Here is a 72,089-nt window from a genome sequence, read left to right as displayed (position 1 = left end):
GTAAAAGGTAAAGATAATTGATTAAAAAAAAAGAAAATCATAATGGTCTGATAAAGGAACTCACATTTCAGTAGAGCTTGTTTTAGAATGTGGATAACATAGGTGCAGATGCTGTAAAACATAGTTAGTTATTAATTGGCGGAAAAAAAACTGACCAGGGATCAAAACTTTTTGCAGAAGATAAACTTATATAACATTATCTACTTAATGTAGCAGAAATCATGTCCTAAACAGAAGCAAGCATTTACGGATATAAACCTCTCTAGAAGTGCTGCTTATCAGTATGTTGTAGTATATATAGGAGTATTTTCAGAGTTTTAAAATTGTGGATGCAGGGAACACAGATATTTGTCTTGGAATTAAGGGAAATTCAGATGTGACTGAAGAACTTTTAGATATGGTACCTATGACAACTATAACATCAGGATTTGTGATAATATGTTGAGAATGATATAGGATGGTCAAAATTAATGGTTGGGACTCTTCAAATGGTCAGCATTAATTTGTATTTATTATGATTTTATAACATTTATGTTTGAGGTGGCAGCATTTTACAAGGATATGAGGCTTAGTTAGGTCCATTCATTACAACATCATCAAGATTCATTTGTAGTAAAAAGTGCAGGCCCTTGACTGAAGGTACTCGTGGTATGAACTGTGGACAGCTCAATCACAGTGACTGGAGTCCCTGGTCAATGGTCTGTTGTGCTTAAAAGATCTGTTTCTGTTTCTGAAGGAAATTAACTGCTGAAGAAAAATCCCTACCTTGACTCATCAAGTAGGAGTGGAATATAGACTTAGCATTTTTGGTTGTTTCTTTGAATATTTTCTGTAAACATTTACATGTAATTGCAATAGTAGGATTTGATCTGCTCATTCTTAGTAAAATTCTGTTTTTGACAACTGAATAACATCCTTTTACTATTCCCCCACATAGAGGGCTTTCCATGGGTTGTGTTGGAAAGCAAGGCCTAGGCCTGAGGCTGAACTAAGTCTTTTTATTAATACTTTCTGCCCCCAAATGTAGCCCTTGGGGCTGCTTGTTTGATGGTCACAGTTGACTCTTGTTCATTCAGCAGCATAGGAGACATAGAGCGTGTTTTACATCTCAGTGGCCAGAGAAGCAGAGAAACCATTGAGAGACAAGAGCCAAACCTGCATTGCCCTTTATAATTGTTGGTTTTATCATATATTTAATATATATGATATATACCAAGAATAAAGGTAAAGCAAGCACCTATGTACTTCCCATCCAGCTTAATAAAGAGAAATTCTGTAGGCTCAGCTCATTCTACCCTTCTCTCTTAGCATCCAGACTCTTGATTTGATCAGGAGATCATCACTCTCTTGATTTTATATTTTCTCAGTCTCTCACTCTTGTCTATAGTTTTAGGAGATAGTTGTGTATCTCTAAACAATATGTTGTTCACATTTCACATTTTTGAACTTTACGTAAAGGGGGTCATACTAAACATATTCTTTAGTGACTTGCTTTTTGCTTAACAATCTGTTGTTAGAACATATTGATGCATAGGTTCCAAATAGGAAAAGGAGTATGTCAAGGCTATATATTGTCACCCTGCTTATTTAACTTCTATGCAGAGTACATCATGAGAAACGCTGGGCTGGAAGAAGCACAAGCTGGAATCAAGATTGCTGGGAGAAATATCAATAACCTCAGATATGCAGATGACACCACCCTTATGGCAGAAAGTGAAGAGGAACTCAAAAGCCTCTTGATGAAAGTGGAAGAGGAGAGTGAAAAAGTTGGCTTAAAGCTCAACATTCAGAAAACAAAGATCATGGCATCTGGTCCCATCATTTCATGGGAAATAGATGGGGAAAGAGTGGAAACAGTGTCAGACTTTATTTTTCTGGGCTCCAAAATCACTGCAGATGGTGACTGCAGCCATGAAATTAAAAGACGCTTACTCCTTGGAAGGAAAGTTATGACCAACCTAGATAGCATATTCAAAAGCAGAGACATCATTACTTTGCCAACAAAGGTCCGTCTAGTCAAAGCTATGGTTTTTCCAGTGGTCATGTATGGATGTGAGAGTTGGACTGTGAAGTAAGCTGAGCACCGAAGAATTGATGCTTTTGAACTGTGGTGTTGGAGAAGACTCTTGAGAGTCCCTTGGACTGCAAGGAGTTCCAACCAGTCCATCCTAAAGGAGATCAGCCCTGGGATTTCTTTGGAAGGAATGATGCTAAAGCTGAAACTCCAGTACTTTGGTCACCTCATGTGAAGAGCTGACTCATTGGAAAAGACTCTGATGCTGGGAGGGATTGGGGGCAAGCTGAGAAGGAGACGACAGAGGATGAGATAGCTGGATGGCATCATTGACTCGATGTATCTGAGTGAACTCCGGGAGTTGGTGATGGACAGGGAGGCCTGGCGTGCTGTGATTCATGGGGTCGCAGAGTCGGATACGACTGAGCGACTGAACTGAACTGAACTGATAGTTCACTTTTTTCACCATTGCAAGATATACATTTGTATGAATATGCCACAGTTTATCCATTTTAATGTGGATTTTTTTTTTGGATGGACATTAGGGCTATTTATTTTTTCCTGCTAAGACAAGCAAGACTCTATATTATTTCAGTGGGATGTCTACTATATACCAGGCATTGTTCTAGATTCTAGGGATATGTCAGTGAACAAAGACACCAAAATCTTCACTCTTACTGAATTTGTATTCTAGTTGGAGGCAGCAGACAAAATAATAAGTGAATTTTATGTTTTGTCATAATGTGATTAAGTGTTATAGACACAATGGCAGAGAAAATGATAAGGAGTACTTAAATTGGGGATGGAATTGGGATTTTAAATAGGATGATCAGAGGGGATCTCACTAAGCATATGAACAGCTGAAAACAGACTTGAAAATGAAAGAATGGTGCAGTGGTCTAGGGAGAGTGTTCTAGGAAGAGGAAACAGTACAGAGGCCTCAAGGGGGCTGCTTTTCTTATATTTTATAAGTATGTCCTGGTGTACATGTGTAAGAAGTTTCTGAGATATATTACTAGGCATGGAACTTCTGGATCATGAGCTGTACTGTTATGTACATCTTTAATTTACTTGTGTATTAACTTGTGTGGACTAATGATTGAGACATACAACCTTCTCTTTAGTTTCCTTTTCCTCTCGTTTCATCTCCTCCTTCTCACATTAGTTTGGAAGTTAAACACTCAGTGCTTCCCTGCAAATTTTGACATACACGCTTAACAAGTTTAAAGTTGATCAACAAAATTACTTCATGAATAATGTAACCTTAAATGAAATGATTCAGTAATACCCATCCCATTTTATATACATTTCTGTGATATATTTTAGTTCTTTTAAAGAAAATCGCTAGCTAGACACTACTGCTATTGTTTTGGACATGTTTATTGTTATTTTCTGCAACAATGCTTATTCACATAAGCATTCTAATCTCTTTTTCTAATCTCTTTTTTCATCATTTCTTTTCACATCACATACATCAACCTAGGATCATTTTATTTTTCCTTATAATTATGTAGAATTTCCAGAATTCTGGCAAATTTTTCCTGTTTATTGGATGAATATACCTCCTTTCTCAATTTCCAAATAAGCCATTTTTCAATTCTAGCAGTTTTATGATTTCTTTTCAGTGATCATTCAAGTTCAGAATCTTTTTTTTTTTTTTTTGCAATGAAGGCTTGGTGAGGCTGGCAGTTATTCAGAACTGTAGTCAGACATCTGGAGAGCAGGAGGTACTAATAATTTTCTTGTTATATTTCTTTGTGCTTCTATGTATAAATATTATGTAGATGTGGTCATTAGATAGTGCTTCAAAAATAATAAAATGTTAATTCATAGAGTAAGATTAGATATCACTGCTTTTGAAAAAGTGGAAGTTAGGGCAACGTATTTTAGGACTGTTTCATGAATCCGGGTTTATAGGACATTTGTTTTCTTTTTCAGCACATTAGCTAGATTCTTTTAACTATCTTGGGACCAACTTTGCTCGACAGTCATAAATTTTCTGATAATAACTGTGTCAGCACCGGAAAATTCTAGTAAAAGGACTGTGTTTTCTAACAGATTAAAATAGATTGACTGTATTTTATACTTTTTTATGATTCACTTCATTTTTTAACATAACTTGTCCACTTGCTTTTGACAAAGCAGATTCCATATTATTGGTGCATTAATTCTTGACTTTTTTTTAAGTGCCAAAGGGAGGAGAGGAGTAATCAAAATTTATATACTTCAGCATTTTCAAGTATCCTTTTTCACTTCCTTCCTGAATCTTGGCTCTTTTAATTGTAAACAGCGTGACCAACTTTGCACAAATTACCTGAAGTCTCGGTTTTCGCATTTCAGAAAGAAATGTAATTAATAATAGTACCTAATTGAGAGTAATAGTGTCAGGGTTAAATAAGACAGTCACATAAAAATACTAAGGCTATTTCTAGCAAATAGTAAGGGATTACTAAATGAACATGATTTTCATTACTATTAATTCTGGAATTGTAGCTGAAGTGATATGAAATTGAATGCATTGGAATTAAGGAAATGAAGGCATTAAAAGGAGAGTGTAATGAGTGGGTTGTCCACATGAATGTCAGAGTCACCCATCAGTCTCCTGATGGCAGGAGAAGGCTAGAAGGTCTAAGTTGTCTGCCAATGTCTTTGGTTAATCAGGGAGATGTGGATGCAGGCAGGTAACAACTGTGATGAGGAATAAGAAAGGAATGGTCCTAAAGAAACAGAGATTTTTACCTGAAGGCAGGGGAGAAGGTCTTCAGACAGCAGACTGGGGAAGGAGGAAAAGGCTGATCCAGATACCTAAATCTGGTATATATAGGAGTATGGACGTTGGACCCTGAGTGCCTGTGGGAGGGCTGTGTACTTGAGGTGTATCCAAGATTCAGGTTAGCAAGGAATTGGAAGAAGCTGAGGATTTGTAAAGATATTTTTATTCTGAGGAGAGTTTCTCTGAGATACAATAAATAAGTTTTAGAGGGAGAGAAGCATTATGATTGGTTTAGAGGAAAGAAGTGCAAAGAAAAATGGGACTGAGGCAGTGGAAGAGAACTGACTAGTGGGAATTTTGATGACGATCAAGAGTAACGTGAGTGTAAGGTCCAAGGTTTTCATGAAGAATTAAAATGGTTTCCTGGTTCCTGTCAAGATGGAGAAATCAATCCTGAAGAAACTATACACTGAGGGCGTGGGGCGAAGGCCATCTTGCTCTGGTGAGTGTGGTGGCTGCAGTTTAAGGCGGCTGCAGAGGCGTGAGGATGGAGGGAAGCTTTAAGTTATGCTCTTGCCTCTCTTCCACTTCCTTGGGACAATTGGTGCCCACCCTTTCTCCACAGAAATTGGCAGCAAATGCCCAGGGGCAATAATGAAGCGGCACACAAGTTCCACTGAGGTGAGATGCGGCCAAAAGCAGCCATGTAGAGACCAACTGCCCTTGGACCTTAATTCCTCAGTCCCTTTCCTCTCCAGAGCTCAGGGATGATGGGAGACTTCCTTCTTTCACTGGTACTTCTTTCCAAGTATTTACGAGAAACCCAAATCAGAGGATCTGCCTGTGGAGTGACAGTAAAGGGGAGTATCAACAGTAGTTTGTTATGTCTACAACTCTCTACCCTCTCTTCTCTCAAATAGAGCCTGGCTTTCAAGTGATTCTCATTACACAGTTCCAGACAGAATAGCTAATGCTGTTCACAAGCCACAAAACAAACAGATACTAGGTCCCTGAAGAGTTGACTATGACAAATGAAAGACAATAAACTGAACAACATATACCATCTGGAGTAGCATTCTCAGAAGAGAATGTACCAATAATTTTAAAAATGCATGGAAAATATGCTTTTTAGTAATATGAAGCAAGAAGAAAAAGTTATAAATAAGAATTAAAGGGAAATATCCAGAGTAAAGAATGTGATATTGAAATAAGGTATATAAGCACTAGTATCAGAAAGGATGTAGCCAAGGAATGAATTAGTGAAGAAGAAAAGATTGAGGAACTTATGCAGAGGAAGTAAGATAAAATACAGAGAAAAAAATTTAAATAAATGCTGAAAGATAGATAAGGAGGAGAAGTGCAAATATCCAGTTGATAGAATTCATAGAGGGAGAAAAGAAAGAGAGGGGATAAATACTTGAATACATAATAAGGCTTAATTTCCCATTATTGATGATGGAAAATCCCAGCTTGAGAAAGAAAAGAGAACAGCCATACACAGAAATTTAATAGTGGAATATAGGAACATGAAAGACAAAGAGAAAGTTCTAAAAGCTTCCACACACAGATTCCTCACCAAGGAAAATGAACCAGATTGAGACCACATTTCTCAACTGCAATGTTACATGTAAGAGAATAATAATGTTTTTAAGGTATTGAAGAAAAATAATTTTGAACTAGAATTTGTTTATTCAGCTAAATTTTCATTCAAATGTGAGAATATAATAAAAAATACTACTCGTTTGTAAGGCCTTATTGTACAACTCCCCACCAAATACTCTTGGAGAAAAATCTCTAATCAGAGATTAGAGGGGGGGTGGTTTAAGAGTAATAAAATATCATGTAAGTTTGTTGTAAAACATAAAATCCAGTATCAAAGGAATGAAGATAAGAAAGTACAATAGAATGAACCAGGAAAAAATACTTAAATAATTTTACTAATGGACTGTGTGTGGAGGAATTAAAAAGACATAAGTGCATGCCAAAGGACCTTTGTTGAAGGGAAAGATGTCAATCTTGATAACTGAGAAATCAATGGGGACTTCCTTGGTGGTCCAGTGGTTAAGACTCCATGCTCCCCAATGGTTGGGGAACTCACATGCCACATGGCACAGTAAAAGAAAAAAAGAAGAAATCATCAAGGATAAATAAATGTCTTCTATCAAAAATAACCACTGTAAGAACGAAAATAGTATGTTTACTTTTCAAACCTATGGAAAGAAACAGTTATATCCAAATAAAAATCATGAAAGGAGGAAAAAAAGGAAAATACAATAAGTAGAAAATATGAAATAAGATGGTTGAAATATATATGAATATAAAATAAATACAAATAGTTTAAGATCATCAATTAAGAATCTACAGTCTCAGATTGGATTAACAAGATCCAATACAAGACTAACATACTGTTACAAAAATGTACCTTGTGTTGGCCAATAAAATTTCAACACATCTTAAATGAATAATAGGAGCTATGTTCTTTGGTCTCAGTGCAATAAAATTAGAAATTATTAACAGAAAGATAGCTTTAAAAAATCCCAATTTGTGTTTGAAAACTACATAATTACTGTTATTTATTATAGTATAAAATAATTCTTGAATTAAAAAGGAAACTATATATTGAATTAAGAAACATTTAGACCTGAATGATAATGAAAAAATTTGACATTTAGATTTTTGGGACACAGCTGGAGAAGTGCTAACTTAGAAATATATAGCCTTAATGGAACTGGTAGGAAATTATTTTGAAAACAGATAAGATGAGCATTCAATTCAAGGAAGTGGATAAAGAGCAAACCCAAAGAAACCAGAAAGAAATAATGAAGACAGAAACAGAGAAAGATGGACTGTGTATGAAATGTAATAAAAAAGTTTTCTAAAATAAAAAATTGGCTTTTTGAAAAGGTTAATATGACAACTATATTTTAGACAAGACTAATCAAGAAAGCATCAAAATTCATATAAATATGAAACAAAAAGGCCCATTGAAAACCTTCTTCCCGTTTTATTCATGTGCCTGGTGGAGGGAAGGATTGCCTGAGATCCACAGAATGGGCCATTTTGCTCATCTAATTATTCAGATTCTCCTCTGCTAAGAGGACACATATTTACACATCGTGTCCCCATTTGGAGAGACTTGTCAAGATGCTTCCCCCTTCCAAACACTCAAACCCTCCTAAACAAGTGCACAGTGAATGAAATGTACACTAAAATCCCAAGCTGGAAATGTTTTTGAGCTGATACAGGCATGTGTAGTTTGTATATAGAAAAGCCTTTGAGAGTTGAAAATGAGTACAGTCAAGAATGATGACAACAGGCTTGAAGAATTCCTTCCACCCCAGCCTAGTCCAGTATGGCTTCCTTAAACGCCCATGCTTGCCTCTTTCTTCCCTACTCTTCAGATGTAATATATAAAGGGCAAATCCTGTTCAAAGGCAGAAATATCAAATCTCTTTACTCTCTCATACTTTCCATATTTTCTTTTTGATTATTTAGGACAACTATCTCTTCTCTTGCCTCTCTTTTGAGTTGGCCTATAATGCCACTTTCCCAAATGGGACCCTGGTTGCCCTTGACTCTGAATTCCTCTTGCATCCTGGAAATAGATCCTCAGGTCATCTCAAATGATACCCCACAGGTCTTAGATGCTTCTTCATGACCCAAGTCTATGCATTTTCATCTGACTTTGTCCACTCTTTTAGGGGAGTTTGACAGCTTTATCCAAGTCACCCCAAGGTAGTACATGGGTCTGCTTTCAACAGAAAGATATCATTTATTTAGTCTATCAACTGTCACTGAGCACATGGCACCCTTCTATCTAGTCACACCTTTTAAGTGGATTTCTTCTCAATTTCTTGATTGCCAGAAGAATAGAAACCAACCCTATTTGTTTTTTCTCTTTTTTCCTTAGTGTCACAGGGCTTCTAGAAATCTCAAGAATAGAAAAGAACTTTTAGCATATTGACTTCTGGGGACATGAAGACTTCTGTTACTCATGTCAGAGCTGTTTGTTTTGAAGATAAATTTTGTGTCAGAGTTATCAACTATTAATATTTATGGTTTCAAGTTCATGACATTATTTTTAAATAAATTAGACAAAACCAAAGAAGCACTCTATCAGCTAATTAGAATTTATTCCAAGTTGTAAAAACTGTTATCAAGCTGATGCAAGTTAATTTAGAGACCTTCAGAAATGAGTTTGAATTAAGATGTAATAAATCTATTATCATTATCTCATTCTTCAGGTGATCGTGGCTTTAGTAGTTAAAATATGGCTCATAAAATACATATTTGTAGTAAGGTTAATTGGCTTTGAAAACTTTTTAGAGGGACACCTTCAGAAAAGCATCAAGTTGGAGTTGACGAATGTAGAAAATATAAACCAAGTGAATCAACATAAGCCTCAGAAGAGAATCTTAATGATAGGTCAATCAAATGGTACATCCAAACTTATTTCATATGATGTTCTAGATATGAATCATACATTGGCATAAGATTCTGGGAAAAATTACATTTTATCCCAAAAGGTGATTGTAGAGTTGTAGGGGCCCCTTCTTATGGGAGTGGAGGTGAATGTAATTACTTATAAATATGCGTCTTAAAATATTTTCCAATATGCCAATGGAGCACAAAGCTGGAATAGCTAGGTTACAGCTATCCAAAGACAGATTCCTGCCCCACCCAATATAATTCCTGGAATTACTTATAAGCATTTAGGCCCTTGTGGCTAGAAACAGGATCAGTTAGGTTTCAGTTAGGGTTCCTCTGAGAAGCCAAACCACCATGAATATTATGGAAATAAAGGATTTATTTTAGGATTAGACTTTACACAAATATGGGGAAAAAGCAGAGAATGTGAAGGGGAGTTGGAGGATCACTGAGAATCCTTCTGAAGTACTGGAGTGGGTGCAGGAGGCATAGTGTGCAGACAGTTCTGAAAGGCCAAGCATATCCAGCTGTTGAAGCGGGACTTCAAAGCAGGAGAGGTGGGGAGGTCTGTTGCAAATGGTTGCCTCTGTGAGTCCACAGCCAAGATCCTGGTGTTAGTCCTGGGGCTGCTGGGTCAGCAGGGCCAGTAGTTTGGAAGACAAGCTGAATGAGGAGCAGATGAGAGTGATTTACATGCTGGCCACCTCTGCCTCTGTCCCTCGCTGTGTTTGTGATGAACTTCTCAGAGTAATAACTGCTGCTTCACTTCTGCCTTCCAATTCTTGCACAAAAGGTACTAGGAAGAGGATTCTGAGAGTTATAAATTGCGTTTTAAATAAATGCACCTCTTATTTATTGGCATTTATACATACTTTTGACCATGTTTAACATCCAAAAAATTTCAGTACAAAATCATCCTTCAAGCTAATGTGATGCAGTCAATCATTCCTTATACAAGCCACAGCATGCTAACCTTCTTTATTCATTGGTAACTGCTTTATCTATTTTTAACTTTATCCATTTCAAACTCCTATCTGAGTCACACTTCTCTTTTGATAGTCTATATCTTAAATATTGAAACATAAAAGGACCCACTGTTAACATATATTATGTTCAGTAGGAGGAAAATAGGAAAGGAAAAAATAGAAACAAAAATAGTTTATAACACTCTAGTTGGTCATACTTATTTATTCTGTTGGGATGACTCAAATCTTCCTAATTGAAAGATCTGAGCCATTAACAGTCCTGTCTGTACTGAATAGAGATTCCCTGGTGGCTAAGACAGTAAAGAATCTGCCTGCAATTCAGGGGACTTGGGTTTTATACCTGGATATAAAGATTCCCTGGAGAAGGGAATGACAACCCAGTATTTTTGCCTGGAGAATTCCAGGAGAGAGGTGACTGGTGGGTTCCATGGGGTCACAAAGAGTTGGACACAACTGAGTGACTAAGACTTTCACTGTACTGAATTGTTATTTTCTATTGACTGAAATCACAGATCTTGGAACTCCTAATATGTACTTCAAGGGAATTCTTGCATTTTATTTTTTAATTTTTATTTATTTTTTAAAGATATTTTTGATACAGACCATTTTTAAAGTCTTTATTGAACTTGTTACAATGTTGCTTCTGTTTTGTATGTTTTGGTTTTTTGACCTCTAGGCAGTGGGATCTTAGCTTCCTGACCAGTGATCAAACCATCACTCTCTGCATTGGAAGGCAGAGTCTTAGCCACTGGCCAGCCAGAGAAAAATTCTTGCATTTTAGACATACTCCTCCCCATTCCCATTTTTGAGTAGCAAGCCAATTTTGATAAGCCTGGATCAATCACTCCAATTATCTCATTTCTTATTAGTTTACTGGTGTGAGAAACACAATGTGATCATTTGGCAGTCTCAGCTCCCACTTTAAAGGAATCATGAATGGCATTGAAACATGTAAAATATGTATGAAACGAGTTGCCAGTCCAGGTTCTATGCACGATACTGGATGCTTGGGGCTGGTGCACTGGGACGACCCAGAGGGATGGTATGGGGAGGGAGGAGGGAGGAGGGTTCAGGATGGGGAACACATGTATACCTGTGGCAGATTCATTTTGATATTTGGCAAAACTAATACAATTATGTAAAGTTTAAAAATAAAATAAAAATTAAAAAAAAAATAAAGGAATCATGAATGTGTCACTTGGTAGAAACACTCTCCTTTGGGGAACTCAGCTCTCTAACCCAGCAAAGCTGCAGGAATGGGAAGCAAACTTTTGCTAGTGGATTACTAGAGGTAATAGGGAGAGGAGTGACTCTATTTTCAGAGCTTGATATTTTGACTCATGCATCCTGCCTATGGGAAAAACAGAACTATATAGTGATGACTGATTCAGAGAAAATACTGCATTCTGAAATGTATCACTGGAGAGTCACTAAGGGCTGCCACATAACTTGCACTGGAACCTGAGTCTTGCTATCTCTGTCTAGCCAGCAACACCAGGGTGATGGGGAAAAGGACAAGAACACTGAGCTTCATGAGCATGAGTCACGCTTCACTTACTGTGAAATGAGTTCTCTGGTCAGAAGCAATGCAATATGGAATCTGATGATGATGAATAAGGCATCTGTAAATCCATGGATCAGCAAAATTGTTGAGGGCTAGAAGGACAGATTCATATTCACAGTGTCTATTCCAGCGAGAACAAAGTTCTACGTCTTCTTTGATGGAATTAGTCCAAACTAATCAACCTGCTACCAGGTGACTGACTAGTTCGCCTGAGGAATGGTGTCATATTGTGCATTAGTGGTGGTCTCTGTTCTGGATAGGTTTGGCATTTCTTCAGCTGTTATAGCTGAATAGGCCTTGGTGAGGGAAAGTCCAAATTGTTGAGCTCATGTAGAACTTCCATCCTTTTGTTCTTATACTCACCATGGGAAAGATTGCCTGAGATCCACAGAATAGCCATTTTACTAATTACGATTTTCCTCTGCTGACGTCACTGAAAGAAACTGCTTCTGATGGTCTTCACTAACAGGTATGGAGGAGTAAAATCAGCAGATCAATAACTGCTTATCAGAGAGAATGTTGATTTACTTCAAGTAAAGAAACAGCATTTGGAACAGTAGCTGGATTTGGAGTTGCCACCTGATTAAGTTTATGAAAACATGCTATCATTTTCCAAGCTACATCTGAAGAGGTCAAACAGGTGAGTTGAATGGGGATGTGGAGAGAATCTCTGCATCCTTCAAATTCTTTATGATGTAATTAATTTGCAATTCCTCCAGAAATGCCGTATTATTTTTTAGAGTACTGCTTAGCTTTTCCATAGAGGACCAAATGTGGGATTTTGCTGGTTGCTGATGATGTCTATTCAAACTATGCATTCCAGAGACTGGGGAAATAACCACAGTGTGGGTTGGGAAACACTGAGCTCACTGTATAAAGATGTACATTTAATAGAATGACCTACCCCAAGCCAAAACTCTGTTGATCACCTACTCTACATAAGCTCCTCCTCTGACAGGTAGACTCCACTGGCATTTGAGATAGAAGGAATTGGTGCCAATACAGAGCCAATGTCCAGTAATATCTCGTAAGTCTAATTATTTTTTTTCTCCAATTGTGCAGTCACCTCTAAGTCCCTTTGGAGAAGTATAAAATTGGAAGTGTAACAGAGTGTAAAGTGTTCTGACTCACCTTTTTTATATGTAGAGATGGTATACATTAGTTTTTTTTTTAAAACAGCATTATTCAGATATAATTTACATACCATAAATTTCATCTGTTTAGAGAGTAGAGTTCAGTGGTTTTTAGTATTAATACATTTATAGAGTTTTGAAACCATCACTATGATATAATTTTAGAACATTTCAGCATTGCCCAAGGAAACCATGTATTCACTGATAAACACTCCACATTCCCTCCTCTCATTTCCCACTTTCACTTCCCAGCCCTAGGCAACCACTAATCTATATTTTATCTCTATAAATTTGACTATTCTGAATATTTTAAGTATGATGATGCAATATGTGGTCTTTTGTGACTGGTTTCTTTCACTAAGCATAATGTTTTTGAGGTTCAGCCTTGTTGCAGCTATTAGTATTTCATATATTTTTTTTTGATTCTGAATAATATTCTGTTGTCAGGATGTACTATATCTTGTTTGTTCAATGGATTAAGGATATTTGGGATATTTCCATTTTGGCTATTTTGAATAATATTTCTTTGAAGCTTCATGTACATATATATATATATATATATATATATACATTTTTTTTTTTGGTGTGTGTATGGGAATATGCTTTGTTGTGCTTCAAAGGATACCATAAAGAAAGTGAAACTATAACCCACAGACTGGGAAAAAAGTTTTCAAAATCATATATCTGATAAGTACTCATACACAGGACATAAAAACAACTATTACAATTCAGTAATAAAAAGATTATCCTACTTAGAATCAGGCAAATGATTTGAATAGACATTTCTCCAAGAAGTGATGCTTATATGGCTAATAAGCACATGAAAAGATGTTCAACCTCACTAGTCATTAGAGAGATGCAAATTAAAACCACAATAAGATCCTGCTTCACACCTATTATAATGTTTGTAGTTAAAAAGACAGACAATAACAAGTGTTGGTGTGGAGGGTGTGAAGTAATTGCAGCTGTGCTATGTTGCTGGTGGAAACACAAAATGGCTCAGCCACTTTAGAAAACAGACTGGCATTTCCTGAGAATGGAATAGAGTTACCATATGATCTAGAAATTTCATTCTTAAGTATTTAATCATGATGACTATAACTCTTTGAGAAATTTATTGAAAGTCTTCATTTAAAGCATCTTTGGAATTAATTGAGCTGGTTCTGGGTCTGGAGTCTCATTTTAAGTTTCAAAATTAAGAAGACTGAAAATGTGAAAAATTTTAAAATTATGGCAAAATATTAATCAAAAAGATGAAGACATCTTTGGAAAAATAGTTGTTTACAATTTTCACTCCAAAAAATAAAGGGATAATGTAATCTGAGTATTCTCTGGCCCCAAAATCTAATCTAGAAGTCAAAACTACCACAATAGCAGGTTGGCTAAGGGATGTCAAAGTGAGTAATCATGGAAACCAGTCAGTGAAAAACCTCTGAAAAGAGAAGTAACTTCAAGATTTTCTTGTGGGCTTTGCCAGTGTTTTCTTTCATGTTGTTGCTGTTTGTTTCTCTGGTTGTCATAATTCACCATTGTTGGAGGTAGGATTTCATAACATCACTAAATATTTTTCATGTTAAAGCAAAATAGTTAGATTTACAGTGTCATATTTTAAAAATCTGGGTTTCTATTTCAGGCTCCAAGATTTTTTTGAAATACAGTAGAACAGTAAATTGTTTCTGAATTTATAAAAAATCATCTCATTCAACTAAATGTTTTATGTTACAGTATTTGTTTTTATGGATGATGATGATTTGGTAGTAATCTGAATGTTTAAGTTGAAACAGACTGAGTTACTGCAAATTTAAAGTATTTAAAAACATACTGTTTATAAGTTCTCTAGTTTTAGTTCTTAGATGCTTATAAGTGAAGATCAATTTTACCTTGAGGGTAGATTTTAAGTGAAATGTAGCAGAATGTCTTTAATTTTACATTAATTATCTTTGAAGAATGTTTCTTTTTACTGATTTGATAAAGTAATATATTTTGCAATGAAATGTTAACTTCCTGTTATAGCCTTCATTGCTTACTGATAGAATTAGTTAGCAATGAATAATCACATATACCTAAATGATAAGCCATGTCAGCACATAGACTGTCTGGATAGAGCTCTCCAAAAACAGTTAAAAGTTCTATAAGTTCCCATATACAGTCTGAGAAATTGTTGAAATGATGCAAGAAGAACAAACCTATTCTGAAGTTGATCTATGACAATTTTTTCCTGCAAAATTCTTTGGGATAGAGATATGGAAATACTTCTCTTAAAGAAGGGCACACATAGAAAATGCAGGCCAATGAAAAGGAGAATATAGGTTAGGGCGGGCTTTTCGCGTGGTAGATATCCCACAGTCTGGTTTGCTAGCCCAAATTATTTCGCTCAGATAGCGCTCAGGACATTCAGGCCGATTCTTACTCTAAGGGACACAGCCCGCGCCCCGCTTCCCTGCCCAGCCCCCGCTTGCTAATGCCCTGTGCAGGCGTCTGCGCTGCTTCTCCACTGGGGGAGTTACCATAGGGCTCACAATCTGCTATTTTTAATTGTTTATTTATTTATTTATTTATTTATTTTTCTCCCTTTTATGTTGCCCTCTGTGCTTCCAAAGCTGGGCACAGATTCGGCAGTGAGAAGGTTTCCTGGTGTTTGGAAACTTCTCTCTTTTTAAGACTCCCTTCCCGGGACGGAACTCCGTCCCTCCCTCTTTTGTCTCTTTTTTTGTCTTTTATATTTTTTCCTACCTCCTTTCGAAGAGTTGGGTTGCTTTTCTGGGTGCCTGATGTCCTCTGCCGGCATTCAGAAGTTGTTTTGTGGAATTTACTTGACGTTTAAATGCTTTTTTGATGAATTTGTGGGGGAGAAAGTGTTCTCCCCGTCCTACTCCTCGAAAAGATGCTCAACATCACTCATTATCAGAGAAATGCAAATCAAAACCACTATGAGGTACCATTTCACACCAGTCAGAATGGCTGCGATCCAAAAGTCTACAAGTAATAAATGCTGGAGAGGGTGTGGAGAAAAGGGAACCCTCTTCCACTGTTGGTGGGAATGCAAACTAGTACAGCCACTATGGAGAACAGTGTGGAGATTCCTTAAAAAACTGGAAATAGAACTGCCTTATGATCCAGCAATCGCACTGCTGGGCATACACACTGAGGAAACCAGAAGGGAAAGAGACACGTGTACCCCAATGTTCATCGCAGCACTGTTTATAATAGCCAGGACATGGAAGCAACCTATGTCCATCAGCAGATGAATGGATAAGAAAGCAGTGGTACATATACACAATGGAGTATTACTCAGCCATTAAAAAGAATACATTTGAATCAGTTCTAATGAGGTGGATGAAACTGGAGCCTATTATACAGAGTGAAGTAAGCCAGAAAGAAAAACACCAATACAGTATACTAACGCATATATATGGAATTTAGAAAGATGGTAACAATAACCCTGTGTACGAGACAGCAAAAGAGACACTGATGTATAGAACAGTCTTATGGACTCTGTGAGAGAGGGAGAGGGTGGGAAGATTTGGGAGAATGGCATTGAAACATGTAAAATATCATGTATGAAACGAGTTGCCAGTCCAGGTTCGATGCACGATACTGGATGCTTGGGGCTGGTGCACTGGGACAACCCAGAGGGATGGAATGGGGAGGGAGGAGGGAGGAGGGTTCAGGATGGGGAACACAGGTATACCTGTGGCGGATTCATTTTGTTATTTTGCAAAACTAATACAGTTATGTAAAGTTTAAAAATAAAATAAAGTTAAAAAAAAAAAGGAGAATATATACTACCAAAGAATCAAATATGTTAGCATTAAGATTGCATTTTGAAATTCAAAGTTTACTGAAGAGCAATGTCCAAAAGCAAGTGTGTAAAACTAGACAACCATTTAATTTTTTTAGCAAATAAATCTCAAACTCATTCTAGATTCTATTAAACTAAAATTATTTCATAACTCTTATATGTGGACACATGCATTTATCCTGAAGGTGGATCCACTAGTCCTCATAAAGTCAATTCTTTTTTTATTTTTAAAATTATTTATTTATTTATGATTTATTTTGGCTGCACTAGGTCTTAGTTGAGGCATGTGGGATCCAGTCCCCCTGCGATGAGAACTCGGAGTCTTACCCACTGGACCACCAGGGAAGTCCACATCAGATCAGCTCTTTACTCTCTTCTTTTCTAATTTTCTCTCTGCTCTCTCTTTCTGTCTTCTTTTTTTTCCTTTCTCTTTCTCTCTTTCTCCTATACTCTCATCTCGTTCTTATTTCCTCCTTTTCTCAGTGTCTCTTTTACTTTCCATTCTCTTTCTTTCATTTCACTTGTTCTCTCTTCTCTCTCTCCTTCTCTTCTGTCTTACTCTCCCCGTATCTTTCAGCCTTTATCTCTTTCTCCTCTTACCTCTCTTTCTATCTCCCTTTCTCTCTTCTTCCTCCTCTCCTTCCCTCCATCTTTCTCTCCCCACTCTCCTCTTCTTCCCAGTCTATCTTTTCTTTTTCCTTCAATTCTCTTCCATGTTTGAGTTTGGTGTACTGATAAGATAACATTGCTAGGACTCTATTGCATGAGGAAACAGGTGGCCCTGATGTACCTGTTTGTACAGGTGTAACTGGAGAAATTGTGATCCACACAGTTAAAGGCTTTGGCATAGTCAATAAAGCAGAAATAGATGTTTTTCTGGAACTCTCTTGCTTTTTCGATGATCCAGCAGATGTTGGCAATTTGATCTCTGGTTCCTCTGCCTTTTCTAAAACAGCTTGAACATTTGGAAGTTCACGGTTCACATATTGCTGGAATAAAAGAAAGCTGGGCACTGAAGAACTGATGCTTTTGAACTGTGGTGTTGGAGAAGATTCTTGAGAGTCCCTTGGACTGCAAGGAGATCCAACCAGTCTGTCCTAAAGGAGATCCGTCCTGAGTGTTCATTGGAAGGACTGATGCTTAAGCTGAAACTCCAATTCTTTGGCCACCTCATGCAAAGAGCTGACTCATTGGAAAAGACCCTGAGGCTGGGAGGGATTGGGGCCAGGATGGCATTGCCGACTTGATGGACATGAGTTTGGGTAAACTCCAGGAGTTGGTGATGGATAGTGAGGCCTGGAGTGCTGCGATTCATGGAGTTGCAAAGAGTTGGACACAATGAGCAACTGAACTGAACTGAACTGAACTGGAGAAATTTCAGGTTGAGCCCTGTAGGGATTCACTTTCCCAAGGGATGAAAGTGCCTCCTTGGAAAAAATCTTTTTGTAAGGAAAATATACATGAACTCAGTTCAATGTATATAATTAATATTTATGGAAGGCTGTATGGTTCTTAGTAAACTTTAGAAAATAGAAATTCAGAATCTTTACATGATCAGTAATGGAATGACATGAAATGTATCAGGACAGTGAGGGGAAAAATAAGGAAGTGAATTATCATTACCAGTATTTTTTCTATTCTCTTTCACCAACAAAGAAGGTCATCCTAATCCTTTGAATTCATTAGTAAGCTATTATTGCTCCTAATTCATCAAACTTTTCAGGTCTCTTGTTTGTGTTCTTTCCTTGCCTGGCTACCTTCTCTGCCCTTCTGAACTTTACCCTTTATCCTTAATTCGTCTCTTGAAGCCCACTCTAGCTCTTCAGTTCAGTTCAGTCGCTCAGTCGTGTCCGACTCTTTGTGACCCCATGAATCGCAGCATGCCAGGCCTCCCTGTCCATCACCAACTCCCAGAGTCTACTCAAACTCACGTCCATTGAGTCGGTGATGCCATCCAGCCATCTCATCCTCTGTCGTCCCCTTTTCCTCCTGCCCCCAATCCCTCCCAGCATCAGAGTCTTTTCCAATGAGTCAACTCTTCACATGAGGTGGCCAAAGTACTGGAGTTTCAGCTTTAGCGTCAGTCCTTAAATGAACACCCAGGACTGATCTCCTTTAGGATGGACTGGTTGGATCTCCTTACAATCCAAGGGACTCTCAAGAGTCTTCTACAACACCACAGTTCAAAAGCATCCATTCTTTGGTGCTTAGCTTTCTTCATAGTCCAACTCTCACATCCATACATGACCACAGGAAAAACCATAGCCTTGACTAGATGGACCTTTGTTGGCAAAGTAATGTCTCTGCTTTTCAATATGCTATCTAGGTTGGTCATAACTTTCCTTCCAAGGAGCAAGCGTCTTTTAATTTCACGGCTGCAATCACCATCTGCAGTGATTTTGGTTGGAGCCCACCAGATACAGGAGTTTCTCCTGCCTTTGTGATTCTGTAACTATTTGCATATACATTTTTTCTACAGTGATAATTACAATTAGTCTTTCAAAGGTCGAGGTCTGTCTTACTCATATTTTCCAGAGTTGACAAAACATAAAATAAAAACTTGATATTCATCCATTTACATGTGTTTATGGAATACATGCTATTCAGTGGAAACTGGGTTAAAAATGTGTATATTTGTGCAGGAATATCAAAAGGCTATTTTTTTTCCTCAAAATTGACTCAGTGTCACTTTTCTCTCAAAATATCCCAATTAAAATTCAGTGAAATAGCTTTTTTACATATTAGTTGCTCTTTTCTCACAGCCTCCCTTCCCCTCCCCAGAAACTCAGGTTTTAATATGTATGGTCTGAGCCTGATGATAAGCTCAGTTATAAATTCAAAGTCATACTTCTCCATCCCTAAATTAGTATCCCTGGACTATAGAGTTTGAGAGCAGTATTATAGGTAAGAGAAGTCAGATAGAGAAAGATAAATACCATACGATTTTACTTTCATGTGGAATCTAAACAAGCAAAAAACAAAAACAAATAGCAACCCCCCCCCCTCCAAACTAGACTGATAGGAAAAGAGATTTAATTTGTGGTTATGAGGTAGGGGGGTGGGAGTGTGAGAATTGGGGGAAGATGGCCAAAAATCACAAGCTTTTAGTTACAAGATATACAAGTACTCGGAATATGAACATAATGACTGTAGTTAACATGGTAGTATGACAACATGAAAATTGTTAAGACTCCTCATCACAAGGAAAATATTTTTTCCTTTTCTTTCCATTGCATCTGCATGAGATGAAGGGTGTTAACAAAACTTACCATGGTAACCAATTCATGATATATGTAAGTCACACCATTATGGTGTACATTTTAAACTTGTCCACTGATGTGTGTCAATTATTTCTCAATAAAACTTGGAAAAAAAAATCCCTGGACCAGTTTTGATGGTAACTTGGGATGAAGATGAGTTTTTCTCTAGAAGGCTTCTGCACCTCCAGTGTAAATAGAATTCTGCTGGGTCTACCTAATTTCTTATACACAGTTGAATCCTAAAGTCAACATAACTTGAGTTCCCAAGTTGGGACTCCTGAAACAGCAATCAGAAACATGCTTAGGTCCATGAGAATGCTACAATGATTTTCTTGAGATCTTTTTTGAGAGCAGAGCTATGACTTACATCCTCAATGCTAAACACAGTCTCTTACATAGAGAAGAAACCTACATAACACTTGTTGATTAAATGCATGAATTTATAAACATTTCCTCACAGAGTTGCTTTTTTCCTAATTGTAGAATCTATTTTGCTTCCCAACATGTTAATCCAGTTTGTAATTAGAAAGTACTTCCCTTGACCGTCCACTAGAGGCAGCACTGCCTATTGGAAGCTTTGTTGGGTCATGTTCCTAGCATATCCTTGATGACCCAGAGGGATGGAATGGGGAGGGAAGAGGGAGGAGGGTTCAGGATGGGGAACACATGTATACTTGTGGCGGATTCATTTTGATATTTGGCAAAACTAATACAATTATGTAAAGTTTAAAAATAAAATAAAAAACAAACAAACAAACAAACAAACAAAAAGAGATAAATGTGTCTCGTGTGTAAATCTCCACACTTACAGAGACAGCATTCTATTATACCCTGCATGAAGGACTGGAGAAAGAACTAATGTTTATTTTATGGTAGTTTGTGCTGAAGGGCCCTTAAATGTATTCCCAGGAATGTATTTCTCCCTCTCTGTATCCAGCACAGACCAGGAAGCTCTAGACTTAGTGAGCACTCATTTTAAGAAATCAGTTGACTCCAAGCTTAAAATGATTCTGAATTTAAAAATATCTGTACATTTTGTAATGTATAGAAATACAGAATCACTATGTTGTACACTGGTAGTTAAAATAGTGGTGTAAGACAGTTATACTTCAAAAACAAACAAACTCATAGAAAAAGAGATCAGACTTGTGGTTACCAGAGATGGAAGAAGCAGGGGGTGGCGGCGGGGGGAGGAATTGGATGAAGGCAATTAAAAATTACAAACTTCCAGTTGTAAGATAAAAAATTTCTAAGGATATAATGTACAACATGATTATTGTACTTAATACTGACGTATCTTATATGAGAGATTTTAAGAGAGCAAGTCCTAAGAGTTCTAATCACAAGGAAATATATATTTTTCTTTTTTTCTTTTGTATTTATGTGAGATGATGGATGTTCACTAACCTTATTGTGGTAATCATTTCATGATGTATATGAGTTTATGTACACCTTAAACTTATACAGTGCTGTATATTAAGTCTCAATAAAACTAGAAGAAAAAATAAAAACATTTAGTAAATGCCTATAGCTCTGGATAAGAACTATAAGATGTAAAGGAAATATGGAAAGAGGAAGAGGAAACTGAAAGAAAGCAAAAATAAATAATTGGAAAGTAATAATTGCAGACTGATTGAAACCTAGTTTAATTGGCTTTAAAACTAGGAATTTCTTCCTAGCCTTCCTAGGAAATTCTTCCTAGAATGTCTTTCTATGTTGCTGTATTGATTTATCATTTTAAGACTTTTGAGACCCGGCAGATGGAGGTGTTGAAAAGTTAATGGTTGCTATTGCATTTTGTTATCATTTCACTGTGTGGTTGTTGAAACTATGCAGTTGGTGTTGAAAGGTGTGCAAACCTTTGGTTTAAAAATGTTTTATCTTAACATGTATTTGGGAAAGTCAATTTCTAATTATGGTAAAGTTAGAGAACTAACATGGAAATTTCTGAAATTTATTTTCATCACGAAATGAAAAGAGGAAATGAAACAGGATATTAGATTATTAAATCTAATTTTCTTTCTTTTTCAGTTAAAACTGAGACACAAGGTGATTGACTTAATTGATTATGTAGTTAATGTAGTTCATTAGTACAGAATTTGGAGAAGGAAATAGCAACCCACTCCAGTATTCTTGCTTGGAAAATCCCATGGACGGAGGAGCCTGGTAGGCTGCAGTCCATGGGGTGGCGAAGAGTCGGACACAACTGAGCGACTTCCCTTTCACTTTTCACTTTCATGCATTGGAGAAGGAAATGGCAACCCACTCCAGTGTTCTTGCCTGGAGAATCCTAGGGACAGGGGGAGCCTGGTGGGCTGCTGTCTATGGGGTCGCACAGAGTCAGGACACGACTGAAGCGACTTAGCAGCAGCAGCAGCAGCAGCAGCAGCAGTATAGAATTGGTCTGGTTTCATGTCTCTTGATTCTTGATCTAATGTACTTAGTAATTAAAGAATATTTCAACTAAATAATTAAATGTAAGGAAACTTTCAACTAGGATACAGTTTCTTTATATAATTTCAGATTTAAAATAAAATGTTTAAGGTAAATGTAAAAGTTCCTTATATACTGAAAAGAAAGTGACTCTCATTCTCACTGTTTGACTCAAGGATATTCATTAGATTTGCTTCCCTTCCAATCTGGCCTGGACCCATTAATGAATTAGTCCAACTATTCTCACAGTCAGCCTTAATTCCCTTAAGACCTTTACTGCCCCTCTCAACCCTTTGTCAGGCCCTCTGCTATGGATCATTGATCTGCCTTCTTGGTTCTGCCTCTGAGTTTCTGAGAAATGCTGAAGAAAGTTGCATAACCACATTGATGGTGCTATTACCACTGCAAGTGTTCCAAACTCAGTGGGGCGTCTGATGATGCTTAGAAATTCTTTCATTAACCTGTAGCAGGGTTCCTCTTCTAGTCTTATATGAATTTGTAAGTGTCTGCCTTTTTTTTTTTCCAGTCCACAGCCTCATCCTTGTTCCTCTGTGAGCAGATGTTTCTTCTACCTTTATTCAGAACATCAGGGCCATCACGTAAGCATTTTCTCAGTATTCTTATATTCATGGCTGAAATCGAATCCATTTTTATCATCTTTCTTTCCTTAGGGAAAGCACGGAAGTGGGCAAAAGCAAGGGATCTGGAGTCAGATTGAACATCTTAGTTCTTCAGTCTGTTAGGTGTGTCACTTTAGGGAGACTGCTTACTCTGTGCTTAGGTGTCCTGCTTTGTATATTGGGAGTAATATAACAGTATCTACCACATAGGCTCGATGTAAGCAGTGATGAGGTAACGTACATGTAGTGCATGGTATGTGGCACAAAGTAGGTGCACAAGTTAGAACACCTAGTTTTTTGTTGTTGTTGTTATTGCCTAGGAAAGAAACTGTTCCATTTTTTCATCTTTCTTCAGCCAATTTCTCCCCAATACTATACTTTTTCCAGTGTAAAATTATGCTCAAATATTCCATTGCCTGAAAATATCAGTACTGAGATCCTGATTATCTTGTTAGTTAATACCTAAATCTAACCCTATCCTGACCACAACTCTGCCTTGTTTTTGTCCTTCACATAATGCTGGTAATTCTCAGTAGCTTCTCAGCTGCCACTGGAACTCAAGTGCAGAATGCATAGTTGAGTGGGATAGTATTTAAAATCTACTAATCTGAGATACTATGACCAAGACTAGAGACTCTATGACTAATAGATGTAGAATCGTCTCCTCCTTATCATTAAAAATAAATTCAGGGACATTAGCAAGATGGTGGAACAGGAAGCCATGGACTTTCCTTTCTCCTATGGAAAGGAAACAATTTATGGACAAATTCAGCAATAATTCTGCAGTCTGTGGGGTCACAGAGTCGGACATGACTGAGCGACTGAACTGAACTGAACTGAGGTAGAGGTTTGGAAGTAATCATAGTCCCTCCCCTGGCTCAGTACAGAACTAGTGGATGAAAAGCCTCAGACCCAACTTCTCTTTGAGGTGGGAAAAAGTTGGATGTGGTGTTCAATGACCCAAGTTTTCTGAGAGCTGTCTGAGGGACCAGCTTCCATCTGACTTGTTCTGGTGTATTGGATGCTTGGGGCTGCAAAAAAACAAAGAAAGTGGATTGGACAAGCAAGGAGATTTGAGAGGCCCCTAAAATCTCTGGACAGGCTGATTGGCAGTGGTCTTTCCCTGAATGAAGTCAATCTGTGGAAACGAGGGTAGATGGCTCATTTGTCTTGCACTGACACCAATACAGAGAATCCAGCAAGATGAAGAAGCAGGGAAATATATTTCCCTGCTTCTTCATCTTATTTGAAATACATTTCAAATAAAGAACAAGATAAATCTCCAGAAGGTGATCCTAATGAAATGGAGATGTATTATTTATCTGACAGAGAATTCAAAATAACCATCATAAAGATGCTCACCAAGGTCAGGAGAACAATGCATAGAGAAAGAATTTTAACAAAAAGATAACAAAGAAGATATAAAAGAGTACCAAATAGAAATCATGAACCTAAAGAATACAATAACTTAGCTGAAAAATTCACTAGAGAGCTTCAGTGGCAGACTTGACAAAGCAGAAAAAAGAATCAGTAAACTTGAAGATTGTTATTGGAAATTATCCAGTCAGAGGAGCCAAAAAAAGAAAAAAGTGGGAAAGTTTAGGGGTCTTATGGAACAACAGCAATAGGATTAATAGATGCATTGTGGGAGTCCCAGAAGGAGAAGGAAGAGAGAGAGAAAGAAAGAGAATCAGAAAGCTTATTTAAAAAAAAAAAAAAATTAAATCTTGACTGGAAACGTTACAAATCTGGGGAAGGAAATGGGCATCTAGATCTAGAAAGTATAAAGGATTACAATAAGATGAATTAAAAAAACAAAAAACAAGCAAAGAAACAAAAAACAAAACACTGAGACAATCAAATTCTCAAATGTCAAAGACAAAGAGAAAATTTGAAAGCAGCAAAAGAAAAGTGGAGCTTCCCCGATGGCTCAGCAGGTAAAGAATCTGCCTACAATGCGGAGACATAGGAGACACAGGAGACTGTGGTTCAATCCCTGGGTCAGGAAGATCCCTTAGAGAAGGAAATGGCAACCCACTCCAGTATTCTTGCCTGGGAAATCCCATAGACAGAGGAACCTGGAGGTCTACAGTCCACAGGGTCACAAAAGAGTCAGACTGCCTTGGTGACTGAACAATAACAACCTCCTACTTTCAGCAAATTGCTATATTTTTATGCCCCTACTAATGGCTTTAGAAGAGACTTAGGAAAGGAAGGGAAGGGAAAGAGAAATGGACAATTGTACTCACTATAATTTATCCCTAATCCTAGCTTCTGCTTCCAGTGCAGACCAACCTTAGTCCATCTTGCCTGCTTACTGAATCATGAATCTTGTTCATCATAATTTCTTTCTGATTCCTGTGTGTGGTTTGTTTCACCCCTATCTGTGCCCAGTGAACATAACCTTGGCTTAAACTGTTCTAGTGCTGCATCCCCATCCAAGCTCCTAGATAGCAAGCATTCAGGATCAAGTGCCTTCTGATTCAGCCTGCTTCTGCAGCAAACACACTATTCTCAGGAGGAAAAGATTGATGAGTGATATCAAACCAAGAATCATCTCTGAAGGGTGGTTGTTGAAACTATAGGCATGGAGGAGGTTGAGAGTGAGGAAAAAGAAGAGGAAATTGGATACACCTTGGGAAGAATGTTTATGTGTTTTTATTTAGGGAACAGCAAGAGGAAGGAAAACAGAGTTAGAGAAGGGATAACTTCGGCTTAATCTACACCATGGAAAATTTCAAGTAATTGCTCTAAAGTGACTAATTTCTGGAGAAGAATTTGACTCAATGTTGTGTCCTTAAACAATTTAAATTGGCAAAGTAGTGGTATTATTATAGACCTGGGGTAGACCAAGAAATATGACATTATAGAATAACTTGTTACAGTAAGAATGACTCAGTGTTTTGAGTCAACCAAGTGATTCATCTATACAGCCTGTCATCCATGTGACAACCATTTGGCCTGACTTTGGAGTTCAGGGTCAGTTAGAGGGAGACTCTTCTTCTGTTTTAGTCAACTTTTGGGTAGATAGTTTGTTCTGATAATAATAGTCTTGGGAACACTTTACAAAATCTTGTGGGAAAGAGCCTTCAGAAAGCATAGAGCTGTCTCTTAGATTGCTTGGCTGAGTTTATTTGTCGAAAGAAACTTTTTTGCCTAGGTGACCTTGTTCAGACTGACAGATTCTCTGGAAACATGGGTAGAGTGTATGTTCATTTTACTCACCACTGTATCCCCAGCACCTGACACAGTGAAGTCATCATCTGATGGTGAGAGAAGCAACTACAGAAGTTTTTTTATGAGATAACTTTGGAAAGATGGTCATGGCTTAAAAATTTCCCAAGAAAATCCTCAAGGGACACTAACAGGTAATATATTAAAGATTTTATCTGCAACAATGACTTTACTGTGCATTCCCTTCATCTAAATAGATACTATTTTTAAGATTGTGCTTATAATTTAAACCTCTCCTAGAAAGTCAAACAGTAAATCACCAAAGAAACAGGCAACTGGATGAAATACGTTTGGAAGTACTTCTTAGAAGCAAACAGATGCAAGTGGCTGCACACCATCCAGAAAGACAACTGTGCTGACTGGATCTCTCCCAACCTTGTGCCCTGCTCTCACCCCACCCCTTTCAACATACATAGTAAAATTCAAATAACTATGACAATAAACCCATAGCCATTTATAAGAAAATTATTGCAATGATAAAGTAGTTCAGTAATAATATGTCTTCCAGATGAATTAATGAAAATTATTGTAAGATGATATTTCCATCACAAATTTGTGCTCACCCCTACTGCTACATTAACCAAACTACCTTTTCAATAGTTCAGGACTTACCTTTTTCAGAAAGCAGCATTCAAACAAATCTTTCCCAAATGGGAAGAAGGGAATTAACGTTTATTTAGCTCATACTCTATTAAATAGCAGAAGGCTATTTAATCTTACAAAATTTATTTTTCTATTAAGTGAAGCATAGATAATAATTAGTGGATATGTTTCATTAAAGGAAACTAATGATTAAGAGCCAGTACTCAATAGCAGACAGATTTGGGTTTAATGTCTGGCTTCTTTCTTTTCTCATTGGGCTTTGGGGCATAGTTTCTTAAATTTACACATCAGTAAACTGGATTTAATCATATTGCATACTTCACTGAAAGGTTTGGAGCATTCAATGAGATAATGCTTATAAAGCACTTAGCTTAATACCTGGCACATAATAAATGCTCAGTAAATGTTTATGTTATTTATTATAGAAGGATTTGCTACAGATTTTCTTCAAATACTGTGCTCCATTTAAGTGAATCAATTTACGTGATACTTTCTAGGATTTCATGTATTAGATAAGTTATGCACCGTGTATGGAAGAATTATATTTTTTGTTAAGTTCAACTCATAGACATATGGTTCTCAACGCAAGTAGAATGGAGAAGAGGGCACTGCTTCCCTGAGGATAACTTTTGGAAATGTGTATGTAGGTCGTTTTTGGTACTCACATACTAGATAAGGGTCTCTGAGTGAGTAAAGTTTACCTTCCACAATGTAAAGAACAGTGCTATTTAGCATTGTCTTTGTCAAGTGTGTGGAATGATAACCAATTTCATAAATGCTCATTTCCACTTAGACATTAGAGTGAAGCATTGATAAGATTTGGGACATATGTTTGTATGAAATTACTACTTTATTCATCATAACAATTTGGAATGATGTCTAATAAAATAAATCACTGACCAGAAGTGTTGGTCTCCCAATAGAGGGAAAAAACGTTTCCAGAGTCTTACCTATAAGGTTCAGGTTTTTCATTCATTTGTCACTTATTTATCCAACAAAATTCTATTGAATGTCTGTTATATTTAATCTCCTCTGTTTCAGTTCAGTTCAGTCGCTCAGTCGTGTCCGACTCTTTGCAACCCCATGAATTGCAGCATTCCAGGCCTCTCTGTCCATCACCAACTCCCGGAGTTTACTCAAACTCACGTCCATCGAGTCGGTGATGCCATCCAGCCATCTCATCCGCTGTCGTCCCCTTCTCCTCCTGCCCCCAATCCCTCCCCGCATCAGAGTCTTTTCCAATGAGTCAACTCTTCGCATGAGGTGGCCAAAGTACTGGAGTTTCAGCTTTAGCATCATTCCTTCCAAAGAACACCCAGGGCTGATCTCCTTTAGAATGGACTGGTTGGATCTCCTTGCAGTCCAAGGGACTCTCAAGAGTCTTCTCCAACACCACAGTTCAAAAACACCAATTCCTCGGCGCTCAGCTTTCTTCACAGTCCAACTCTCACACCCATACATGACCACTGGAAAAACCATAGCCTTGACTAGACGGACCTTAGTTGGCAAAGTAATGTCTCTGCTTTTCAATATGCTTATCTAGGTTGGTCATAACTTTTCTTCCAAGGAGTAAGTGTCTTTTAATTTCATGGCTGCAGTTACCATCTGCAGTTATTTTGGAGCCCCCAAAAATAAAGTCTGACACTGTTTCCACTGCTTCCCCATCTATTTCCCATGAAGTGATGGGACTGGATGCTGTGATCTTCGTTTTCTGAATGTTGAGCTTTAAGCCAAGTTTTTCACTCTCCTCTTTCACTTTCATCAAGAGGCTTTTTAGTTCCTCTTCACTTTCTGCCATAAGGGTGGTGTCATCTGCATATCTGAGGTTATTGATATTTCTCCCGGCAATCCTGATTCCAGCTTCTGCTTCTTCCAGCCCAGCGTTTCTTGTGATGTACTCTGCATATAAGTTAAATAAGCAGGGTGACAATATACAGCCTTGACGTACTCCTTTTCCTATTTGGAACCTTTGTTTAGTTAGCATCTAATCCAATGACTGGTGCTTAACAAAAGTAGTTTGGATGATAGACTGAGAAATGAGTGGTCACTAAATAACAAATACATGGCCTATGCCTTCTAGGAGCTTATATACCAATGCTTTGGAGAATGGAAAAAAGGTCTCTTTGAGAACATCTTTTATGCCTTTTGTTTTTGCTTCACACTATTATGTAACATGAATCAGGGAAAATATGCAGATTCTAGAATCTGATACACAGAGATATTACTAATAGGCCTGGAACAAAGCCCTGAAATCTACAGTATTAGCAAGTATCCCAGGTAATTGTTGTGCATGTAACAGGCTTTGAGATAATATCTTAGTCCTTGTATTAGATTCAGATAGAAGTATCAAAATTATTTTCAACTTACTTCCACATTTCCTTTTCATTTCTACTACCAACAGCAAGAAGGACAGCAAAGCAAAATAAAACACTTTTAGATGTCCCAGGGAAGGAGAGAGGGGAAAAATAGTAAAAATGAGTTAGTTTGCATGTGAAAGTATTTCTGAATTCAGGAGAATATGCTCTTAATCGCCTCAGTTAGATTCCCTGGGGGATGAGAATGGTGACTTATGGGCAAACCTCATACTGAGCCATTTCTGTGGCCTTCTCTGTATTATTTTCTCCATCTTTCTAGGAGGAGAATTGTTGGTCATATCATTTTTTACAGAACTGATGGCAAAGGGCACAACAGGTGCCAAAGGCTTATCTTAACCTTTGTTTCTCTAGCTGTGGTTAACATTAACAGCATCTGGACCTTGGTGGTTGTAGATGCTGCAAAGCAGTCCACATAAGATGTGATGTTCTCATAAACAACTTTTGTTAAAGGAAAGAAACATGCTTACACAAAGTGATTAGATTCAGCCATTTGAAGAACAGGAAGTGAAAAAGGACTTTGACTCTTTCCTCTCTCTTAGTATGATTCTTAGTATGATTCTATGCAGTCTAAGCATAACAATGCTTTTCAGTTTCCAGAGAGCTTGAGCACTCGGGAAAAGAATGAAATCCAAAACTTCAGTTTACTCAGGGGCCCCTTTAATTTGAGTATCTTGGAGGAGACACTGAGTCTTGCTTTTTAACTTTGTGTGTGTGTGTGTGACAGAATGATTGTAGTGACTTGAATCCCTTGGTGAATCCTGGTTTACAGTGGAGTCAGCCATGAGTGCTAGAACATCCGCCTTACAATAATCTAATCTTTTGGAGGTTAGGCTTCTTACATCCCCAGTGTTATGCTGGATGAAGATGAGAGAGCTTTGGTTGGAGGGGTTAGTGCTGTGGGGCACCACTTTCTGGACAGATCAAAAATATTGTTGTTGTTGTTTAGTTGCTAAGTTGTGCCTGAGTTTTTGTGACCCCCATGGACTGTAGCCCACCAGGCTCCTCTGTCCAAAGGATTTCCCAGGCAAGAATACAGAGTGGGTTGCCATCACAGTAGATAAATATCTCCAGTGGAACACATAAGGCTATTCATGGTGGTGGTGGCAGTTGAGTCTCTCCAGCAGACATGAGCCAAGGAAGACTTCTGCTGAAACCAGTCATAAAATTGGGCCAGGAGCACAATGGCAGAAATTGGATCCTTTGTCCACCTGCTCCCATGAGCATTGGATGAGGACTAGCAGGAAAAGATATTCCCTCAGTATTACACTTTGTTGTGAGACCCTTGTGCAGTATTATGCAATATCCCAAGGTGTTAGAGGCCTTTCTGTAAGCTTTTTCAGTTCAAAATATGAGTGTTCCAAATTTTCCAAATACTCAGCCAAATTTATTTTCCATCTTTAATCTTAGTAATTCTAGTGTTGAAAATGGTATCTCATTGAAGTTTTGATTTGCATTAATCTAATGACTAATGATGCTGAACATCTTTTCATGTACTTCTTGTCTATTTGTATATCTTATTTGCAGAGATGTCTACTCAAGTCCTTTGTCCAATTTTTAATTGGATTGTTTGCCTTTTTGTTGTTGAGGTGTAATAATTCTTTATATATTTGGTTACTAGATCCTTATCAGCTATATTGTTGGCTAATATTTCCTCCTATTCTATGGGATATCTTTTTACAGTCTTAATAGTATCCTTTGATGAATAAATATTTTTAATTTTGATGAAGTCCAGTCTATTATATTTCTTTTTTGCATTGTGCTTTTGGTATCATATCTAAGGAACCATTTCCAAATTCAAGGCAGTGAAGATTTACTCATATGTTTTCTTCTAAGAGTTTTATAGTTTTAACTCTTACATTTAAGTCTTTGATCCATTTTGAGTGAATTTCTGTGTGTGGTGTGAGGTAAGGGCCTAACTTCATTCTTTTGCATGTGGATGTACAGTTGTACATCACCATTTTTTATTATTTTGTTTTATATTGGAGTATCATTGATTAACAATGTTGTGTTAGTTTCAGGTATATAGCAAAGTGATTAAGTTATACATATACATGTATCTGTTCTTTTTAAAATTCTTTTCCCATTTAGGTTATTACAGAACACTGAGAAGAATTCCCTGTGCTATATGGTAGGTTTTTATTGATTATCTATTTTAAATATAGCAGTGTGTACATGTCAGTCCCAAACTCTCAATCTATCCCTGCCCCTGCTTTCCATCTCTGGTAACCGTAAGTTCATTCTCTAAGTCTGTGAGTCTGCTTTTCTTTGTTGATTGGTTTTTGTTACTGATTCAGTCTTGTAGCCTTTCATATCAGCTTAAAGGGCTATCATTAGCATTTCTTACAGAAAAGTTCTACTATTAATGAACTTCCTCAGTCTTTATTTTTCTGGGGATGTTTTCTTTATTTTTAAAGGATAACTTTGCTGTGTATAGAAGTGACACGTTTGTTTGTTAGCTTCAGCTCTTAAAAATGTCATCCTATTCCCTTCTGGCCTCCTTTGCTTCTAGAAGAAATTGGTTGTTAACCTTATTGAGAATTCCTTGAATATAATGAATTCCTTACCTCTGGCTGGTTTTAAGATTCTCTTTGGATCTTTTCTTTTGGTAGTTTTATTATAATGTGTCTATGTATGAATCTCTTTGAAGATTTACCCTGAGTGGAATTCACTGAGCTTCTTAAATGTGCAGATTCATGTCTTTCATCAAATGTGGGCCATTTCAACCATATTTCTTCAAGTGTTCTTTCTTTGACAGAGAATTTTTAAGTACTGCAGTTTAGCAGCTTCTTTCTTCCCCAAGTACTTCCCTGGTTGTTGTAAGTTTTTGATTAGTTTCCGGAGATCCAAACAAGGTGATTGTGAACAGTAATGTTTTGCAAGGGATGGAATTTTGGATTTTCCTACTCTGCCATTTTTTGTTGACAATACATCTTCCTGCTTTTCTTTTTTATCATGCAAAGTTATCCACCTCTGTATTAGGCTGATTATTGGCCACCAAATATTGTAGGGAAAAAATGTCTTTGCTAATATAATTAAAAATCTTGACAAAGAAAGGTAATCTTGGATTATCCAAGATTGTATCATGTATCCATATAACAGGAAGAGAGGGGGAGATCTTAAGACACATCTAGAAAAGAAAGCAATCTAACCATAGCAACAGTGATTGGAGTGTTGTAACCATGAGGCAAGGAATGCCAGCAGCCACTAGAAGCTGAAAGAATCAAAAGCCAAATGTCCCCCTAGATCTTTTGGAGGGAGTGCTGCTCTGCTAATACCTTGATTTTGGCTCAGCGAAACTGATTTCAAACTTCTGGCCTCCAGAACTCTGAAGAAATAAATTTCTGTTGTTTTGTCACCAAGTTTGTGGTAATTTTTTCTGTTGTAAAAAAATTGAAAACAAATACCGTTTCCACCATATTACTGAGCTCCTCTATATGAGCTTCGTCTATGCCCACTTTCCAAAAGATGCTATCTTTAGTAATCCCAAAGTGATTTTTTGGGCCTATATATAATTTTGTTTCACACACACACACGCATACACAGACTATAGCTATAATTGGCACTTCCTATGCTAAAGAAATATAAATTTAACTTTTGATTTGATTCTTCTTGTAGGGCATCCCATTATATATCCTATATATTTTCCAAAAACTAGAGGAAGTTGTAAGGTAATTATTTAGTCTCAATGAAAAGAAGCTAAGTTCAAGTCAAGGATTTGTATTTCATTAAGGCAATATGTAAAAAGTTAATTATAATTCAGTGTGATAACTAGCATAATGCAGAAATCTGTGGAGTCACGAGGAAGGAGTTTGATACTTAGGGAAACTATGGTTGACCTCTCAAAGATGTCCAGTTTGAGTCAAGTCTAAACAGAGGCCAGGAGTTTGCTAGGCAGGGAATGCCTGAATATGATACACTATGTGCAGAGGCACCAAAGCATGAAAGAATGTGACTTATTTAAGAGATATTTGGCTGGAGGATAGGAGGTAGGGAAAAATGGATGAAATACTATTGGAAAAGTAGGTTGCCATTACTGAAGAAATCATGTAAGCCCTGATAAAGGATTTAATGATTGCTCTGTAGGAAACTGGTAGCAAATAGAAGTTTCAAAGAAAGAAGGAAGGTTTTGGAGGTGATATGGGCAATGGACTGGATTGGAAGGTTAGCATTAAGAGAAGAGAACAGCTTGAACTTAAACATTGGTATTGGGAGTCAACTTGGGGATTAAACTTGAGAAACAGTGCTGTTTACAATTGACAGTGATCACTTCATGGCAAATAGATGGAGAAACAGTGGAAACAGTGTCAGATTTTATTTTGGGGGGCTCCAAAATCACTGCAGATGGTGATTGCAGCCGTGAAATTAAAAGACACTTACTCCTTGGAAGAAAAGTTATGACCAACCTAGATAGCATATTAAAAAGCAGAGATATTACTTTGCCAACAAAGGTCCATCTAGTCAAGGCTATGGTTTTTCCAGTGGTCACGTATGGATGTGAGAGTTGGACTGTGAAGAAAGCTGAGTGCCAGGGATTGATGCTTTTGAATTGTGGTGTTGGAGAAGACTCTTGAGAGTCCCTTGGACTGCAAGGAGATCCAACCAGTCCATTCTAAGGAGATCAGCCCTGGGATTTCTTTGGAAGGACTGATGCTAAAGCTGAAACTCCAATTCTTTGGCCACCTCCTGCAAAGAGTTGACTCATTGGAAAAGATCCTGATGCGGGGAGGGATTGGGGGCAGGAGGAGAAGGGGATGACAGAGGATGAGATGGCTGGATGGCATCACTGATTCGATGCACATGAGTTTGAGTAAACTCCAGGAGTTGGTGATGGACAGGGAGGCCTGGCGTGCTGCGATTCATGGGGTCGCAAAGAGTCGGACGTGACTCAGTGACTGAACTGAACTGAATAGGACTTGGGGTAGAGATAGAACAGAGAGGGTGAAGTTGATAATGCTGTATGTTGGCTAGTATGTTACTATAGTCTGAATACTTAGGGTCCCCCCTGCCACCACCCCATTCAAATGTTGGAATCCAAATGCTTAATGTCGCGGTATTAGGAAGTGGAGCCTCTGCTAGGTTATTAGGTCATGAAGGAACTAATCCTTTATGAATGAGATTAGTATCCATACAAAAGAGATCCCTTAGAGCTCTCTCGACCATTCTACCAGGTAGTTATACAACAAAAAGCAGGGAACCTGGAAGAGGGTCCTCACCTAATGATGCTGGCACCCCGATCTCAGGTTTCTAGCCTACAGAGCTTCCAATGTTGTTGAGAAGTAAATCTAACTTTTTATAATATACCCAGTGACATACTATTATAGCAACCCAAATAGACAAAAGTGAAAGTGAAAGTGAAGTCACTCAGTCATGTCCGACTCTTAGCGACCCCATGGACTACAGCCCACCAGGCCCTCTGTCCATGGGATTTTCCAGGCAAGAGTACTGGAGTGGGGTGCCATTGCCTTCTCAGTTAACAGTGGCAAGGCATATTATATTTACTTGGAGCTGGTATACTTGGTGACAGCCTTAGTGCCCTCAGACACAGCGTGCTTGGCCAGCTCCCCAGGTAGCAGCAAGTGCACTGCGGTCTGGATCTCCCTGGATGTGATAGTCGAGCGCTTGTTGTAATGCACCAGGTGCAATGCCCCGCCAGCGATGCGCTCGAAAATGTCATTGACGGAGTTCATGATTCCCATGGCCTTGGACGAGACTAAGACATACACAAAACATAACTACCAATTGTTAGCGATATTTGACATACTTGGAAGATGAGGGTTGGGCATGAATTTTTTTTGATCAACATAACTGAAACTTGAAAATCTAGAGCATGAAAATCAAAATAATTGTTATTACTGACTGATCTAGAACCAGAGAGTGATAGATAAATATTGCTGTCAGGACTCAATTATTCTTATCATTCACAGTGTCAAATAATTATGTACTTGGATGTGGGTCAAGGTGGAGAAGGCAATGGCACCCCACTCCAGTACTCTTGCTTGGAAAATCCCATGGATGGAGGAGCCTGGAAGGCTGCAGTCCATGGGATCGCTGAGGGTCGGACACAACTGAATGATTTCACTTCCACTTTTCACTTTCATGCATTGGAGAAGGAAATGGCAACCCACTCCAGTGTTCTTGCCTGGAGAATCCCAGGGACGGTGGAGCCTGGTGGGCTGCCGTCTCTGGGGTCACACAGAGTCGGACACGACTGAAGTGACTTAGCATAGCAGTAGCAGTGGTCAAAGCTATGAAGTAGGTTAGGGAGCCAACGCCAAAGCATTCCAGTTGAAGAACAACTGGTCATACATGTATTTGTCCATTAAATGAAGTAATAGTATGCCATTTGACAGGATGGTTACAAACTCTCAAAAAGTTTTGGAGACTATTTTTACAACACTGGACATAGAATAAAGAAATATATCATAGTTGTTGAGGTTGTTTGAGTTTTCTCTGTTTGTTATGTATATGGAAAAATCTGTGAAAATTATCATACCAGAGTAACTCACATTGGAACATAGTTTCTTTATAGAATAGAATACATATTATTAATAACGTGCTCTTACATGGTACTCCTTTTATTACCAAATCTTATAACCTCATAATTATTTTAAAAAATTATTTCCCTTTCCATATCTCTGCAGAGATTTAGCAGTGGAGTGCCTGATTATTGTTTTGTGATACCTGATACTATTGACATTCTATTAGTTTTATAAACTAATCCTCACTAGGGAATCAGAAGCATCAGCATAAATAAGTAAGATTTAACTGAAATTGATAAATATTAAAAAAAAAAACCTAAAGGTAAAAAACACTAAGATAAAGGTATCTTAGTGATTTGTGCAATGTGCTCATCCAAAAGTGCCACTCACTTTTATTCAGTTATAGAAGTACTTATATACATGATTGCATTCACATGAGAAGATTCTCATTGTATAATTTCCAATTGCTGCTATATCAAATACTATGAATTTAGTGACTTAAAAGCAGCACACATCTATTATCTTACAGTTAGGACAATCTGAAGCCCAAATGGGCGTGGATGAGCTAAAATCAAGATGTCAGTAGGGCTGCATTCCTTCTGAAGTTTCTATTAATAGGGAAGAATTCATTTTCTTGTTGTCCATTTTCAAGAGGATGCCCATATTCTTGGGCTCACAGCCTCATTCCTCCATCTTCAAAACTAGCTGATCAAGTACTTCTCAGGATGCCATTTCTCTAGTTCTGACTCTTCTGCTTCATTCTTTCCAGTTTAAGGGCTCTTGTAACTACACTGGGCCCACCCATATAATCCAGCATAATCTTTCCATTTCAAGGTCAATTGATTAGCAGTTTAATTTCATCTGCAACCTAGTTCCCTCTTGCCATGTAACGTAACATCTTCATAGGTTCAGAGGATTAGCATATGCACATCTTTGGGAGCCATTATTGTGCCTACTGCATCCACCAAAATAGTTTTTAACATAAATTTGGAATAGAAATTATGCATATGTGTCTATTTACATATGTGTAGCTACTGCTTAAATTCATATCCTGTTTAAGAAGATCATTGGCTAGCCAATTTAAAAATTAGCCACTAAATTCTGCTGTTAAAGTGTGAAAATAATAGGAGAAAACCAAATAGGAAAAAGGTTTTGAAACTAGTAGGGTTTTCTAGTTTTGACACCCATATTACAAGTGTTTGTGTTCTTGACTCCACTAAAACTTCTGTGGGGCAGGGTCTGTATTTTACTTGCTTGCCTAACATATTACATAATGAACGAATTTTATTATTTTATTTCCATTTAAAGTATTGATAATTGTATCATGACATTGTGGGGCTTCTCAGGTGGCTCAGGGGTAAAGAATCTGCCTGCCGATGTAAGAAACACAAGAGATGCGGTTTTGATTCCTGGATCAGGAAGATCCCCTGGAAGAGGAAATGGCAACCCCCTATAGTATTCTTGCCTGGAAAATTTCATGGACAGAGGAGCCTGATTGGCTATAGTCCACGGGGTGGTGAAGAGTTGGACACAACTGAGCACGGGGGCGTGTACGTGCACACACACACACAGTGATATTAATCTGTGTCTCTTTATCTCCAAAAATGTGATTTATTTTGGGGGTCTTGTTAGATAATCAACAGTGTACTAGGTGCTAAGGAATAAGGCAGAGGGTGGGCAGAAAACAAAATGATTAGTAACAGTCCCAGACTTGAAGAAGTTCATGATTGAGTCAGAGATATAAATGCATAGAGGTGTTTAAAACCTGTATGAGGAACACCATGTGAGGATGTACAGAGGGAATACAAGTGGCCAACTCTTCCCAAGGCACTCAGGGAAGTCTTTGCAGGGAGACTGACAAATGATCTAGGTCTTTGTGGGGAAAAGAGTTGGCCAGGCAGAGAATGGGATCAATGACGTTCCAAGCAGATGGAAAATCATAGGCAAAGGCAGGCAGGTGGGAAATAGTGGCAAATTATGTTGCATGTAGTATTTGTTGTTACTATTTTGTTTTTGCATGTAGTATTCGAATACAAGTAAAAGGATATCTCGACAATGACAATATAATTTATTGTTTATTTAAAGTGTCAAAAATTAAGAAAGAAGTCTTATTAAGACTGCTACCAGATACACTATCAATTCTATATAAATTAATAAAAGGAAAATATCCTAATTATACAACAGACAGATATGAAAGAACAATGGTAATATAGAACTATCACTTCATTTTGGTACTAATCATTTTGCTTTGACCTTGGGCAAATTAATCACTTAGTAAAATAAAAGGACTGGAATAGAGGAATTTTAAGACTTTTTTTCCCCCTAGCCTAACATTCTATGAAGCAAAATAAACACCTGACTCCACAGTTTTTCTTTGTGACTGAGAAGTCTGTGAAAGTTAACTAATCATTTAGACTAGTTCATGTGTGTGTAAGCAAACACAGACATTTCATTTATTATTTCCATATAGTCTGTTGGTAGCCATCACCAACTCCTAGAGTCCACCCAAATCCATGTCCATTGACTCGGTGATGCCATCCAACCATCTCATCCTCTGTTGTCCCCTTCTCCTCCTCAATCTTTCCCAGCATCAGGGTCTTTTCAAATGAGTTAGCTCTTCGCATCAGGTGGCCAAAGTATTGGAGTTTCAGCTTCAACATCAGTCTTTCCAATGAACACCCAGGACTGATCTCCTTTAGAATGGACTGGTTGGATCTCCTTGCAGTCCAAGGGACTCTCAAGAGTCTTCTCCAACACCACAGTTCAAAAGCATCAATTCTTTGCCGCTCAGCTTTCTCTCACATCCATATATGACCACTGGAAAAACCATAGCCTTGACTAGATGAACCTTTGTTGGCAAAGTAATGTCTCTGCTTTTGAATATGCTATCTAGGTTGGTCATAACTTTTCTTCCTAGGAGTAAGTGTCTTTTAATTTCATGGCTGCAATCACCATCTGCAGTGATTTTGGAGCCCCCCAAAATAAAGTCAGCTACTGTTTCCACTGTTCCCCATCTATTTCCCATGAAGTGATGGGCCTGGATGCCATGATCTTCGTTTTCTGAATGTAGAGCTTTAAGCCAACTTTTTCACTCTCCACTTTCACTTTCATCAAGAGGATCTTAAGTTCTTCTTCACTTTCTGCCATAAGGGTGGTATCATCTGCATATCAGAGGTTATTAATATTTCTCCCGGCAGTCTTGATTCCAGCTTGTGCTTTCTCCAGCCCAGCGTTTCTCATGATGTACTCTGCATATAAGTTAAATAAGCAGGGTGACAGTATACAGCCTTGATGTACTCCTTTTCCTATTTGGAACCAGTCTGTTGTTCCATGTCCAGTTTTAACTATTGCTTCCTGACCTGCATACAGGTTTCTCAAGAGGCAGGTCAGGTGGTCTGGTACTCCCATCTCTAGAAGAATTTTCCACAGTTTATTGTGATCCACACAGTCAAAGGCTTTGGCATAGTCAATAAAGCAGAAATAGATGTTTTTCTGGAACTCTCTTGCTTTTTTTGATGATCAAGTGGATGTTGGCAATTTGATCTCTGGTTCCTTTGCCTTTTCTAAAACCAGCTTGAACATTTGGAAGTTCACGGTTCAAGTATTGCTGAAGCCTGGCTTGGAGAATTTGAAGCATTACTTTACTAATGTGTGAGATGAGTGCAATGGCACCCCAATCCAGTACTCTTGTCTGGAAAAGCCCATGGACAGAGGAGCCTGGTGGGCTGCAGTCCATAGAGTCGCTAGGAGTCGGACACAACTGAGAGACTTCACTTTCACTTTTCACTTTCATGCATTGGAGAAGGAAATGGCAAGCCACTCCAGTGTTCTTGCCTGGAGAATCCCAGGGACAGGGAGCCTGGTGAGCTGCCGTCTCTGGGGTCGCACAGAGTCGGACACGACTGAAGCGACTTAGCAGCAGCAGCAGCAGAGATGAGTGCAATTGTGTGGTAGTTTGAGCATTCTTTGGGATTGGAATGAAAACTGACCTTTTCCAGTCCTGTGGCTACTGCTGAGTTTTCCAAATTTGTTGGCATATTGAATGCAGCACTTTCACAGCATCATCTTTCAGGATTTGAAATAGCTCAACTGGAATTCCATCACCTCCACTAGCTTTGTTCGTAGTTATGCTTTCTAAGGCCCTTCACATTCCAGGATGTCAGGCTCTAGGTGAGTGATCACACCATCGTGATTATCTGGGTCATGAAGATCTTTTTTGTACAGTTCTTTGGCAACCTACTTCAGTACTCTTACCTAGAAAATCCCATGACAGAGGAGCCTGGTGTCCATAGGGTCGCAACGAGTTGGACACGACTGAAGTGAAGTGAAGTGAATGAAGCATTTTGCCTGGAAACTTCCCCTCAAAATAATGCAGAGAATAAAGAAACAGCATGTTGCAATGACATATCGGCTAGGGTGGTTTTCACGCCTGTGAAAACTCTGAATTATCAAGTCCCCTATCATCTAGTCTACTTTCATCCTTTCTTACCAATCAGTGTGCTTGCACATGGGAAAGGCTCTCTCCAGTATATTTTTATCTTGCTTGAGTTTTCAAGCTAACTTCCCCCCCTGAGAATCCACGAGACAGGTAGAACAAGTGGTTCTTTTGAAATTTGGCAGACCTTCGTATGTGCCAAATTTTCTATCTTAGCTCTTAGTCGCTTCCTTTTTCCTTAGCGCCCCCTGCAGGCTTTTGACAATTTTTTTCTTTTTTGGGGCTTTTAACCTTTCATGTTTCTGAACTAGATAGAAAATTTCCATTGAGAACACTGGACAAATGCTGATGGCCTCACTGGGGCCTATAATATAAGCTCTCAAACAGCCATGGAAATAGCTTGGGGGATATTTTCCGAGGAGTCTCTTATAAAGATTTGTGTCACTTCCACTGGAACACCTAAAATATAATTTAGTGAAGGAAAGCTCAGAAATGTACTTGTTGTTAATAAACAATAGCCTTACACATTTATTACCACAGATCTCATTCATATTAGAACATGTCTTTACTGCTGCAAATAAATAAGACTGAGTTTTATATTTTCCAAATGGAAGGAGCTCCTGTTTGTCACTGACTGACCTAGACTAATTTAATTGTACCCTGATTTTAGATTTCTTTGAATTGATGGATGATAGCTGTTGAAATGAAATATATATTAGATCTATCCAGGTCACACAAATAGACATTTGTCAAACAAAGCTTTATTAGCTAGCAAGTGCAAAATGTTCCGTAGATCCTGTGCTGATGTACGTTTCTGATCTTTCTGGGGCTTTGATACCACCTTGCAAGAGTGGTTCTCTCAAGGCAGATGCAATGACATTTATTTTTTAAAATGGATCTTTGACATATTTATTTATGACTCTGCTGGATCTCGGTTACTGTGAGGGCTTTCCTCTAGTTGTGGCGAGTGGGGGCTACTCTTTTTTGCAGTGCGTGGGCTTCTGGCTGTGGTAGCTCCTCTTGTTGCAGAGCATGGGCTCTAGGGTGTGAGGGCTTCAGCCGCTGTGGTGTGTGGGTTCACTAGTTGTGGTTCCTGGGTTCTAGAGCACAGTCTTGGTAGTTGAGGCACACAGACCTAGTTGCATCACAGTGTGTGGGATCTTCTCGGACCAGGGGCCGAACCTATGCCTCCTGCATTGGCAGGCCGATTCTTTACCACTGAGCCACCAGGGAAGCCCTGCAATGACATTTAAAGGCAGGAATTCTGATTCTTTTAGGTTTTTTATTAGTCAATCAAAAATTCTCTAATAATAGGGCCATTTGCAGATCAAGCCACAGGTACCATCATGTAGGTGAGGCTAACAGTTTCACTAGATTCTTATACTCTGTTCATTCAAGGTTGGTGAATGTTTCCAAAATATTATAGCCAGTCCATATATCTTGTATTCTTTGTATATTCACCAAGGGATGATGTATTTCTAACATTCACTCTGCTAACTAATAAGCCTCTGATTTCACCAATAAGATCCTATTTTTTGACATGTGCTCAGTTGCTAAGTTGTGTCTGTCTCTTTGTGACCCCATGGACTGTAGTCCACCAGGCTCAGAGTTTGTTTATGGGATTTCCTAGGCAAGAATACTGGAGTGGGTTGCCATTTCCTTCTCCAATTTTTTTTTCATGAAGTATGAAAACTAATAAAACATCTACTGATAATCAGTGTAATTGGTAACAGGAGGAGTGGTCACATTACCTCAGGAGTGTGGCTTTAAGGGTGTAAAGCTAGCTGGCCTTCTGCGGAGTACAAGTTCCTGATTAGAGCATCTAATTGTACCTGGCTTGTAATCAGCCTAATAATGTGGCATCATGTGATACTGATGTCACACTGTCTGTGCTGAAGTCCTCTAAGGAAAATTACAGACAACCACTGAGTAGTGCCCTGTGTATTAGTTTCCTGTTGCTGTTGTAACAAGTTACCGCAAACCTAGTGGCTTGAATAATAGAAACTTATTATCTTACAGTTCTGAAGGTCAGAAGTCCAAAATTATCTTGCTAAGCTAAAATCAATGTGTTGGCAAATCTGTGTTTTTTTTCAGGAGGTTCAAGGGGAGAATGTTTCCAGCTTCTAGAGGCTACCCTCATCCTTGACTCATGGCATCACTTGACTAAGCCAGCAAATGTTGGTCCAATCTCTCTCATGCTTCATTATTCTGGTTCTCTGCTTCCATCATCATATTTCCTTTTCTGACTCTTCTGTCTCTTTCTACCTTTGTAAGAGTAGTTGTGATTATGCTGCTACTGCTGCTGAGTCGCTTCAGTTGTGTCTGACTCTGTGCAACCCCATAGACTGCAGCCCACCAGCCTCCCCCATCCCTGGGATTCTCCAGGCAAGAACACTGGTGTGGGTTGCCATTTCCTTCTCCAATGAATGAAAGTGAAAAGTGAAAGTGAAGTCGCTCAGTTGTGTCTGACTCTTAGCGATCCCATGGACTGCAGTCTAGCAGGCTCCTCCATCCATGGGATTTTCCAGGCAAGAGTACTGGAGTGGGGTACCAGTGGCTTCTCCGTGTAATTATGGGACCCGCCTTGATAGCCTAGAATAATTTTCCCATCTCAGGTTCTTTAACTTATCACATCTGTGAAGTCCCTTTTACTGGTTTTGGGGATTAGGATATGGACATCTTTGAGGAGTCATTATTCTGCCTGTCACACTCTGTTAATATTCTAAGTAATTTTCTTAAAGATTTTTAATTTAACATCAATCATGGAATCCTATAGTGAGAATAGAAAATACATGGTCTTTAGGCCTGACACATACTGGTATAAATCCTGTTTTCTTCCCTAATAAGCTGTAAGCCACAGGAAAGGAAATAGAATAATAAATACTTTAAAGAGTTGTCATGAAGATTAGATAAAAATGACGAATGAAAAGGAACTGGCACATGGGAGACACTAAATGAAATTGTAGTGAAAGGTAGCTGTAATGATCATTAACAGAACTGTAGAGCTGTAAAGAACCCCAGAGATCATTTTAACCTCTTTTAGCAGCAGAACTACTTTTTTTTAAAGTGTCAAAAAAGTCTTATGCAGAGTCTCATGAAGAGCCTTAATCTATAGGAAAAATAAAAGCAATAGATGGATTCCTTAGGCAGAATAAGTTTCCTTCTGCTCTGTGTCCTCATCTCTCTCCTCCCTTCTTCTTCCTTCTCCTTTTCTTTTCCTCCCCCTCCTCCTCCTTCTTTTTGGCAGAGAGTACTCTGCTGTTTCCAGAATCCTGGCCTCTGTAGTCCAAGTATAATAGCTTGAAAGCCCTAAGTCTGATCTCTGATTTTGCACTGGAAGAAAAAGAGGTCCAGAGAAGTTAAGTGATTTCCAAGGTTGCACAGCTATTTAAAGGAAGATTGGATGTCAGAATTCAGTACTCTTGATTGTTAGTTTAATGTCCTTTCTCTATATCATGTTGGAGGTGGGGTAGGGTAGAGATATCAGAAAACTTAAAAAAGTGAAGAATTTTAGGAAATTTAGTTAAGGCTAAATATCCTAAATGATGGCAAAAATATAAACCTTTCTCCCATCACAGAATCTTGTTTTGTATGTTGCAAAAACAGTAGGCAGAAGTTCAGAATTTGGCACTTCACCAGTACTGCATAAGAGGAATGTTGTTTGTGAGATGTACTAGATTAGAAACAGCTTCTCTTTGACATAACAGTGTTAGAAACTTCGTTTGAAGCCTGGGGTTCTCCACAGGAATTTAGAGCTTTGAATTTGGGTTCCAGAGAGCTGGGGCTCTGATGTAATTCACAGAACACATTGTGAGAACAAGGCAAGTGCTAGCAAAGCAGAGTGTGGCTGTCATTAGGGAGACCAGATGTCTTCGTTTTCAATTTCCCTTTCAGTTCTGGGGTCAAGGTTTTCTCTCTACCAGGTGTTCTGGAGCATTACAAAAGAGACAATCTGGCTGCCAAATTATGCTATAAAAGCAATTTTAGTCCAGCTCATCTCTGAAACACAAAATTTCTTTCTTTTCAGACTTAAAAATTCAACAGTCTAATGAAACAGTGTAGCCTTTGTCCAACCTTTATGCAGAACTAATAGATTACTAGTTTTAAAGTCAGTGTTACTTTAGGATATACGATATTTAATAAATGAGCATAAAAGCAAACACTGAACTATATTTCTTCCTGGAAACACTTATTGTGATATCTTGGGGTTATACTTTAGGTATACAAATGAAAGTGTGTCTATTATATGGACAGTAAGTTCAGTCCACAGTAAAGACATGTATACCTGTGGCGGATTCATTTTGATATTTGGCAAAACTAATACAGTTATGTAAAGTTTAAAAATAAAATAAAATTTAAAAAAATAAAAAAATTAAAAATAGAATTTACTTTGCTAAAAAAAAAAAAAAAAAAAGACTCACAGCAGACTTGCTTACTTCAGGTTATCCAAAGGCATAAGTATTATAGGTGATGATTAGAGCCTTCAGCAGGAAAACTAATGGTAAGTTAATTTACTTGCCAAAAGAACTTGTTGATTTCATGTTGCTGTTTTTGAGTTGCTAAGTCGTGTCCGACTCTTTTGTGACCTCATAGGTTATAGTCTGCCAGGCTCCTCTGTCCATGGGATTTTCCAGTCAAGAATATTGGAGTGGGCTGCCATTTCCTACTCCAGGGGATCTTCCTGACCCAGGGATCAAACCCGTGCCTCCTGCATTTCCTGCATTGGCAGGTGGATTCTTTACCACTGAGCCACCAGGGAAGCCCTGTTCATTTCATACCACTTATCACATAACCATAATCTACCCACTTGATTGTTCAAGTCCATTTTTATTCTGACTGATTTCATTGTTTGTGTCATTTACTAGTGATGAATTGCCTGGGAGAGGTGGCTAGTGAGAAACTTGAGACTAGGTTTTTATCTTTTTAAGATTTATCATTTTATAATATTGATTTTTGTTCAGGAGCACTCTGCTATAGTAATATAATAGCAAAAGAATAGAATTTAGTTTCAGTAGGCTTGGTTAGAATTCTAGCTTTAACCCTTGTTAGCTTTAGTGACTTAACAACTTTAGGTAAATTGTCTGCAAGCTAATATGTGCCTTGCCTGGTTTGGGGAAGGATTAAGTGAAATATTGATGTGAATGTGTTTTGTGAAATATTATGGAATGTTAATCTTTGTTTCTCTGATATATGCCAGATACCTCTCTAGTCAGCCTTTTTTTCTCAATAGAAAGTGAGTAGCTACCATGATCTGTTTCTTTTATAGCAGGATGGTAACAATGTTTCTTCTTCTTTTTCTTCCTTGTGTGTGTGTGTGTGTGTCCGGATTCATGTTTCATGTAGAACTGGCCTTTGCCTCTTCTTGCAAGGTCTGAATTAGTCTTCTGTGGGTAACATGGTATTCTTATTCAGTTATTCCAATGCTACAGTTTCTTTGCTTACTTTAACTTATAATGAAAATTTCTACTTGACTGAAAAAAGTCAGCTTGACTTTGACGTTTGAATCTTGTCTGTCTCCGTGGAATCATTTTCTTTTGGCTTTCTTTTTTGAACAGTTTCCTTCATCCTCAGGAAGAAAAAGATGCATGTGATGCAGAAGGGGAAAAGTCATTTTTGTAAAGCTATCAAATGATTTATTTTAGAAATAAAAACAGCTGGATCATTTGTAGTAATTCATGTAAGAAAATAATTGGTAAGGAAGTTATAAAATAGTTATAGCTCCAATATGTCTAAAAGCATAGCTCATATACAAAATACATTTGATATTGTGACAAAGGGTAATAAGTAGAAAATTATAGCTGGTGGGATGAAGAATCTAAAATGAAGAGTCTGTCTAATGATTCTGTACCCATTTTCAAGGTATGGGGATGGTTCTCCCACACTATCAAGCAGTTCTCAGATCCCAGCTGGGTGCCCTACAACTCAACTCAATTCTGACACTATCTACCTGGAGCTGGCACTTTGTTGTTTGGTTGCTAAGTCGTGTCTGACTTTTTGGCAACCTCAGGGACTGTAGCCTGCCAGGCTCCTCTGTCCATGGGATTTCCCAAGCAAGAATACTAGAGTGGGTTGCTATTTCCTTCTCCAGGGGATCTTCCCGACCCAGGGATCAAACTCATGTCTCCTGCATCTCCTGCATTACAGGCAGTTTCTTTACTTCTGAGCTACCAGAAGCACTAGATCCCACATTAGGGCTCAGTCCCTGAAGACTGTCTCCCTGTACTCCCCACACCCCACTCACATACCAGTTCAGATGCCAGTTGCAAGTCCAGGTGGCCACCTGTGCTTTTGACCAACTGGCTATGAATTATGGTTTCCAAAGACCCCCCAACCCTCCCCAATCCCCTTGGGTCTGGTTAATTTTCTAGAGTAGCTTTCAGAGCTCAAAAAAACATTCTACTTAGTAGTTTACTGATTTATTATCAAAGGATATACTTCAAGAACAGCCAGATGCAAAAGATGCATAGGGCAAGATATGGAGAAAAGGCACAGAAGTTCCACTGCACTCTTCCTGAATCTCCATGTGTTTTTCAACCCAGAAGCAATCCAAATCCTGTCTTCTTGGATTTTTCACTTCAGTTCAGTCACTCAGTCGTGTCCAACTCTTTGCGACCCCATGGACTGCAGCATGCCAGGCTTCCTTATCCATTGGCAACTGGTCTGGTATTCCCATCTCTTTTATTGAGGCTTTATTGCATAGGCACAGTTGATTAAATCATTGACCATTGGTGACTGAACTCAGACCCCAACCCTTCTCCCCTCCCCAGAGGTTGGACTCCAGAGTGGGTGTGGGGGCAGAGGGGAGCTGAAATTCCAATCCTCTGTTTACACAGTTATGTCCTTTGGTGAGCAGTTTCCATCCCAAGCTTCCAGTTGCTTTCTGGAAGCCATATCATCAACATAACAAAAGATATATTTATTGCTCTCATCCCAGGAAATTTCAAGAGTTTTAGGAGCTCTTGCCAAAAAAGGGGACAAAGACCAAATATCTTACTATAAATCACAATATCACATTATATTAGAAAAGACACAGATTTTCTTTGGAGGAGAGAAGAGATAGCCTATATACAAAGTGCATGCTAAGCCACTTCAGTTGTGTCTGACTCTTTGCGTCCCCATGGACTGTAGACTGCCAGGCTCCTCTGTCCATGGAATTCTCCAGGCAGGAATACTTGAGTGGGTTTGCCATGTCCTCCTCCAGGGGATCTTAATACCTAGGTGGTAATCCACCATGGAGTTGACACATACTGTTGAAAATTATAATTAAGATACAAATAAGAGAATCATAGAAGAATTACAATTTTGAAATTATATTAAGGGACTGTCTAAGCAGACAGAAAAAAGTGATTAACATGCCTCTAGTTCAAAATATAAGCTTGACATTAGGTTGTATATCTTAATTCATGAGGACTTAATTGTCAAGACATAGACTGGAAATTTTCTTAAGCTAAACCAGAAACATTTAATGAGGAGTGTTTGACTTGCATTATTGACAGTTTCCTTTGCCAGTAGGTATAAATATTGACCTGGTAAATGAGTGGCTATAACAAGAACTGCATGACAAAGTAAACCTGCCATCTTAGTGTCCTTTGGTGTCCAGATCTCTGGGTTCATAAGATAAACTTTAGCTAGAGGAGAACTGAATGTTTGAAGACACATTAAATAAGATAACATATATGCAACACTTAGTATGAGGTTTTAGATTAATACTAAATTACTTCTTAGAGCTCTAGTGTATAGCATTATTCATGAGATTGTCAGTATTTCTGGATCTTTGATTTTTAAGAAAGTCAAAGTATTCTGTATTTAACATAGCAAAATACGTTTTTAGTTTGTTAACTATAAAATATTTTGTTTAAATCTCAATTTATTTATTAGAATGTGTCATTAAAACAGTGCTTGTTAGGACTACTAGGAACCAGTTTGGGTTCATAAAACCAGCTCATTTTGTATAATAGGCTTACATTAATGCTTTATTTTATAAAAAAAATTAGAATAAAAATGGTATATTTTTTATAACATTCTTATAGACATGTAGGAGTAATGTGAGTTGGATGGTTTTTTAACTAGATGAATGTGTAACTGACAGACCATACCCAGAGTAACTATAAATGGATTAATTTGAGCCCAAGGGAAGTAGTGGAAAAAATTCTTCCACTGGTTTTGAACTGTTCAAATTTTATCAGTAGCTTCAGAATAGATGTTTGATACATATTTAATCTGCATTAGATAAGTAGTAGGAGTATATTTTGTGAAAGAGTTAACATAAAAATATAAAGATTTACCAAGATGATATTTGATGAAAATAAATATAATTTTTATATTTTTCACTAAATAAATTATGCAACTGTTAGATAGTGGAAATATGACTAAAAAAGACTTAGAAGATGCCAGCAACTTCTATGCCCACAGAATTAGGTCCAAGGTGGACCACAAAGATCATAGGTTTCTACTCAACCTAATGGATTCGATAGAGTTCCTCTGAATTGGAGAAGTGAGTATTTAAAAGTGGGCTACACAATTAGCAACCAGTAATGTTACAGAAGAGTGAATAGTTTGCCAATCTGACCCTTCCAATGCTGTTCAGTTCAGTTCAGTTCAGTTTAATCGCTCATTTGTGTCCGACTCTTTGCGACCCCATGAACTGCAGCACACCAGGCCTCCCTGTCCATCACCAACTCCTGGAGTTTACCCAAATTCATGTCCATTGAGTCAGTGATGCCATCCAGCCATCTCATACTCTGTCATCCCCTTTTCTTCCTGCCCTCAGTCTTTCCCAACATCAGGGTCTGTTCAGATGAGTCAGTTATTCACATCAGGTGGCCAAAGTATTGGAGTTTCAGCTTCAGCATCAGTCTTTCCAATGAACACCCAGGACTGATCTCCTTTAGGATGGACTGGTTGGATCTCCATGCAGTCCAAGAGACTCTCAAGAGTCTTCTCCAATGCCATGGTTCAATTCAAAAGTATCAATTCTTCTGTGCTCAGCTTTCCTTATAGTCTAATGCTGTAAAGAACAATGTTGCATAGGAACCTAGAATGTTTGGCCCATGAATCAGGGTAAATTGGAAGTGGTCCAACAGGAGTCAAGGGTGAAAATCAACATTTTAGGAATCAGTGAACTAAAATGGATGGGAATGGGTGAATTTAATTCAGATGACCATTAAATCTACTAGTGTGGGCAAAAATCCCTTAGAAGAAATGGAGTAGCCCTCATAGTCAACAAATGAGTCTGAAAGCACTTGGGTGCAAGTCAAAGACAAATTATTCAATATCACAGTAATCCAAGTCTATGCCCCAACCACTAATGCTGAAAAAGCTGAAGTTGAATGGTTCTATGATGACTTACAAGACCTTCTAGAACTAATACAAAAGAGAGAGAGAGAGAGAGAAAATGTCCTCTTCATTGTAGAGGACTGGAATGCAAATGTAAAAAGTCAAGAGAAACCTGGAGTAATAGGCAAGTTTGGCCTTGGAGTACAAAATGATGCAGGGCTAAGGCAAAATTTTGCCAAGAGAATGAACTGGTGATAGCAAACACCCCATTCCAACAGCAAAAGAGACAACTCTATACATGGACATCATCAAATGGTCAACACTGAAATCAGATTTGATTATATTCTTTGCAGCCAAAGATGGAGAAGGTCTGTACAGTCAGCAAAAACAAGGCTAGGAGCTAACTTTAGTTCAGATCATGAACTCCTTATTGCAAAATTCAGATCTAAATTGAAGGAAGTAGGGAAAACCACTGGACCATCTAGGAATGACCCAAATCAAATACCTTATGATTATACAGTGGAAGTGACAAATAGATTCAAGGGATTAGATCTAAAAGACAGAATGCCCGAAGAACTATGGATGGAGGTTTATGACATTGTACAGGAGGCAGGGATCAAGACCATCCCCAAGAAAAAGAAATTCAAAAAGCCAAAATGGTTGTTTGAGGAGGCCTTACAAATAGCTGTGAAAAGAAGAGAAGCTAAAGGCAAAGGACAAAAGGAAAGATATACCAATCTGAATGCAGAGGTCCAAAGAATAACAAGGAGAGATAAGAAAGTCTTTCTCAATAATCAATGCAAAGAAATACAGGAAAACAATAGAATGGGAAAGACTGGAGATCTCTTCAAGAAAATTAGAGATACCAAGGGAACATTTCATGCAAAGATGGACACAATAAAGCACAGAAATGGTGTGGACCTAACAGAAGCAGAAGGTATTAGGAAGAGGTGGCAAGAATACACAGAAGATGTGTACAAAAAAGATCTTCATGACCCAGATAACCGCAATGGTGTGATCACTGGGCTATAGCCAGGCATCCTGGAGTCCAAAGTCAAGTGGGCCTTACAAGTCATCACTATGGAAACAGCTAATGGAGGTGATGAAATTCCAGCTGAGCTCTTTCAAGTCCTAAAAGATGATGCTCTTAAAGTGCTGCACTCAATATGCCAGTTAATCTGGAAAACTCAGCAGTGGCCACAGGACTGGAAAGGGCAGTTTTCATTCCAATCCCAAAGAAAGGCAATTCCAAAGACTGTTCAAACTACTGAACAATTGTAGTCATCTCACACACTAGCAAAGTAATGCTCAAGATTCTCCAAGCCAGGCTTCAACAGTATATGAACCAAGAACTTCCAGATGTTCAAACTGGATTTAGAAAAGACAGTGGAACTAGAGATCAAATTTCAAACACCCATTGGATCATATAAAAAGCAAGAGAGTTCCAGAAAAAACATATACTTCTGCTTTACTGACTATGCCAAAGCCTTTGACTGTGTGGATTACTATCAACTGTGGAAAATTCTTCAAGAGATGGGAATACCAGACCACCTACCTGACCTGCCTCTTGAGAAATCAGTATGCAGGACAAGAGGCAACAGTTAGAACTGGACATGGAACAACAGACTGGTTCCAAATAGGAAAAGGAGTATTTCAAGGCTGTATATTGTCACCCTGCTTATTTAACTTATATGCAGAGTACATCAAGCAAAATGCCAGCCTGGATGAAGCACAAGCTGGAATCAAGATTGCCAGGATAAAATCAATAACCTCAGAAATGCAGATGACACCACTCTTATGACAGAAAGTGAAGAAGAACTAAAGAGCCTCTTGATGAAAGTGAAAGAGGAGAGTGAAAAACTTGGCTTAAAACTTAACATTCAAAAAACTAAGATCATGGCATCTGGTTCCATCATTTCATGGCAAAGAGATGGGAAAACAATGGAAACAATGGGAGACTTTATTTTGGGGGGCATCAAAATCACTGCAGATTGTGACTGCAGCCATGAAATTAAAAGATGCTTGCTCCTTGGAAGAAAAGCTATGACCAACCTAGACAGCATATGAAAAAGCAGAGACATTACTTTACCAACAAAGATCCATCTAGTCAAAGCTATGGTTTTCCCAGTGTTCATGTATGGATGTGAGAGTTGGACCGTAAAGCAAGCTGAGTGCCAAAGAATTGATGCTTTTGAATGTGGTGTTGGAGAAGACTCTTGAGAGTCCCTTGGACTTCAAGGAGATAATACCAGTTAATTTTAAAGGAAATCAGTCCTGAATATTCATTGGAAGGACTGATGCTGAAGCTGAAGCTCCAATATTTTGGCTACTTAATGTGAAGAACTGACTCATTTGAAAAGACCCTGATGCCGGGAAAGATAGAAGGCAGAAGGAGAAGGGGAAGACAGGGGATGAAATGGTTGGATGGCATCACCAACTCAATGGACATGAGTTTGAACAAGCTCTGGGAGTTGGTGATGGATAGGAAAGTCTGGCATGCTTCAGTCCATGGGGTTGAAACAGCTGGACATGACTGAGCAACTGAGCTGAACTGAACTGACCCTTCTAAATTTGAGATTCCAGTAATGATCTTTCAGTTTTTCCAACACACAAATGCATTGAGAGTCATTCCTTAAGCTTACTGCTTTTATCTAATAAGAAAGCAGGAGTATTTACAGTGTACGTGACAGGTCACCTTGGACAGTGTCTCTGAGTAAGCTATCCAGAGCAGATCCCTGGAACTAGTCCATGCTGCCCAGATCTTTAGGTCATGAGATAAACTTTAGCCTTTTGGGGTTGCTTCTGTAACCACATCAATTTGAAAACATGACAGTTAGAGGCCATTAGTTAAGTTTTGGAGAAGGAAATGGCAACCCACTCCAGTGTTCTTGCCTGGAGAATCCCAGGGACGGTGGAGCCTGGTGGGCTGCCGTCTATGGGGTTGCACAGAGTCCGACACGACTGAAGCGACTCAGCAGCAGTTAAGTTTTGCAAATTAGTACGAGTATGACAGGTCTGAAAAAATAGCTTGAAGGAACAAGTTTATGTTCTGAAATACTTTATATTCTGAAATACTGCGGCCTGAAGCAATCTTAATCTGTGTTTATGGTTTTAGTGACTGCAGCTTTATCATCTAAGTTATAAAATCATTTCAACTACCATAGTCTGTTGAACAAAAAAGTATATGCTTTGGTGCCTTCTGTGTTTTTATGCTGAATCTGTAATGACTGAGAAGGATCATTGCTAGTTCATCTTGGCCTCCTAAGATCACAGTACCCAGGAAGGCTAGATGGAACATAGCTCAACTTTCATAATTATTATTATTCAGAGAATAACACTATGTAGGGGACTGGAGGTAAGGACAGAAGATGACAGCATCACTGTGAATGATGGAATAAAGAGAAACTAGCAGGGCTTCTCTTCCTGTTTTGGTGCAGAGAACAGCCAGGAATCATTACAATTTGAAAGTTAATGGTAATTTGTGAAGACTGAATGAAAGAATGTGTATAACACAAGATTAGCAAGTGCCTGCCACATAGGAAGCAGTCAGTAAGTGATGGCTATTATTAGGACTGTGATTGTCACTTTCTAACCAGCTGGTGTAGGATCACAGCCCCTTAGAATGACTTGGCTGCTTGAAGGGGTTAACTTCTTCAGAGAGTACAGAGTGACCTGATTAGGGCTCTAGCCTGAGCAATTTTCTAAGAAGTGGAGACTGTTCTCCTATCAGGGTTCTCTAATCCTCATCTGCCCTGCCAGTCCAATCATTCCAGTCCTTAACCTTTGAAAACTCATAGACTAGGGGTGCAAACAACTATCTATCCTTATATTAATAACATACTAAATTGGTGCTGTCTCTCTAAGCCCAGTTATTTAACAACCCTTTCCTCCCTGTTTGCCTTTTCATGCTGTGACATTCACATTGTCAATATAATTAGAGAAAGGAGTGCTGTTATGGGTTGAATTATGTTCTTTCAAAAGGTATGTTGAGGTCCTAACTCTGGCACCAGTGAATATGATGTTATTTGGGAATAGGATGTTTGCAGATATGGTTAGATTAAAATGAGGGCCTACTGGACTAGGGTAGGCCCTAATTCAATATAGCTGATGTCTTTACAACAAGAGGAGGATTTGGACACAGACAGACACAGAGCTGATGGCCATGTAAAGACAGAGGCAGAGATTGGAGTTTTGCTCCCACAAGTCAGGGGATGCCTAGAACTTCTAGAAACTGGAAGGAAGGGAGGAAGGATTTTCTTATAGAGCCTTCAGAGGGCACATGGCCCCGCTGACACCTTGATTTTGGAATTCTAGCCTCAAGAATTGTGAGAGAATCAATTTTAAAGCTACCCAGTTTTTAATATTATTTATAAGAGCAGCTCCAGGAAACTAATACAGGTTAAGGAATACAAAATAATCAGAGAAGAAAGAGGTAGAAATAGAATTTCATAGCTAATAAAAACAAGTGTATTAGGGCTGAAGGTATTTTAAAAATTATTACTACTTTTTAAGCCAAAGTTCTGCTTGTGGGTAATGAATAATTTTCAGGTGGGATAGTAAAACTAACATGGTTCTGGGCATTTGAATTTTTAATTGTCCTGCATTAGAACAATTGTTCCAGTGATTCTAACAACAAGGCCTATGTGCTTCAGAGTGGAACTTCATTATTTCAAGAAATGGATGCTGACAGAATTTATTTAATATATGCTGCTTGATACAGGAATGATGACAAAGATGAAATTAGCCCAGTTAGAAATTTCTTGTACAAAAATTTCATAGTGGGTGGTTAAGTCTAACCTTCTTTCACTTGGCAGTGGAAAGACAAAACTTCAACTGGTTGGGTCCTGAGTAGGCAACATTTTCAAAGAAGGTACCTTTGATTCATGATCAGAACCAGCTGGCTCACTGCACATCAGAAGTAGGCCAGAGCTTCTTGCTAAGACTCAACTGTCTGATTCTCCCCCCAAATTTTGGTGATGGTTTATTGGCACGTGGAAAGGTACGAATGCCCACGAAAGGAGGGGTGGGAGCACTCTCACGAGAATGCTCACCCATTGTGGTTGGTTGGAGAAGAGGCATCACCAGGAGTGGAGGGCAATCTTGATTTTTACTACAGAGCATTGTCACACTTCAGTTCCAGATGGCTGAGGCCACATTTCTCATTGCTCCTAGCTGTTAGTGGAGCTAAGCCACAGCGATGTTGTGTTTTGGTTGAAATCCAACCACTGATATTTTGCTCTATTTTGCAAATTCTGGTTAATGGTCTAAAATCAGTCTTGGAAACAACCTGAGAAAATATGTAGTGAGGTGTCTTAATTTGACAGATGAGAAACCCAAGGCCAAGGAGATGATTTGGCCAAGTTTATGGTGTCACAGTGCTATGTTTAGAAGTTGGGTCTCAGCTTTTAGTGCAAGGTTTATCTGTTATTCAGTGTCCCTTACTTTTCCTTCATGATTGCAAAGTCTTCATATTCTGTAAGTTAACCATATTATCATGTTGTATGGACACAAGTGTGAAAATATATCACTTTGGGGAAAATTTTACTATGGCATTATTAATTAAGTAATATTATTAATTATGATTGACCTTAAATATGTAAAAATTAATTCTAGTTGTATCACTTACCTATTTGTGTGAGCTAATTTTTCTTGTTGTTTAGTCATTAAGTTGTGTCCAACTCTTTTGTGACCTCATGGACTGTAGCCCACCAGACTCCTCTTAGGAATTTCCCAGGCAAGAATACTGGCATGGGTTGCCATTTCCTCCTCCAGGGGATCTTCCTGACCAAGAGATTGAACCTGAGGCTCCTGCATTGGCAGGCAGATTCTTTACCACTGAGCCACTAGTGAATCCTAGTATTTGGTATCCCATATGTGGGCAAGATACATTAATTGAATCTGAATGTGGTGGTTAAATTTGTTATTTGTTTTACTTTCTTCTTACAAGTGGTAAATTTCATAGTATCTATTGAGCTGATGTGTAGACTTTTCTCAATGATGATAAACAAACATTAAAATTTATTGAAGACTTGGTATGAGGTGGGTACCATGTAAACACTTAACATATGATGCCTCATTTAACACTCATCACAATCTGATGTATAGATATGATAAAGACCTGTGTTTTGAGAATGATGTAACTGGGGTTCAGAGAAGTTAAATAATTAGCCTAAAATCTAGGAGAATGTAAGTGATGAATCCAGAATTTGAACTATGCTTTACTCCGAAGTTCTTGATGGTACTTGTTCTACCATATTGCCTCTTGTGGATCAGAAGAATTTTATGAGTTATACAGTAAAATTATTTTCTTTCTTTAAGGTTAGTATCATAATAGCTTTAAGTTAAAATTTTCATTTCTGGGAAGTAACCCTTAGGAATAAGTTGATATGGTTCTTGAAAGTGAAAGTGAAAGTCACTCAGTCATGTCTGACTCTTTGCGATCCCATGGACTGCCAGGCTCCTCTGTCCATGGAATTCTCCAGGCAAGAATACTGGAGTGGTAGCTGGGTAGCTGTTCCCCTCCTCCAGGGGGGTCTTCCCAACCCAGGGATTGGACCCAGGTCTCCCTCATTGTAGGTGGATTCTTTACTGTCTGAGCCACCAGGGAAGTCCAAGAATATTGGAGTGTGTAGCTATCCCTTGTCCAGGGGATCTTCCCTACCCAGGAATCAAACCAGAGTCTCCTGCATTGCAGGCAGATTCTTCACCAGCTGAGCTACCAGGGAAGCCTATTATTAAGTCATTTCAATTCATGATTTACTTTCTAACAAAGTCATTTTCAAAGATTCTTCACCTAGTTACATACAAACATCCCCATATACACATATATACATAGCTAACTCAAACAAACTTTAAATTCTTTCTCTTTTTAAAATTCCTATGAAGATAACATTATGGCATATACATTTTTCTTGCTAAATGTAAAGAATTTAATTTGATAAAATTATATGTATTATTAAAATGAAGACATTTATTCATTTGTGGGTCAATAATTATGTAATTTTAAAAAGTTTTATAATTAACACATATGTTTGATAATATAGAAACCTAACAAAGGTTTTTTAAAATGATATGCTAAAAATGAGGATAAGTTTTACATTTTCATAGTCAGACATTAAGATTGTTCTATGCATAAAATATTTTTATAGGCTTATTATATTATTCAAATGTATATTTACCTATCATAAAACAAAATAACAGCTATATTAAAATGTGCTTTTGTGGGCAAAGAAATGATAAAAAAGAGTTGCTGTGCCTTTCTATTTATCTTAATGATTGCTATTGTCAACATAATCTAATGATTAGAAACTGGTCTTTATGAAGGTCAGGAGAAACATTTTGTTTGAAAAATACTTTTGGAGGTAACCTGAAAATAGACATGGTCTTCATGATTTAAAGCATAAGAGGGCTTTGGCAAACATTTTTTGGGAGTGTGTTCCACAGAAATTTTGGAGTGTCCCTTTGGAGAGCAAAACTTGCACATTTTACTTTATGGTTTTTGTATGAAATCTGACTGCAAGTAAAACCACTTTAATCCCTGCATTTAAAATTTTTGGTTTCTTGTGAACAACTTTATCTTGGTTCATCAAAAACTTGCCAAACTTAGAGGAAATGTCTTCTTTCATGTAACTTCTTTTGCACAGTTTTTGACACTAGAATTTTATCAGTTTGTTTCTTTTACATTGTTTTTTTTTTCAATCTATACTCTGATTGTTAAATCCCATCTAAGGAATAGTAGTTCTTACCTTTTCTTTCTGCCTTGTGGCTAGAATTATTTGGATACACTTTTCAAAATTAGAACAACAGAAGTTCAGGAGAACTGATAATCCTTGGAGTGACTGAAGAGATACTTAAGTGCAAGCATTCTGTGTGCGTGCTCAGTCACCTCTGACTCAAAACTGTAGGGGTCCCCAAAACTCGACAGGATCCTCTGTCCATGGAATTTTCCAGGCAAGAATACTGGAGCAGGTTGCAATTTCCTATGCCAGGGGATCTTCCTGGCCCAGGGATGTACTGTGTCTCCTGCATCTCCAGCACTGGCAGGTGGATTCCTTACCACTGCACCACCCGTAAGTGTGCAGTGTAAGCATGTCAGGTGGTTAAATTATTTATCATTTAGATGCCTTTGATATTTGGTATAACTAATACAATTTTGTAAAGTTTAAAAAAAAAAAAGGCTATTTTCTGCTGACTGTTTTGATTCTCTTTTTTTTCTATTTCCCCAAAGATAGCCCTTATGGCATATACTTTTTTCCTACTAAATGTCAAGAGCTTAATTTGATAAAAATATATATCATTAAAATAAAGTTTTTTATTTGTGGATCAATAATTATATAATTTTTGAAGTTTTATAGTTAACAAATATATTTGATAATATAGAAACCCATCAAAAGTTTTTAAATGATATTCTAAAAATGAAGATAAGTTTTACATTTTCAGAGTCATATATTAAGATCATTCTTTTAAAAAATTTATTATTATGATTTTAACACTGTTGTATTAACTAACAGTTTCAGGTGTACAGCAAAATGATTCAGATATACACACATACACAAAAATATATATTCTTTTTGAGATTCTTTTTTCCTTTTAAGTTATTATAATACATAATATTGAGTTGAGTTGCCTATGTAGGCTTCCCTGATGGCTCAGATAGTAAAGAATCTACCTGCAATGTGGGAGACCTTGGTTTGATCCCTGGGTTGGAAAGATCCCCTGGAGAAGGGAATGGCAACCCACTCCAATATTCTTGCCTGGAGAATCCCATGGACAGAGGAAGCCTGGTGGGCTATGGTCCATGGGGTTGTAAAGAGTCAGACACGACTGAGTGGCTAACACTTTCGTACAGTGGGCCCTTGCTGGTTATCTTTTGTTCTATTAATATGTGTTAAAACTTCCCATAAGCCTGAATAAACCTTGACAAGGATATATGTGGCAAGAGAAACTGGCTGATTATAGTGAGCTTGAGTTTTACATCAATACAAAAAGCTTATGGGAAAAACAATCAATAAAATAATATCAGATAGTGATGAGTTGGACACATGAAACCAGAGGATTTGATGGAAAGTGACTGGCATTGCATTGGACGTACTTTTGATTTGATGGTCAAGGAAATAGGATTGCCATATAAAATACAGTAATCCCAGTTAAACTTGAATTCAGATAAACAACAAATTTTTAGAAACAATGAGTATGTCCCAAATATTGCACATATATACACACCTATACTTAGTATTGTTTATTGTTTATCTGAAATCCAAATTTACTTGGAAGACCTGTATTTTTGCTAAATCTGGCAACTCTTCAAGGAAGGCCTCTCTGAGGAGGTGATGTTTGAACTGAGATCTGGATGATAAGGAGCCAACTATCAAAGGATGAGCAAGGAAAGCATTGCAAGCAGACAGAACTGAGGTTAAGAGTCAGGAGGTAGAAAGAGCTTGATGGATTCAAGAAAAGCACAATTTACTGTAGCTGGGTAACTGACAAAGATGAACATGGGCATGAGATGAGTAGGGAAAGTAGGTGAGAGCAGACCAAATACTTGTTAGGCTGAACCCTGCATACCTACAAGGCTTGCCCAGCTTTAAGACAGAAGAAAGAGTCCAGGGTCAACAACAGAGACATCAGTGGCTTAATGCTGCTACTGCTGCTAAGTCACTTCAGTCGTGTCCGACTCTGTGCGACCCCATAGACGGCAGCCCACCAGGCTCCCACATCCCTGGGATTCTCCAGGCAAGAACACTGGAGTGGGTTGCCATTTCCTTCTCCAAAGCAAGAAAGTAACAAGTGAAAGTAAAGTCGTTCAGTTGTGTCCGACTCTTAGCGACCCCATGAACTGTAGCCTACCAGGCTCCCCTGTCCATGGATTTTCCAGGCAAGAGTACTGGAGTGGGGTGCCATTGCCTTCTCCGCAGTGGCTTAATGGATGAGGGCAAATTGCTGAAGCAAGGTCCTGGAGTGACACCCCATGTGTGTGGCAGAAGACAGGCAGGACATGATGGCAATCTTAGCTGTGGGAATAGAAGGCTGGGATGAGGGGAAGGGGAGATTACCAGTTATGGGGGAGCTCAGGACATGATGGCAATCTTAGCTGTGGGAATAGAAGGCTGGGATGAGGGGAAGGGGAGATTACCAGTTACAGGGGAGCTGATGTCAGGTGGGCTCCTTAGTTACCAGGGAAAACAGTAGAGCGGCATGTCCCTCACCACCCCTTTGGTAAGAACAGTCACTATCTGGGGCCTGGGGCAAGAATGTAGGAAGGTCAGTCATGTACTTAGGATGTAGTTGAAACAGGTACTAGTTGGGTAGGGGATGTACACGGAGCAAGAGAACAGCCATCTCCAGTGGACTGACTATTTAGAATAGGGAAAATTTAGATTTTATTCTAAGTGCTGTGGGGCTTACCAGTGGCTTAGATGGTAAAGAATCTGAGGTTCAGTTCCTGGGAAGGGAAGATCCCCTGGAGAAGAGAATGGCTACCCACTCCAGTATTCTTGCCTGGAGAATCCCACAGAGGATCTGGGGTGCTATACTCCATGGGGTCGCAAAGAGTTGGCCATGACTGAGTGAGTACGCACACACCCATGCTAACTGCATTGGCCACTTGAGGATTTTCAGCCAGGGTATTGTGTGTGTGTTGTGTATGTGTAGGGAGGACTGTGTATGTGTAAGGAGGATGGGGATGATGTGTGTGGCGTAATACTGACTTATGGCACAAAAATGTACCCTAGAGAATGGATTGTAGAGCATCAAGTGTGGAAGCAGGGAGGCTGGTGAGAATGTTGTCACAGTGGTCCAGGCTGGAAGGCATGGAGAGAAATGAAATAATTCTGTGTCTGTTGTAGGTAGAGCCATCAGAGCTTGCTAATGGACTTGCTGTTGAGCGGTAATGAAAAGAGAGAACTCCATCTCCACTTAGCATGAAAGCCCATGGTTCAGTGTCTGACATTTGTAAGTACTCAATAAATATTGGTTTTACTAGGCTTATTGTATATGGGGAATTAAATTTATTTATAGTAAAATCGATAATGGAAATGCCATGGGCTTAATTAAGATCTTTTGGCAGTTTTAAGTTAAGAGAAATTCTTCATGTAATGTCTTTCTCTAGTCTCAAATTTCTAAGGCTTTAAGTCAGATTCATAAAGTAATACATTTCAAGATACAAGAGCTGATTATCTTTCTGAGCAGTGATTCACAATCATGGAGCAATAACATCAGACTCTGTAGGGAAATACATGTATGTCTTTAAAAACTATGTTCAGTACATAGAAGTACCTAGGTTTATATCTGAAAATGAAAAGAAACCTGTTACTTTAATAACACAAATTATGAAAAAGTAAAATTCAATAGAATCTTTGTTTCGTTATAGAGAAGTCATAATGACCCTCTGTTGGGGTATTCTCTACCAAGAAGGACAATATTATAACTTCTGGAGACAAAAATGTTCAATCAGCTGTGCTGCAAGGGGAGCTCAAGGCATTCCTACTTTACTATCCAAGATAGAGCAGCTGTGGCCTGGTCAAGGACAAAATGGAGCTGTCAAGAGCACATCACGAATTTTTTAATTCATACAATACAGTCAGAGTTCATTTTTTAATGGTTCATTCTGTTGCATTTCCTCTCTTCCATGCCCTTGTTGTCTTGGGGACCTTCCGGTTCCTCTTGCTTGTGATGATCAGAGTGAAGTGTTAGGCATAAAGGTGCTCTCTCTTTTTCTTTCTCGTCTCAATATTAGAGCAAAAAGCTTCTAATAACAAATAACTGTGAGATACGGTGAGGGTATAGGGGTCATAGGCCAGGTTGCTAAAAGTCTTTTAGTCTAGATATTATTCTAAATGGGCCAGAGAGATTCTTGAACTCCACAAGGCACAGCTTAGCTCAGTGAAGAAAAGGAGTGGATAGTAATTTGGAATAATTGAAATCTTAGCTAAAATAAAGAATCTATTTACACAGAAAGCCCTTAAGTAGTTTGTAAAGTAGACTGTAGGATTTAGAGTTGGTCCTGATTCTGAGTTCCAGCTTAGTCACATTTAACTGGGGCATTGAACAAATTATCCAGTTCTCTGAGCCTTAGTTTGATCATTTATAAAATAATAATAAAAATGAGCATCCTCAGGATTGTTGGGAGAATTCAATAGAAAATGAGTGTGGTCACTCTTAGCACAGCTCTGCCTGTTCCATAATGGACACTCCATAAATTGCTGCTATTATTATAATTTACCTGAGTTCCTGAATTTCTTTCTTAGTGTCATAAGAAAATGAGACTTTCAGAAGTTGGTTGGAAGAAGAGATTTCATAAATCAGTTTAGGGGTAGCATATCTTGCAGAAAATACATAGGAAAAAGAAATAGGAGACCTAGACCAAGGGTGTATGTAGGAAGGCTTTTTTGGAGTGACTCTCCTGGGTTACATTTTATGGTTGATGGAGGGAGTGTTAGAAACACAACTTTAAGGTAGACTCAAGAATTTCAAAAACATACCTGTTTTTTGTAAACCATCTCATGATCTTAAGAATAAGCATAAAATGACCTTAGGGAACAGTTCTATTAAAGGAAGAAATAAAGAAATATATTTGAATGTCAAAACATTTGATACTGCTTGTAGTTTAAGATCCTGGGGCATCTTAGAAGACATCATTGCAATGTTTCAGTTCAGTTCAGTTGCTCAGTTGTGTCTAGCTCTTTGTGACCCCATGGACTGCAGCACGCCAAGCTTCCCTGTCCATCATCAACTTCTGGAGCTTGCTCAACCTCATGTCCATCCAGACCATCTCTGGATAGTGATGCCACCCAACCATCTCATCCTCTGTCATCCCCTTCTCCTCCTGCCTTCAATCTTTCCCAGCATCAGGCTCTTTTCCAATGAGTCAGCTCTTCGCATCAGGTGGCCAAAGTATTGGAGTTTCAGCTTCAACATCAGTCCTTCCAATGAATATTCAGGACTGATTTCCTTTAGGATTGATTGGTTTGATTTCCTTGTGGTCCAAGGGACTCTCAAGAGTCTTCTCCAACACCACAGTTCAAAAGCTGCAGTGTTTAGTACAGTTTTATTTAGTCCAATTTTCAGTGGAGTGGCCATTTGGGTATTGTAGCAGAAAGTACCAGACGCTTACCAAAAGTCGTTCCACATCTAGTAGCAGGATGCAGATCAACACAGCTACCTGTGCTTTCCAGCCTGTGGTTAGGCCGGGCCATGTGACCATGCTGACTCCAGTGTAATCTGAATCCAAGTCGAGTGTGACACTTCTAAGCTTGCCCATAAAATCTTTCCTAAGTGCTTCTCTATGATTTCATTTCCCCTGGGATCCCATGGGATGGCGACATCCAGAGTGACTATAGAAGGTTTATGCAGGCAGCAGTGCTTCTGAAAGCTGAGGTCCCTGAGTGACTGGATGGAAACCCCCTAACATGTTGCTTATCCTTCCAACCTGTCATCCTGAACTTGAGTGAGAAAATAAATAAGAAACAATGATAAAAAAAAGTCCACTGTGGTTGAATTATTGTATTCTGGGTTTATTTGTTTGTACTTTCACCTACTGTAAACTTTTGGTCAAAATGATGTGTTAAGTTCATTCTTTGAAATTCATTACCTGTTCCAAATGTATAACAGAGATAGGGAAACTTTATTTAAAATATAAAAAATACAGAACTTGAAGCAAAATAGGCAAAGATGAAAAAGAACAGGTGACTATAGAGAAGAACCAACAGGAAATATTGGGAATAAAAAAAAATGTGATTGTTGAAATGAAAATCCAACAGAGAAGATGAAGTCTACATTGGTCTTAACTGACAAGAGAATAAATGGTTTGGAATATAACACTAAGGAATTAAACCAGAACTTAGCAAAAAGAAATGATGAGTTATTAAAATATAAAAAACATTTTAAGAGAAATGAAAGTTAGATTGAGTGACTTCAATATACATCTAACAGGAGTTTCAGAAGAAGATGGTTGGGTGAATGATAAGCATTGATTAGATAAATCGTGGCTGAGAATTTTTAAGATGTGATGAAATACATGCATCTTTACACCAAAAGTGCAATCTGAGTACTGAATAGGGTAATGGTAGCAAGTAATCTGTGGGCTTCCCAAGTGGCAAGTGGTAAAGAATCACCTGCCAGTGCAGGAGATGTGGGTTTGATCTCTGGGTCGGAAAGATCCCATAGAGTAAGAAATGGCAACCCACTCCAGTATTCTTTCTTGGAAAATCCCATGAACAGAGGAGTCTGATGGACTACAGTCCATGGGGTCGCAAAGAATTGGTATGATTGAGAGAAGGAACATACACACATGCAGCCATTAATCCACACTTGGAGACAGTGAGATGTAACCACAGAATACTGAATACACGGAGAAAACCTTAAGATCTATCAAAGGGAAAAGATAGTTTACTTATGAAGGAACCATTACATTATTAACTAATATCTCTAAAGAAATGAGAGAAAATTACTGTCAACCTTTATTTCATACTGGCCTAGCTATCACTCAGGATAGACACTAAGGGAAGAAGCTACACCTTAATTGTAGGAAAATAAACCCACAGAAAGCATGTAGGATGTACGAATCAATACTGAAAGCAAAATTTCCTAAAAATATGTAAATAAATGCAATTAATTCATGACTATGAAAGAAACACAAGAAGAATGTGAAAAGAAGCTCTAAGTAATAATACGATGATGAAAGAGAAGTCCAGTGGGTAGTCATATCATGTTAATCTCTTGTTTAAGTGCCAGTCAGAGGTACTAAATAAGTCTGATTTTAAATGAACATTTATAGTGAAGTAATAATTTAAGGGAAAATTTTATGCAAGGATGGGCATGATAAAGGACAGAAACGATAAAGACCTAACAGAAGCAAGAGAGGTTAAGAAGAGGCGGCAAGAATACACAGAACTATACAAAAAGGTCTTAATGACCCAGATAACCATGATGATGCGGCCACTTACCTAGAGCCAGACATCCTGGAGTGTGAAGTCAAGTGGGCCTTAGGAAGTATTACTCCAAACAAAGCTAGTGGAGGTGATGTAATTCCAACTGAGCTATTTCAAATCCTAAAAGATGATGTTGTGAAAGTGCTGCATTCAGTATGTCAGCAAAAAATTTGGAAAACTCAGCAGTGACCACAGGACTGGAACAGGTCAGTTTTATTCCAATCCCAAAGATGGACAATGCCAAAGAATGTTCAAACTATCACACAATTGCACTCATTTCACATGCTAGTAAAATAAAATCCTTCAACCTAGGCTTCAGCAGTACATAAACCAAGAACTTGCAGATGTACAAGATGGGCTTAATAAAGGTGGAGGAACCGAGATTAAATTGTCAATTTTCACTGGATCATAGAGAAAACAAGGGAATTCCAGATCTGCTTCTGCTTCATTGACTTCTCGAAAGCCTTTGACTGTGTGAATCACAACAAACTATGGAAAATTCTTTTTTTTTTTTTTTAATTTTATTTTATTTTTAAACTTTACATAAGAGATGGAAATACCAGGCCACCTTACCTGCCTCCTGAGTAACCTGCCTCATGTTGCAAGAAGCAACAGTTAGAACCTTACGTGGAACAAAGGACTGGTTCAAAATTGGGAAAAGAGTATGACAAGGCTGTATATTGTCACCCTGCCTATTTAACTTATATGCAGAATACATCATAAGAAATGCCCGGCTAGATGAAGCACAAGCTGGAATAAAGATTTTCAGGATAAATAACAACCTCAGATATGCAGATGATACTACTCTAATGGCAGAAAGTAAAGAGGAACTACAGAGCCTTTTGATGAGAGTGAAAGCAGAGAGTGAAAAAACTGGCCTAAACCCAACATTCAAAAAACTATGATCATGGCATCTGGTTCATGGCAAATAGAAGGGGAAAAAGTTGAAGTGGTGACATTTATTTTCTTTGGCTCCAAAATCACTGCAGATGGTGAATGCAGCCATGAAATTAAAAGACACCTACTCCTTGGAAAAAAAGCTATGACAAACAAGGACAGTGTATTAAAAAGCAGAGACATCACTTTGTCGATAAAGGTTCATCTAGTTAAAGTGAGATGTGGACCATAAAGAAAGCTGAGTGCTGAATAATTGATGCTTTCTCATTGTGGTGCTGGAGAAGACTCTTGAGAGTCCCTTGGACTGCAAGGAGATCAAATCAGTCAATCCTAAAGGACGTCAATCCTGAATATTCATTGGAATGACTGGTCCTGAAGCTCCAATACTTCATCCACCTGATGTGAAGAGCAGACTCATTGGAAAGGACCCTAACGCTGGGAATGATTGAAGGCAAAAGAGAAGAGGGTGGTAGAGTATGAGATATTTAGATAGCATCACTGACTCAAGAACATGAATTGAGCAAACTCAGGGAGATAGTGAAGGACAGGGAAGCCTGGCATGCTGCACTCCATGAGATTACAATGAGTTACTAGTCCATTCTGAAGGAGATCAGCCCTGGGATTTCTTTGGAAGGAATGATGCTAAAGCTGAAACTCCAGTACTTTGGCCACCTCATGCGAAGAGTTGACTCATTGGAAAAGACTCTGATGCTGGGAGGGATTGCGGGCAGGAGGAGAAGGGGACGACAGAGTATGAGATGGCTGGATGGCATCACAGACTCGATGGACTTGAGTCTGGGTGAACTCCGGGAGTTGGTGATGGACAGGGAGGCCTGGTGTGCTGCGATTCATGGGTCACAAAGAGTCAGACATGACTGAGCGACTGATCTGATCTGAGTGACTGAATAACAACAACTTTAGCAGTGGAAACTCAAAGGTGCATTTTATTATTATTTTATTATTTCTTGATAACCTATATTCCAGTTAGGGGCAGATATGGTTCATGGTGTCTCTGTTCCACATTATCATTCATCAAACCAGACTCATAAATTCTCTATCTTCAACACAGGCTTTCAAAAAGTTCCCTAGGGCATTGACACGTAGCTGGTGAGGGTGGAGGTGGGGGGAAATGGAGGTTCTAATGGACCAAACTTAGGAGTGGCATGACTCACATCTATATACATTCTATCTGCTTAGCTAGAGCTCAGTCCTATATCCCTGTCTTCTCAACTTGAGAGGAGGCTTGCAAAGATAGTTTAGCTGTGTGCCCAGGAGAGGAGTAAAATAAGCTTTATGACCGTTAGCCAATCTCTGTCACTGAATTTATTTCAACAATTAAAAATAATACCCAGAGGAACTTCCAAACTTGCAGAAGAAAAAAAAGGATCATAGAAATTATTATTCACTCAATAGAAGGCAGGAAAGGGGGCAAAAAGCACCAAGGAAAGAGGATGGCAAACAGAAAGTACAAAATTAAACAGGAGAAATCACTCCAAAGATATCAGTAATCACAATAAATATAAATACAGTAACAAGCCAATTAAAACAATCCAGCACTACCCGATTCTTACAAGGCAAATTCCTAAAACAAACCCACACATGAAGTTTGAAAATTAGAGGCATGCATGGAAAAGATGTCTCAGTCAGTGATAAAGTTGGAGAAGGAAAGTTTGAGAAGCAATATTAATATTTTACAAAACAGAATTTGAGACAAGTTTTATAGAAATAGAGAAAAATTTGTTGAACTAAGTATTTTCATTTTTTTCCTTGATAAAAATTATCTCTGAAAGTTCAGACTTCTAAGAAGGGGAATTACCTTTTTAGAAATGAAATTTTCTTAGTTGAAAAATGATCTGAAATTTTAGTGTTTTCACACATTTTGGCAATAATCTCTATTACCTAAAAAGGTGAGGGCTCCCAGGTGGCGCTAGTGGTAAAGAACTTGCCTGCCAAAGCAGGAGACATAAGAGGCTTGGGTTTGATCCCTGGGTTGGGAAGATGCCCTGGAGGAGGGCATGGCAACCTCCTCCAGTATTCTTGCCTGGACATGGACAGAGGAGCCTGGCAGGCTACTAGTGCATAGGGTCGCACAGAGTCGGACATGACTGAAGCGAATTAGCACGCATGCACTGCGTGCATGGCAGAAGCCAACACTACATTGTAAAGCAATTATCCTTCAATTAAAAAAAAAAAAAAAAGAAAAGAAAAGTTCCTTTCCTATTTCTCCACTAGAAGAAATGGCTGCTCATCTGCGGGCAAGTTTAAGCTACATTTAACTATGCATGTTAGTTGTTTTACTAAGTAGATCATTTACAAATGCATATTGAGCACTTACTTTAATATATGCTGTTAAGAGCTGGACTTACAAAGACGGTGAGGTCTGACTCTCTCCAGGCACAAGTGGACCAGTCAGGGGGATCAGCACGTGGCCGAGCAGCGTGGGAAATGCAGTGCTCACACTAACTCATGATGTGGGCGAAGAGCAATGGTGGTGTCTACATGCAGAGAAACCAAACAGGCTGTTGAGTGGATTTACTAGATTAGCTTGATTCCTATTGTCTTGTTGCTGCTTTTCAAACTGATAACTAATAAAGAAAACAAAGCAGGCCACGCACGAATGTATAGAAAGTTGCTTCTAGAAAATTCTTTTGATTAGCTTTTGAGAATCAAGGTCAGTTTAAATGTCCTTTGTCAGCTAAGACTTTTCTGAAGAATACAGCTACAAATGGCAAACAGGCATCCTGGGAACAAACTGCCTAGTACATGTGAGCCTTGCTTTACTTGTTATCTTAGTCATTGTTTCTCATGTTTTGAGGTCTCAGACGGCCATGTGAGTCAATGAACCACATGTAACCAAGGACAGAAGGTTCTGGTTGAAGGCTTTTTTTTTCTTTCACAATATTAAAACAAAAGGCTGAAGGACGGGACCTTAAAGATGAGAGAGACAGAAAATATTTCTTCACCTCATCTGGATACTAAAATGTCTTTTCTCTTGCAAGCTTTATCTACTTTCAGAGATTTTGTTGACTTGAAATGTACTTATTCTGCTGGCGAACCATCTAGTTATTTAATGCTCTGTAATAAACCACACCAAAGCCTAGTGGCTTAAAACAACACTGTTCACTTTGCTTACAAATCTGCCACTGGGGCAGGCCCTGGCAGAGATGACTGTTCTCTTTTCCACATGATGTCAGCTGGGGCAGTTTGACTGCGGCTGGTGGATCCGCTTCCAAGATGGATCGTTCTGTGGCAAACAAGCTGGTGCTGATTGTTAGCTTGTAACTCAACTGGGGAATAAGGCTGGGGGTCTTGCTTCCTTTCTGTTTGGGCCTCTCCCTTCGGACGCTTGGGTTTTCTCAAAACACAGTATCGGGGTTCCAAGAGCAAATATTCCAAGAAGCAGGAAATAGAACTGTTAGTCTATTAAGGTCTGGGCCCAGAAACTGTCACACAGCTTTATTTCCATAATCTATGGATCAAAGTAGATACAGAGCCCACCCACCTTTGAGAGGGAGGAATATAGATCCCACCTCTCTATTGGAGGAGTGTCAAAGTATTTGTGGATGCCTTTAATAGACCGTGAATGCCGGGCCCTGTCTTGTTTCTGTCACTGTTAATCGTGATACGAGTCTTGGGGCCAAACACATTTGAAGGGCAGAGACATACAAAGGAATACAGCAGGCTTTTGCAATCATAAATAATTCTTGCTGCAGTTTGATTAACAATCCTGTCCCCTAAGGAATGCTTTTGTTGTTGTAAGGATGTAGGAGCAGGGGTAAGGGGTTTCAAAGATTTCTCTTAGGTCAGTTTCAGTGAATGCATCATCTAGAAGTTACTACCTTTGACCTGTCTTTCTTTCTACACTCGTATCTGCTTATTTCAGATTCTAATTTTGTTTCCTCGTATTCGTTGCTCTGTGCTCATTTCTCAGACTTGGATGATTGTTTTTTTTCCCCCCTGTTTATTTAGTCTGCACAACCAACTCTCCCCTCCCCGCTTTTCTTAAAAGTCTTCTTCTCTTACGTCTATTGCTCTGTAATTTAAATAAATTACAGATGTGGTGAAAATATTTGGCCTCCTAATTTGACTCTCAAAGAACATATTGAGAAGACAAATGATTGATTTAAAATGTTATATCATAGGGAAAACTAAAGCAAATAGGAATATCTTAGCATCTTGAGCCAAAAGACATTTTTTATTCGAATCATTTATTTGTTCAGGTTGCTGGATACTACTGTATACCTAAACATACTTTCAACTGTTTATTTGTATCTTGAATATCCATGTCAATTTTAGGTTTATCAAGACCATAAGGAGTATTTATTTATCATTTATTGAAGTATAAGTTAATTTACAGTATCATATATAGTTTCATGTATATGGCATAGTGATTCAGTTATATATTATATATATGAAAAAATACATATATATGTTTTCATATTCTTTTCCATTATAGGTTTTTTACCAGATATTAAATATAGTTTTCTTTGCTATACAGTGGTGGTAATGGTGGTTTAGTCAACAGTAAATCCTTATCTATTTTATATACAGTAGTGTGTATCTATTAATCCCACACTCCTAATTTCTCTCTCCTTCTCTCCCCTTTTGCTTTGGTAACCATAATCTTGTTTCTGTCTGTGAGTCTGTTCTGTTTTGTAAATAAATTCATTTGTATTGTTTTTTAGATTCCACATATAATTGGTATTTGTCTTTCTTTGTCTTACTTATTTCATTTAATATAATAATCTCTAAGACTATAAGGAGTTTTGTTCAATTGTATCAGAGCCCTTGCCCACATGGGGATCTTAAATTAGTCTAAATGAAAAATTAAGCTGATCTTAGTCTAAAAAATTTTAAAAAGTCTTAAAAATACTGAATAATTATCTTAAAGCTTTTCATTGATGACACATTCATTTTTGGATACTTACTTTGGTCTTAATTTGCCAAAATGACTTCATAATTCATTTCCAAAGGGAAAAAAGAAGTAATTTTCTTCATGTCATTGTCCTCATTTTTTTTTCTTAAATAACAAATACCGCAAAAGCAAAAAGGTAACAATATAATAAGGTTATTTTACATTATTATTTGCTGAAGGTCAGGTTCTAGAAGTACCTGTTCCTATCTTCTTGCTACTTATGTTCAAAGTAGAAATCCTTAGATTGGAATTTTGTAATAGAGATAAGATTCTTATTAGCTAAAAACACACTTGTATTATTTTTCTGTGGACCGCTTACACTCTGGCAGCACATGAGACTACACTTAATTGGCTCTATAGGGGAACAAGTATCCGTGGTTAAATCTGTTCCACAGAGAAAGACTGGAGTTGGGCCTGGGTGCTAATTAGATCTAGCACTGAGCATTTGCTTTGTGACATCATGTTAAAGTTTAACATTCGCTTTAGCTAAATAAAGCTGTTATGTTAAAATATAGGAAAAAATATTATCTTAAACCATGTATTTTTTAAAATATAATGAACAGGGTGAGATTTTTGCAAATATATAGAAGTTGTGATTGGTGAGAAGATCATTCATTTACTTAGCACACATTTATTAAATGCTTATTTGAGGTAGTTTTGGAGCTTTTAATGGGAACCAATAGATAGTATTCCTTCTCTTGATGAGATTTTAACAGGTTAATAGTCAAGTATTTATTGACTGTCTAAAAGGGCTTCCCAGGTGGCGCTAGTGGTAAAGAACCAGACTGCCAATGCAGGAAACCTAAGAGACATGGGTTCAGTCCCTGGGTCAAGAACATCCCCTGGAAGGGGGCATGGCAACCCACTAGAGTATTCTTGCCTGGAGAATCCCATGGACAGAGGAGCCTGGAGCTATGGTCCATAGAGTCACAAAGAGTCAGACATGACTTAGTACACACATTGTTCTAAAAGCTGGGATACAGTCATTAAAATTGACACATATTCCTGGACATACAGCTGGTTACATTCTAATAAAACAGATTGAATACTGAGGATGATCTTTATTAATAATAAAGTTAGAAAAACTTGGTCAGTGTGAGACTGAAATCATCCATTATATCCTGAGATTCATCGGACTTTCCAACACACCCAGTCTCAGACAGTGCCAGACCAAGATAGGCCTCCTCATGTGGATGCAGACCTGTGCCTGAAACTAGCTCCTAGAAGAAGAAATGGGGAGAATGCCCAATTATTCCCAAACTCATCATTCCAGTAAGCCATTCTCCCTTGGGGTGAGGTGAGTCAAGGCGAGAAGTGAGGTACATTTTAGGGAGTCTTATAGGTGTAGGGCACCCACATGCATGCCTGCCTGCTTAGTCGCTCAGTCGTGTCCGACTCTTTGTGACACTTTGGACTGTAGCCACCCAGGCTCCTCAGTCCATGGGATTCTCCAGGCAAGAATATTAGAGTGGGTTTGCCATCCCTTCCTCCAGGGGTTCTTCCCAACCCAGGAAGTGAACCCTTCCTCTCTTGTGGCTCTTGCATTGCAAGTGTATTTTTACCCATTGAGCCACTGGGGAAACCCAATCCCCCTAATTCTGTTTGTTGGGGTCTGTGGTCTTAATTGCTCATGATAGACTCTGAGAACCCCAAGGCCAGGGAAAAGCACAGGGCAGCAAGCTTCCACTGCAGTGAATCACACAGGTAATAGCAATCTTCGACAAAACATCTCATTTTTCTGGTCAGATCAGATCTACAGTGTTTACTAAGTAGCTATGACATGTGGGTTTTGTGCCGGGTGACACACACACGGCAGCCCTCAAGGAGCTTCCTCCAGGGCAAAGGCAGACAGACATTTACCAATAATAAAGCTACAGCAGAATTTGGAAAACATGCTTCTGGGAAGTATTTTAACAATACGAATTGTGAAGCCTTCATTTAGGAATGCATTCTCCTAGACCTTGAAGTTCCAGAGACAATGTTTTCTTTTCCAAG

The 72,089-nt window shown here is 38.4% G+C and overlaps 1 long non-coding RNA gene across 1 annotated transcript; it reads left to right on the top strand.

The window, feature by feature from the left end:
* The first annotated feature begins 11,633 nt into the window (after positions 1-11,633).
* On the top strand, positions 11,634-60,346 carry LOC123334255. Its single transcript, XR_006552087.2, has 5 exons — positions 11,634-11,897; positions 12,175-12,345; positions 22,860-22,932; positions 26,193-26,321; positions 60,200-60,346. It is a non-coding gene; the product is annotated as an uncharacterized LOC123334255 (long non-coding RNA).
* The last annotated feature ends 11,743 nt before the right edge of the window (positions 60,347-72,089 follow it).

This window comes from Bubalus bubalis, chromosome 6, assembly GCF_019923935.1.
Source record: "Bubalus bubalis isolate 160015118507 breed Murrah chromosome 6, NDDB_SH_1, whole genome shotgun sequence".
Taxonomy (NCBI): Eukaryota; Metazoa; Chordata; class Mammalia; order Artiodactyla; family Bovidae; genus Bubalus; species Bubalus bubalis.
The sequence above is the reverse complement of the archived record's forward strand: the minus strand, read 5'-3'. Positions and strand labels throughout refer to the sequence as shown.